Here is a 71,585-nt window from a genome sequence, read left to right as displayed (position 1 = left end):
TTTCCTTGCCAGACAGAGTGGAAAAGCTTTCTGCTAGGATGTAGACCACAAAAGACGCTAAAGACGAAGGAATGATGCTCTCCGGAGCTAAGCGCCGCTCCCGGGCGTCTTTCGGCAGAAGCCGCGCTAAGAGAGCACTGTGAGCGGTACAATCGTCTTTGCGCGAAGAAGCCGCTTCTTCGGCTCCGGGAGCCGGAGAGAGCGGCAGCATCGGAAAGGTGAAGAAAGAAGCTTTACAACAATGGGATTGTGTGCGCAGCTTGCCAACTGATAGAAAAGAGTACCTTACCATTCTCCTGACTTTTCTAATCACATGAATATTCGATAAGAAGCTGTTTTGGACAGCTTTTCGTTTCTTTATGCCAAACACTTGGCAGACATCCGTGCAACGTCCAGAACACGATGGGAAATGTTTTCTGTGCTCCCGCAGGTTTTCCTTGCCAGACAGAGTGGTAAAGCTTTCTGCTAGGATGTAGACCACAAAAGACGCTAAAAACGAAGGGACGATGCTCTCCGGAGCTAAGCGCCGCTCCCGGGCTTCTTTCGGCAGAAGCCGCGCTAAGAGAGCACTGTGACCGGTACAATCGTCTTTGCGCGAAGAAGCCGTTTATTGGGCTCCGGGAGCCGGAGTGAGCGGCAGCATGAGAAAGGTGAAGAAGGAAGCTGTACAACACTGGGATTGTGTGCGCAGCTTGCCAACTGATAGAAAACATTACCTTAGCACTTTCCTGACTTTTCCAATCACAAGAATATTCGATAAGAAGCTGTTTTGTACAGCTTTTCCTTTCTTTATGCCAAACACTTGGCAGACATCCGTGCAACGTCCAGAACACGATGGGAGATGTTTTCTGTGCTCCCGCAGGTTTTCCTTGCCAGACAGAGTGGAAAAGCTTTCTGCTAGGATGTAGACCACAAAAGACGCTATAGACGAAAGGAAGATGCTATCCGGAGCTAAGCGTCGCTCCCGGGCTTCTTTTGGCAGAAGCCGCGCTAAGAGAGCACTGTGAGCGGTACAATCGTCTTTGCGCGAAGAAGCCGCTTCTTGGGCTCAGGGAGCCGGAGAGAGCGGCAGCATGGGAAAGGTGAAGAAGGAAGCTGTACAACACTGGGATTTTGTGCGCAGCTTGCCAACTGATAGAAAACTTTACCTTACCACGTTCCTGACTTTTCCAGTCACAAGAATATTCGATAGGAATTTATTTTGGACAACTATTAATGTCTTCATGCAAACACTTGGCAGACCTCCGTGCAATGTCTAGAACACGATGGGAGATGTTTCCTGTGCTCCCGCAGGTTTTCCTTGCCAGACAGCGTGGAAAAGCTATCTGCTAATATGTAGACTACAAAAGACGCTAAAGACGAAGGGACGATGCTCTCCGGAGCTAAGCGCCGCTCCCGGGCTTCTTTCGGCAGAAGCCGCGCTAAGAGAGCACTGTGAGCGGTACAATCGTCTTTGCGCGAAGAAGTCGCATCTTCGGCTCCGGGAGCCGGAGAGAGCGGCAGCATGGGAAAGGTGAAGAAGGAAGCTGTACAACACTGGGATTGTGTGCTCAACTTGCCAACTGATAGAAAACAGTACCTTACCATTCTCCTGACTTTTCTAATCACATGAATATTCGATAAGAAGCTGTTTTGGACAGCTTTTCTTTTCTTTACGCCAAACACATGGCAGACCTCCGTGCAACGTCCAGAACACGATGGGAGATGTTTTCTGTGCTCCCGCAGGTTTTCCTTGCCAGACAGAGTGGAAAAGCTTTCTGCTAGGATGTAGACCACAAAAGACGCTAAAGACGAAGGGACGATGCTCTCCGGAGCTAAGCGCCGCTCCCGGGCGTCTTTCGGCAGAAGCCGCGGTAAGAGAGCACTGTGAGCTGTACAAACGTCTTTGCGCGAAGAAGCCGCTTCTTGGGCCCAGGGAGCCGGAGAGAGCGGCAGCATCGGAAAGGTGAAGAAAGAAGCTGTACAACACTGGGATTGTGTGCTCAACTTGCCAACTGATAGAAAACAGTACCTTACCATTCTCCTGACTTTTCCAATCACATGAATATTCGATAAGAAGCTATTTTGGACAGCTTTTCTAGCTTTATGCCAAACACTTGACAGACCTCCGTGCAACGTCCAGAACACGATGGGAGATGTTTCCTGTGCTCCCGCAGGTTTTCCTTGCCAGACAGAGTGGAAAAGCTATCTGCTAAAATGTAGACCACAAAAGACGCTAAAGACGAAGGGACGATGCTCTCCGGAGCTAAGCGCCGCTCCCGGGCGTCTTTCGGCAGAAGCCGCGCTAAGAGAGCACTGTGAGCGGTACAATCGTCTTTGCGCGAAGAAGCCGCATCTTGTGCCCAGGGAGCCGGAGAGAGCGGCAGCATGGGAAAGGTGAAGAAGGAAGCTGTACAACACTGGGATTGTGTGCTCAACTTGCCAAATGATAGAAAACAGTACCTTACCATTCTCCTGATTTTTCTAATCACATGAATATTCGATAAGAAGCTGTTTTGGACAGCTTTTCTTTTCTTTATGCCAAACACATGGCAGACCTCCGTGCAACGTCCAGAACACGATGGGAGATGTTTTCTGTGCTCCCGCAGGTTTTCCTTGCCAGACAGAGTGGAAAAGCTTTCTGCTAGGATGTAGACCACAAAAGACGCTAAAGACGAAGGGACGATGCTCTCCGGAGCTAAGCGCCGCTCCCGGGCTTCTTTCGGCAGAAGCCGCGCTAAGAGAGCACTGTGAGCGGTACAATCGTCTTTGCGCGAAGAAGCCGCTTCTTCGGCTCCGGGAGCTGGAGAGAGCGGCAGCATCGGAAAGGTGAAGAAAGAAGCTGTACAACACTGGGATTGTGTGCTCAACTTGCCAACTGACAGAAAACAGTACCTTACCATTCTCCTGACTTTTCCAATCACATGAATATTCGACAAGAGGCTGTTTTGGACAGCTTTTCTTTTCTTTATGCCAAACACTTGGCAGACCTCCGTGCAACGTCCAGAACACGATGGGAGATGTTTTATGTGCTCCCGCAGGTTTTCCTTGCCAGACAGAGTGGAAAAGCTTTCTGCCAGGATGTAGACCACAAAAGACGCTAAAGACAAAGGGACGATGCTCTCCGGAGCTAAGCGCCGCTCCCGGGCTTCTTTCGGCAGAAGCCGCGCTAAGAGAGCACTGTGAGCGGTACAATCGTCTTTGCACGAAGAAGCCGCTTCTTGGGCTCCAAGAGCCGGAGAGAGCGGCAGCATCGGAAAGGTGAAGAAAGAAGCTGTACAACACTGGGATTGTGTGCTCAACATGCCAACTGATAGTAAACAGTACTTTACCATTCTCCTGATTTTTCCAAACACATGAATATTCGATAGAAGCTGTTTTGGAAACCTTTTCTTTTCTTTATGCCAAACACTTGGCAGACATCCGTGCAATGTCCAGAACACGATGGGAGATGTTTTCTGTGCTCCCGCAGGTTTTCCTTGCCAGACAGAGTGGAAAAGCTTTCTGCTAGGATGTAGACCACAAAAGACGCTAAAGACGAAGGGACGATGCTCTCCGGAGCTAAGCGCCGCTCCCGGGCGTCTTTCGGCAGAAGCCGCGCTAAGAGAGCACTGGGACCGGTACAATCGTCTTTGCGCGAAGAAGTCGCATCTTCGGCTCCGGGAGCCGGAGAGAGCGGCAGCATGGGAAAGGTGAAGAAAGAAGCTGTACAACACTGGGATTGTGTGCTCAACTTGCCAACTGACAGAAAACAGTACCTTACCATTCTCCTGACTTTTCTAATCACATGAATATTCGATAAGAAGCTGTTTTGGACAGCTTTTCTTTTCTTTATGCCAAACACTTGGCAGACCTCCGTGCAACGTCCAGAACACGATGGGAGATGTTTCCTGTGCTCCCGCAGGTTTTCCTTGCCAGACAGAGTGGAAAAGCTTTCTGCTAGGATGTAGACCACAAAAGACGCTAAAGACGAAGGAACGATGCTCTCCGGAGCTAAGCGCCGCTCCCGGGCTTCTTTCGGCAGAAGCCGCGCTAAGAGAGCACTGTGAGCGGTACAATCGTCTTTGCGCGAAGAAGCCGCTTCTTCGGCTCCGGGAGCCGGAGAGAGCGGCAGCATCGGAAAGGTGAAGAAAGAAGCTTTACAACAATGGGATTGTGTGCGCAGCTTGCCAACTGATAGAAAAGAGTACCTTACCATTCTCCTGACTTTTCTAATCACATGAATATTCGATAAGAAGCTGTTTTGGACAGCTTTTCGTTTCTTTATGCCAAACACTTGGCAGACATCCGTGCAACGTCCAGAACACGATGGGAAATGTTTTCTGTGCTCCCGCAGGTTTTCCTTGCCAGACAGAGTGGTAAAGCTTTCTGCTAGGATGTAGACCACAAAAGACGCTAAAGACGAAGGGACGATGCTCTCCGGAGCTAAGCGCCGCTCCCGGGCTTCTTTCGGCAGAAGCCGCGCTAAGAGAGCACTGTGACCGGTACAATCGTCTTTGCACGAAGAAGCCGCTTCTTGGGCTCCGGGAGCCGGAGAGAGCGGCAGCATCGGAAAGGTGAAGAAAGAAGCTGTACAACACTGGGATTGTGTGCTCAACTTGCCAACTGATAGTAAACAGTACTTTACCATTCTCCTGATTTTTCCAAACACATGAATATTCGATAGAAGCTGTTTTGGACAGCTTTTCTTTTCTTTATGCCAAACACTTGGCAGACATCCGTGCAACGTCCAGAACACGATGGGAGATGTTTTCTGTGCTCCCGCAGGTTTTCCTTGCCAGACAGAGTGGAAAAGCTTTCTGCTAGGATGTAGACCACAAAAGACGCTAAAGACGAAGGGACGATGCTCTCCGGAGCTAAGCGCCGCTCCCGGGCTTCTTTCGGCAGGAGCCGCGCTAAGAGAGCACTGTGAGCGGTACAATCGTCTTTGCGCGAAGAAGTCGCATCTTCGGCTCCGGGAGCCGGAGAGAGCGGCAGCATGGGAAAGGTGAAGAAAGAAGTTGTACAACACTGGGATTGTGTGCTCAACTTGCCAACTGATAGAAAACAGTACCTTACCATTCTCCTGACTTTTCCAATCACATGAATATTCGATAAGAAGCTGTTTTGGACAGCTTTCCTTTTCTTTATGCCAAACACTTGGCAGACCTCCGTGCAACGTCCAGAACACGATGGGAGATATTTCCTGTGCTCCCGCAGGTTTTCCTCGCCAGACAGAGTGGAAAAGCTATCTGCTAAAATGTAGACCACAAAAGACGCTAAAGACGAAGGGACGATGCTCTCCGGAGCTAAGCGCCGCTCCCGGGCGTCTTTCGGCAGAAGCCGCGCTAAGAGAGCACTGTGAGCGGTACAATCGTCTTTGCACGAAGAAGCCGCTTCTTGGGCCCAGGGAGCCGGAGAGAGCGGCAGCATGGGAAAGGTGGAGAAGGAAGCTGTACAACACTGGGATTGTGTGCTCAACTTGCCAACTGATAGAAAACAGTACCTTACCATTCTCCTGACTTTTCTAATCACATGAATATTCGATAAGAAGCTGTTTTGGACAGCTTTTCTTTTCTTTATGCCAAACACATGGCAGACCTCCGTGCAACGTCCAGAACACGATGGGAGATGTTTTCTGTGCTCCCGCAGGTTTTCCTTGCCAGACAGAGTGGAAAAGCTTTCTGCTAGGATGTAGACCACAAAAGACGCTAAAGACGAAGGGACGATGCTCTCCGGAGCTAAGCGCCGCTCCCGGGCGTCTTTCGGCAGAAGCCGCGCTAAGAGAGCACTGTGACCGGTACAATCGTCTTTGCGCGAAGAAGCCGCTTCTTCGGCTCTGGGAGCTGGAGAGAGCGGCAGCATCGGAAAGGTGAAGAAAGAAGCTGTACAACACTGGGATAGTGTGCTCAACTTGCCAACTGACAGAAAACAGTACCTTACCATTCTCCTGACTTTTCCAATCACATGAATATTCGATAAGAAGCTGTTTTGGACAGCTTTTCTTTTCTTTATGCCAAACACTTGGCAGACCTCCGTGCAACGTCCAGAACACGATGGGAGATGTTTCCTGTGCTCCCGCAGGTTTTCCTTGCCAGACAGAGTGGAAAAGCTTTCTGCCAGGATGTAGACCACAAAAGACGCTAAAGATGAAGGGACGATGCTCTCCGGAGCTAAGCGCCGCTCCCGGGCTTCTTTCGGCAGAAGCCGCGCTAAGAGAGCACTGTGACCGGTACAATCGTCTTTGCGCGAAGAAGCCGTTTCTTGGGCTCCGGGAGCCGGAGAGAGCGGCAGCATGAGAAAGGTGAAGAAGGAAGCTGTACAACACTGGGATTGTGTGCGCAGCTTGCCAACTGATAGAAAACATTACCTTAGCACTTTCCTGACTTTTCCAATCACAAGAATATTCGATAGGAAGTTATTTTGGACAACTTTTAATATCTTCATGCAAACACTTGGCAGACCTCCGTGCAATGTCCAGAACACGATGGGAGATGATTCCTGTGCTCCCGCAGGTTTTCCTTGCCTGACAGAGTGGAAAAGCTATCTGCTAAAATGTAGACTACAAAAGACGCTAAAGACGAAGGGACGATGCTCTCCGGAGCTAAGCGCCGCTCCCGGGCTTCTTTCGGCAGAAGCCGCGCTAAGAGAGCACTGTGAGCGGTACAATCGTCTTTGCACGAAGAAGCCGCTTCTTGGGCTCAGGGAGCCGGAGAGAGCGGCAGCATCGGAAAGGTGAAGAAAGAAGCTGTACAACACTGGGATTGTGTGCTCAACTTGCCAACTGATAGTAAACAGTACTTTACCATTCTCCTGATTTTTCCAAACACATGAATATTCGATAGAAGCTGTTTTGGACAGCTTTTCTTTTCTTTATGCCAAACACTTGGCAGACATCCGTGCAACGTCCAGCACACGATGGGAGATGTTTTCTGTGCTCCCGCAGGTTTTCCTTGCCAGACAGAGGGGAAAAGCTATCTGCCAGGATGTAGACCACAAAAGACGCTAAAGACGAAGGGACGATGCTCTCTGGAGCTAAGCGCCGCTCCCGGGCTTCTTTCGGCAGGAGCCGCGCTAAGAGAGCACTGTGAGCGGTACAATCGTCTTTGCGCGAAGAAGTCCCATCTTCGGCTCCGGGAGCCGGAGAGAGCGGCAGCATGGGAAAGGTGAAGAAAGAAGTTGTACAACACTGGGATTGTGTGCTCAACTTGCCAACTGATAGAAAACAGTACCTTACCATTCTCCTGACTTTTCCAATCACATGAATATTCGATAAGAAGCTTGTTTGGACAGCTTTTCTTTTCTTTATGCCAAACACTTCGCAGACCTCCGAGCAACGTCCAGAACACGATGGGAGATGTTTCCTGTGCTCCCGCAGGTTTTCCTTGCCAGACAGAGTGGAAAAGCTTTCTGCTAGGATGTAGACCACAAAAGACGCTAAAGACGAAGGGACGATGCTCTCCGGAGCTAAGCGCCGCTCCCGGGCGTCTTTCGGCAGAAGCCGCGCTAAGAGAGCACTGTGAGCGGTACAATCGTCTTTGCGCGAAGAAGCCGCTTCTTCGGCTCCGGGAGCCGGAGAGAGCGGCAGCATGGGAAAGGTGAAGAAGGAAGCTGTACAACACTGGGATTGTGTGCTCAACTTGCCAACTGATAGAAAACAGTACCTTACCATTCTCCTGACTTTTCCAATCACAAGAATATTCGATAGGAAGTTATTTTGGACAACTTTTAATATCTTCATGCAAACACTTGGCAGACCTCCGTGCAATGTCCAGAACACGATGGGAGATGTTTCCTGTGCTCACGCAGGTTTTCCTTGCCTGACAGAGTGGAATAGCTATCTGCTAAAATGTAGACTACAAAAGACGCTAAAGACGAAGGGACGATGCTCTCCGGAGCTAAGCGCCGCTCCCGGGCTTCTTTCGGCAGAAGCCGCGCTAAGAGAGCACTGTGAGCGGTACAATCGTCTTTGCGCGAAGAAGCCGCTTCTTCGGCTCCGGGAGCCGGAGAGAGCGGCAGCATCGGAAAGGTGAAGAAGGAAGCTGTACAACACAGGGATTGTGTGCTCAACTTGCCAACTGATAGTAAACAGTACTTTACCATTCTCCTGATTTTTCCAAACACATGAATATTCGATAGAAGCTGTTTTGGACAGCTTTTCTTTTCTTTATGCCAAACACTTGGCAGACATCCGTGCAACGTCCAGAACACGATGGGAGATGTTTTCTGTGCTCCCGCAGGTTTTCCTTGCCAGACAGAGTGGTAAAGCTTTCTGCTAGGATGTAGACCACAAAAGACGCTAAAGACGAAGGGACGATGCTCTCCGGAGCTAAGCGCCGCTCCCGGGCTTCTTTCGGCAGAAGCCGCGCTAAGAGATCACTGTGAGTGGTACAATCGTCTTTGCGCGAAGAAGTCGCATCTTCGGCTCCGGGAGCCGGAGAGAGCGGCAGCATGGGAAAGGTGAAGAAAGAAGTTGTACAACACTGGGATTGTGTGCTCAACTTGCCAACTGACAGAAAACAGTACCTTACCATTCTCCTGACTTTTCCAATCACATGAATATTCGATAAGAAGCTGTTTTGGACAGCTTTTCTTTTCTTTATGCCAAACACTTGGAAGACCTCCGTGCAACGTCCAGAACACGATGGGAGATGTTTCCTGTGCTCCCGCAGGTTTTCCTTGCCAGACAGAGTGGAAAAGCTTTCTGCTAGGATGTGGACCACAAAAGACGCTAAAGACGAAGGGACGATGCTCTCCGGAGCTAAGCGCCGCTCCCGGGCTTCTTTCGGCAGAAGCCGCGCTAAGAGAGCACTGTGACCGGTACAATCGTCTTTGCGCGAAGAAGCCGCTTCTTGGGCCCAGGGAGCCGGAGACAGCGGCAGCATCGGAAAGGTGAAGAAGGAAGCTGTACAACACTGGGATTGTGTGCTCAAATTGCCAACTGATAGAAAACAGTACCTTACCATTCTCCTGACTTTTCCATTCACATGAACATTCGAGAGGAAGTTATTTTGGAACACTTTTCTTCATGCAAACACTTGGCAGACCTTCGTGCAATGTCCAGAACACGATGGGAGATGTTTTCTGTGCTCCCGCAGGTTTTCCTTGCCAGACAGAGTGGAAAAGCTATCTGCTAAAATGTAGACTACAAAAGATGCTAAAGACGAAGGGACGATGCTCTCCGGAGCTAAGCGCCGCTCCCGGGCTTCTTTCGGCAGAAGCCGCGCTAAGAGAGCACTGTGACCGGTACAATAGTCTTTGCGCGAAGAAGCCTCTTCTTGGGCTCCGGGAGCCGGAGACAGCGGCAGCATGGGAAAGGTGAAGAAGGAAGCTGTACAACACTGGGATTGTGTGCTCAAATTGCCAACTGATAGAAAACAGTACTTTACCATTCTCCTGATTTTTCCAAACACATGAATATTCGATAGAAGCTGTTTTGGACAGCTTTTCTTTTCTTTATGCCAAACACTTGGCAGACATCCGTGCAACGTCCAGAACACGATGGGAGATGTTTTCTGTGCTCCCGCAGGTTTTCCTTGCCAGACAGAGGGGAAAAGCTATCTGCCAGGATGTAGACCACAAAAGACGCTAAAGACGAAGGGACGATGCTCTCTGGAGCTAAGCGCCGCTCCCGGGCTTCTTTCGGCAGGAGCCGCGCTAAGAGAGCACTGTGAGCGGTACAATCGTATTTGCGCGAAGAAGTCGCATCTTCGGCTCCGGGAGCCGGAGAGAGCGGCAGCATGGGAAAGGTGAAGAAAGAAGTTGTACAACACTGGGATTGTGTGCTCAACTGGCCAACTGATAGAAAACAGTACCTTACCATTCTCCTGACTTTTCCAATCACATGAATATTCGATAAGAAGCTGTTTTGGACAGCTTTTCTTTTCTTTATGCCAAACACATGGCAGACCTCCGTGCAACGTCCAGAACACGATGGGAGATGTTTTCTGTGCTCCCGCAGGTTTTCCTTGCCAGACAGAGTGGAAAAGCTTTCTGCTAGGATGTAGACCACAAAAGACGCTAAAGACGAAGGGACGATGCTCTCCGGAGCTAAGCGCCGCTCCCGGGCGTCTTTCGGCAGAAGCCGCGCTAAGAGAGCACTGTGAGCGGTACAATCGTCTTTGCGCGAAGAAGCCGCTTCTTCGGCTCCGGGAGCCGGAGAGAGCGGCAGCATCGGAAAGGTGAAGAAGGAAGCTGTACAACACTGGGATTGTGTGCTCAACTTGCCAACTGATAGAAAACAGTACCTTACCATTCTCCTGACTTTTCCAATCACAAGAATATTCGATAGGAAGTTATTTTGGACAACTTTTAATATCTTCATGCAAACACTTGGCAGACCTCCGTGCAATGTCCAGAACACGATGGGAGATGTTTCCTGTGCTCACGCAGGTTTTCCTTGCCTGACAGAGTGGAAAAGCTATCTGCTAAAATGTAGACTACAAAAGACGCTAAAGACGAAGGGACGATGCTCTCCGGAGCTAAGCGCCGCTCCCGGGCTTCTTTCGGCAGAAGCCGCGCTAAGAGAGCACTGTGAGCGGTACAATCGTCTTTGCGCGAAGAAGCCGCTTCTTCGGCTCCGGGAGCCGGAGAGAGCGGCAGCATCGGAAAGGTGAAGAAGGAAGCTGTACAACACAGGGATTGTGTGCTCAACTTGCCAACTGATAGTAAACAGTACTTTACCATTCTCCTGATTTTTCCAAACACATGAATATTCGATAGAAGCTGTTTTGGACAGCTTTTCGTTTCTTTATGCCAAACACTTGGCAGACATCCGTGCAACGTCCAGAACACGATGGGAAATGTTTTCTGTGCTCCCGCAGGTTTTCCTTGCCAGACAGAGTGGTAAAGCTTTCTGCTAGGATGTAGACCACAAAAGACGCTAAAGACGAAGGGACGATGCTCTCCGGAGCTAAGCGCCGCTCCCGGGCTTCTTTCGGCAGAAGCCGCGCTAAGAGAGCACTGTGACCGGTACAATCGTCTTTGCACGAAGAAGCCGCTTCTTGGGCTCCGGGAGCCGGAGAGAGCGGCAGCATCGGAAAGGTGAAGAAAGAAGCTGTACAACACTGGGATTGTGTGCTCAACTTGCCAACTGATAGTAAACAGTACTTTACCATTCTCCTGATTTTTCCAAACACATGAATATTCGATAGAAGCTGTTTTGGACAGCTTTTCTTTTCTTTATGCCAAACACTTGGCAGACATCCGTGCAACGTCCAGAACACGATGGGAGATGTTTTCTGTGCTCCCGCAGGTTTTCCTTGCCAGACAGAGTGGAAAAGCTTTCTGCTAGGATGTAGACCACAAAAGACGCTAAAGACGAAGGGACGATGCTCTCCGGAGCTAAGCGCCGCTCCCGGGCTTCTTTCGGCAGGAGCCGCGCTAAGAGAGCACTGTGAGCGGTACAATCGTCTTTGCGCGAAGAAGTCGCATCTTCGGCTCCGGGAGCCGGAGAGAGCGGCAGCATGGGAAAGGTGAAGAAAGAAGTTGTACAACACTGGGATTGTGTGCTCAACTTGCCAACTGATAGAAAACAGTACCTTACCATTCTCCTGACTTTTCCAATCACATGAATATTCGATAAGAAGCTGTTTTGGACAGCTTTCCTTTTCTTTATGCCAAACACTTGGCAGACCTCCGTGCAACGTCCAGAACACGATGGGAGATATTTCCTGTGCTCCCGCAGGTTTTCCTCGCCAGACAGAGTGGAAAAGCTATCTGCTAAAATGTAGACCACAAAAGACGCTAAAGACGAAGGGACGATGCTCTCCGGAGCTAAGCGCCGCTCCCGGGCGTCTTTCGGCAGAAGCCGCGCTAAGAGAGCACTGTGAGCGGTACAATCGTCTTTGCACGAAGAAGCCGCTTCTTGGGCCCAGGGAGCCGGAGAGAGCGGCAGCATGGGAAAGGTGGAGAAGGAAGCTGTACAACACTGGGATTGTGTGCTCAACTTGCCAACTGATAGAAAACAGTACCTTACCATTCTCCTGACTTTTCTAATCACATGAATATTCGATAAGAAGCTGTTTTGGACAGCTTTTCTTTTCTTTATGCCAAACACATGGCAGACCTCCGTGCAACGTCCAGAACACGATGGGAGATGTTTTCTGTGCTCCCGCAGGTTTTCCTTGCCAGACAGAGTGGAAAAGCTTTCTGCTAGGATGTAGACCACAAAAGACGCTAAAGACGAAGGGACGATGCTCTCCGGAGCTAAGCGCCGCTCCCGGGCGTCTTTCGGCAGAAGCCGCGCTAAGAGAGCACTGTGACCGGTACAATCGTCTTTGCGCGAAGAAGCCGCTTCTTCGGCTCTGGGAGCTGGAGAGAGCGGCAGCATCGGAAAGGTGAAGAAAGAAGCTGTACAACACTGGGATAGTGTGCTCAACTTGCCAACTGACAGAAAACAGTACCTTACCATTCTCCTGACTTTTCCAATCACATGAATATTCGATAAGAAGCTGTTTTGGACAGCTTTTCTTTTCTTTATGCCAAACACTTGGCAGACCTCCGTGCAACGTCCAGAACACGATGGGAGATGTTTCCTGTGCTCCCGCAGGTTTTCCTTGCCAGACAGAGTGGAAAAGCTTTCTGCCAGGATGTAGACCACAAAAGACGCTAAAGATGAAGGGACGATGCTCTCCGGAGCTAAGCGCCGCTCCCGGGCTTCTTTCGGCAGAAGCCGCGCTAAGAGAGCACTGTGACCGGTACAATCGTCTTTGCGCGAAGAAGCCGTTTCTTGGGCTCCGGGAGCCGGAGAGAGCGGCAGCATGAGAAAGGTGAAGAAGGAAGCTGTACAACACTGGGATTGTGTGCGCAGCTTGCCAACTGATAGAAAACATTACCTTAGCACTTTCCTGACTTTTCCAATCACAAGAATATTCGATAGGAAGTTATTTTGGACAACTTTTAATATCTTCATGCAAACACTTGGCAGACCTCCGTGCAATGTCCAGAACACGATGGGAGATGTTTCCTGTGCTCCCGCAGGTTTTCCTTGCCTGACAGAGTGGAAAAGCTATCTGCTAAAATGTAGACTACAAAAGACGCTAAAGACGAAGGGACGATGCTCTCCGGAGCTAAGCGCCGCTCCCGGGCTTCTTTCGGCAGAAGCCGCGCTAAGAGAGCACTGTGAGCGGTACAATCGTCTTTGCACGAAGAAGCCGCTTCTTGGGCTCAGGGAGCCGGAGAGAGCGGCAGCATCGGAAAGGTGAAGAAAGAAGCTGTACAACACTGGGATTGTGTGCTCAACTTGCCAACTGATAGTAAACAGTACTTTACCATTCTCCTGATTTTTCCAAACACATGAATATTCGATAGAAGCTGTTTTGGACAGCTTTTCTTTTCTTTATGCCAAACACTTGGCAGACATCCGTGCAACGTCCAGCACACGATGGGAGATGTTTTCTGTGCTCCCGCAGGTTTTCCTTGCCAGACAGAGGGGAAAAGCTATCTGCCAGGATGTAGACCACAAAAGACGCTAAAGACGAAGGGACGATGCTCTCTGGAGCTAAGCGCCGCTCCCGGGCTTCTTTCGGCAGGAGCCGCGCTAAGAGAGCACTGTGAGCGGTACAATCGTCTTTGCGCGAAGAAGTCCCATCTTCGGCTCCGGGAGCCGGAGAGAGCGGCAGCATGGGAAAGGTGAAGAAAGAAGTTGTACAACACTGGGATTGTGTGCTCAACTTGCCAACTGATAGAAAACAGTACCTTACCATTCTCCTGACTTTTCCAATCACATGAATATTCGATAAGAAGCTTGTTTGGACAGCTTTTCTTTTCTTTATGCCAAACACTTCGCAGACCTCCGAGCAACGTCCAGAACACGATGGGAGATGTTTCCTGTGCTCCCGCAGGTTTTCCTTGCCAGACAGAGTGGAAAAGCTTTCTGCTAGGATGTAGACCACAAAAGACGCTAAAGACGAAGGGACGATGCTCTCCGGAGCTAAGCGCCGCTCCCGGGCGTCTTTCGGCAGAAGCCGCGCTAAGAGAGCACTGTGAGCGGTACAATCGTCTTTGCGCGAAGAAGCCGCTTCTTCGGCTCCGGGAGCCGGAGAGAGCGGCAGCATCGGAAAGGTGAAGAAGGAAGCTGTACAACACTGGGATTGTGTGCTCAACTTGCCAACTGATAGAAAACAGTACCTTACCATTCTCCTGACTTTTCCAATCACAAGAATATTCGATAGGAAGTTATTTTGGACAACTTTTAATATCTTCATGCAAACACTTGGCAGACCTCCGTGCAATGTCCAGAACACGATGGGAGATGTTTCCTGTGCTCACGCAGGTTTTCCTTGCCTGACAGAGTGGAATAGCTATCTGCTAAAATGTAGACTACAAAAGACGCTAAAGACGAAGGGACGATGCTCTCCGGAGCTAAGCGCCGCTCCCGGGCTTCTTTCGGCAGAAGCCGCGCTAAGAGAGCACTGTGAGCGGTACAATCGTCTTTGCGCGAAGAAGCCGCTTCTTCGGCTCCGGGAGCCGGAGAGAGCGGCAGCATCGGAAAGGTGAAGAAGGAAGCTGTACAACACAGGGATTGTGTGCTCAACTTGCCAACTGATAGTAAACAGTACTTTACCATTCTCCTGATTTTTCCAAACACATGAATATTCGATAGAAGCTGTTTTGGACAGCTTTTCTTTTCTTTATGCCAAACACTTGGCAGACATCCGTGCAACGTCCAGAACACGATGGGAGATGTTTTCTGTGCTCCCGCAGGTTTTCCTTGCCAGACAGAGTGGTAAAGCTTTCTGCTAGGATGTAGACCACAAAAGACGCTAAAGACGAAGGGACGATGCTCTCCGGAGCTAAGCGCCGCTCCCGGGCTTCTTTCGGCAGAAGCCGCGCTAAGAGATCACTGTGAGTGGTACAATCGTCTTTGCGCGAAGAAGTCGCATCTTCGGCTCCGGGAGCCGGAGAGAGCGGCAGCATGGGAAAGGTGAAGAAAGAAGTTGTACAACACTGGGATTGTGTGCTCAACTTGCCAACTGACAGAAAACAGTACCTTACCATTCTCCTGACTTTTCCAATCACATGAATATTCGATAAGAAGCTGTTTTGGACAGCTTTTCTTTTCTTTATGCCAAACACTTGGAAGACCTCCGTGCAACGTCCAGAACACGATGGGAGATGTTTCCTGTGCTCCCGCAGGTTTTCCTTGCCAGACAGAGTGGAAAAGCTTTCTGCTAGGATGTGGACCACAAAAGACGCTAAAGACGAAGGGACGATGCTCTCCGGAGCTAAGCGCCGCTCCCGGGCTTCTTTCGGCAGAAGCCGCGCTAAGAGAGCACTGTGACCGGTACAATCGTCTTTGCGCGAAGAAGCCGCTTCTTGGGCCCAGGGAGCCGGAGACAGCGGCAGCATCGGAAAGGTGAAGAAGGAAGCTGTACAACACTGGGATTGTGTGCTCAAATTGCCAACTGATAGAAAACAGTACCTTACCATTCTCCTGACTTTTCCATTCACATGAACATTCGAGAGGAAGTTATTTTGGAACACTTTTCTTCATGCAAACACTTGGCAGACCTTCGTGCAATGTCCAGAACACGATGGGAGATGTTTTCTGTGCTCCCGCAGGTTTTCCTTGCCAGACAGAGTGGAAAAGCTATCTGCTAAAATGTAGACTACAAAAGATGCTAAAGACGAAGGGACGATGCTCTCCGGAGCTAAGCGCCGCTCCCGGGCTTCTTTCGGCAGAAGCCGCGCTAAGAGAGCACTGTGACCGGTACAATAGTCTTTGCGCGAAGAAGCCTCTTCTTGGGCTCCGGGAGCCGGAGACAGCGGCAGCATGGGAAAGGTGAAGAAGGAAGCTGTACAACACTGGGATTGTGTGCTCAAATTGCCAACTGATAGAAAACAGTACTTTACCATTCTCCTGATTTTTCCAAACACATGAATATTCGATAGAAGCTGTTTTGGACAGCTTTTCTTTTCTTTATGCCAAACACTTGGCAGACATCCGTGCAACGTCCAGAACACGATGGGAGATGTTTTCTGTGCTCCCGCAGGTTTTCCTTGCCAGACAGAGGGGAAAAGCTATCTGCCAGGATGTAGACCACAAAAGACGCTAAAGACGAAGGGACGATGCTCTCTGGAGCTAAGCGCCGCTCCCGGGCTTCTTTCGGCAGGAGCCGCGCTAAGAGAGCACTGTGAGCGGTACAATCGTATTTGCGCGAAGAAGTCGCATCTTCGGCTCCGGGAGCCGGAGAGAGCGGCAGCATGGGAAAGGTGAAGAAAGAAGTTGTACAACACTGGGATTGTGTGCTCAACTGGCCAACTGATAGAAAACAGTACCTTACCATTCTCCTGACTTTTCCAATCACATGAATATTCGATAAGAAGCTGTTTTGGACAGCTTTTCTTTTCTTTATGCCAAACACATGGCAGACCTCCGTGCAACGTCCAGAACACGATGGGAGATGTTTTCTGTGCTCCCGCAGGTTTTCCTTGCCAGACAGAGTGGAAAAGCTTTCTGCTAGGATGTAGACCACAAAAGACGCTAAAGACGAAGGGACGATGCTCTCCGGAGCTAAGCGCCGCTCCCGGGCGTCTTTCGGCAGAAGCCGCGCTAAGAGAGCACTGTGAGCGGTACAATCGTCTTTGCGCGAAGAAGCCGCTTCTTCGGCTCCGGGAGCCGGAGAGAGGGGCAGCATCGGAAAGGTGAAGAAGGAAGCTGTACAACACTGGGATTGTGTGCTCAACTTGCCAACTGATAGAAAACAGTACCTTACCATTCTCCTGACTTTTCCAATCACAAGAATATTCGATAGGAAGTTATTTTGGACAACTTTTAATATCTTCATGCAAACACTTGGCAGACCTCCGTGCAATGTCCAGAACACGATGGGAGATGTTTCCTGTGCTCACGCAGGTTTTCCTTGCCTGACAGAGTGGAAAAGCTATCTGCTAAAATGTAGACTACAAAAGACGCTAAAGACGAAGGGACGATGCTCTCCGGAGCTAAGCGCCGCTCCCGGGCTTCTTTCGGCAGAAGCCGCGCTAAGAGAGCACTGTGAGCGGTACAATCGTCTTTGCGCGAAGAAGCCGCTTCTTCGGCTCCGGGAGCCGGAGAGAGCGGCAGCATCGGAAAGGTGAAGAAGGAAGCTGTACAACACAGGGATTGTGTGCTCAACTTGCCAACTGATAGTAAACAGTACTTTACCATTCTCCTGATTTTTCCAAACACATGAATATTCGATAGAAGCTGTTTTGGACAGCTTTTCTTTTCTTTATGCCAAACACTTGGCAGACATCCGTGCAACGTCCAGAACACGATGGGAGATGTTTTCTGTGCTCCCGCAGGTTTTCCTTGCCAGACAGAGGGGAAAAGCTATCTGCCAGGATGTAGACCACAAAAGACGCTAAAGACGAAGGGACGATGCTCTCTGGAGCTAAGCGCCGCTCCCGGGCTTCTTTCGGCAGGAGCCGCGCTAAGAGAGCACTGTGAGCGGTACAATCGTATTTGCGCGAAGAAGTCGCATCTTCGGCTCCGGGAGCCGGAGAGAGCGGCAGCATGGGAAAGGTGAAGAAAGAAGTTGTACAACACTGGGATTGTGTGCTCAACTGGCCAACTGATAGAAAACAGTACCTTACCATTCTCCTGACTTTTCCAATCACATGAATATTCGATAAGAAGCTGTTTTGGACAGCTTTTCTTTTCTTTATGCCAAACACATGGCAGACCTCCGTGCAACGTCCAGAACACGATGGGAGATGTTTTCTGTGCTCCCGCAGGTTTTCCTTGCCAGACAGAGTGGAAAAGCTTTCTGCTAGGATGTAGACCACAAAAGACGCTAAAGACGAAGGGACGATGCTCTCCGGAGCTAAGCGCCGCTCCCGGGCGTCTTTCGGCAGAAGCCGCGCTAAGAGAGCAATGTGAGCGGTACAATCGTCTTTGCGCGAAGAAGCCGCTTCTTCGGCTCCGGGAGCTGGATAGAGCGGCAGCATCGGAAAGGTGAAGAAAGAAGTTGTACAACACTGGGATTGTGTGCTCAACTTGCCAACTGACAGAAAACAGTACCTTACCATTCTCCTGACTTTTCCAATCACATGAATATTCGATAAGAAGCTGTTTTGGACAGCTTTACTTTTCTTTATGCCAAACACTTGGCAGACCTCCGTGCAACGTCCAGAACACGATGGGAGATGTTTCCTGTGCTCCCGCAGGTTTTCCTTGCCAGACAGAGTGGAAAAGCTTTCTGCCAGGATGTAGACCACAAAAGACGCTAAAGACGAAGGGACGATGCTCTCCAGAGCTAAGCGCCGCTCCCGGGCTTCTTTCGGCAGAAGCCGCGCTAAGAGAAAACTCTGAGCGGTACAATCGTCTTTGCGCGAAGAAGCCGCTTCTTCGGCTCCGGGAGCCGGAGAGAGCGGCAGCATCGGAAAGGTGAAGAAGGAAGCTGTACAACACTGGGATTGTGTGCGCAGCTTGCCAACTGATAGAAAACATTACCTTAGCACTTTCCTGACTTTTCCAATCACAAGAATATTCGATAGGAATTTATTTTGGACAACTTTTAATATCTTCATGCAAACACTTGGCAGACCTCCGTGCAATGTCCAGAACACGATGGGAGATGTTTCCTGTGCTCCCGCAGGTTTTCCTTGCCTGACAGAGTGGAAAAGCTATCTGCTAAAATGTAGACTACAAAAGACGCTAAAGACGAAGGGACGATGCTCTCCGGAGCTAAGCGCCGCTCCCGGGCTTCTTTCGGCAGAAGCCGCGCTAAGAGAGCACTGTGAGCGGTACAATCGTCTTTGCGCGAAGAAGCCGCTTCTTCGGCTCCGGGAGCCGGAGAGAGCGGCAGCATGGGAAAGGTGAAGAAAGAAGTTGTACAACACTGGGATTGTGTGCTCAACTTGCCAAATGATAGAAAACAGTACCTTACCATTCTCCTGACTTTTCCAATCACATGAATATTCGATAAGAAGCTGTTTTGGACAGCTTTTCTTTTCTTTATGCCAAACACTTGGGAGACCTCCGAGCAACGTCCAGAACACGATGGGAGATGTTTCCTGTGCTCCCGCAGGTTTTCCTTGCCAGACAGAGTGGAAAAGCTATCTGCTAAAATGTAGACCACAAAAGACGCTAAAGACGAAGGGACGATGCTCTCCGGAGCTAAGCGCCGCTCCCGGGCGTCTTTCGGCAGAAGCCGCGCTAAGAGAGCACTGTGACCGGTACAATCGTCTTTGCGCGAAGAAGCCGCTTCTTGGGCCCAGGGAGCCGGAGAGAGCGGCAGCATGGGAAAGGTGAAGAAGGAAGCTGTACAACACTGGGATTGTGTGCTCAACTTGCCAACTGATAGAAAACAGTACCTTACCATTCTCCTGACTTTTCTAATCACATGAATATTCGATAAGAAGCTGTTTTGGACAGCTTTTCTTTTCTTTATGCCAAACACATGGCAGACCTCCGTGCAACGTCCAGAACACGATGGGAGATGTTTTCTGTGCTCCCGCAGGTTTTCCTTGCCAGACAGAGTGGAAAAGCTTTCTGCTAGGATGTAGACCACAAAAGACGCTAAAGACGAAGGGACGATGCTCTCCGGAGCTAAGCGCCGCTCCCGGGCTTCTTTCGGCAGAAGCCGCGCTAAGAGAGCACTGTGAGCGGTACAATCGTCTTTGCGCGAAGAAGCCGCTTCTTCGGCTCCGGGAGCCGGAGAGAGCGGCAGCATCGGAAAGGTGAAGAAGGAAGCTGTACAACACAGGGATTGTGTGCTCAACTTGCCAACTGATAGTAAACAGTACTTTACCATTCTCCTGATTTTTCCAAACACATGAATATTCGATAGAAGCTGTTTTGGACAGCTTTTCTTTTCTTTATGCCAAACACTTGGCAGACATCCGTGCAACGTCCAGAACACGATGGGAGATGTTTTCTGTGCTCCCGCAGGTTTTCCTTGCCAGACAGAGTGGTAAAGCTTTCTGCTAGGATGTAGACCACAAAAGACGCTAAAGACGAAGGGACGATGCTCTCCGGAGCTAAGCGCCGCTCCCGGGCTTCTTTCGGCAGAAGCCGCGCTAAGAGATCACTGTGAGTGGTACAATCGTCTTTGCGCGAAGAAGTCGCATCTTCGGCTCCGGGAGCCGGAGAGAGCGGCAGCATGGGAAAGGTGAAGAAAGAAGTTGTACAACACTGGGATTGTGTGCTCAACTTGCCAACTGACAGAAAACAGTACCTTACCATTCTCCTGACTTTTCCAATCACATGAATATTCGATAAGAAGCTGTTTTGGACAGCTTTTCTTTTCTTTATGCCAAACACTTGGAAGACCTCCGTGCAACGTCCAGAACACGATGGGAGATGTTTCCTGTGCTCCCGCAGGTTTTCCTTGCCAGACAGAGTGGAAAAGCTTTCTGCTAGGATGTGGACCACAAAAGACGCTAAAGACGAAGGGACGATGCTCTCCGGAGCTAAGCGCCGCTCCCGGGCTTCTTTCGGCAGAAGCCGCGCTAAGAGAGCACTGTGACCGGTACAATCGTCTTTGCGCGAAGAAGCCGCTTCTTGGGCCCAGGGAGCCGGAGACAGCGGCAGCATCGGAAAGGTGAAGAAGGAAGCTGTACAACACTGGGATTGTGTGCTCAAATTGCCAACTGATAGAAAACAGTACCTTACCATTCTCCTGACTTTTCCATTCACATGAACATTCGAGAGGAAGTTATTTTGGAACACTTTTCTTCATGCAAACACTTGGCAGACCTTCGTGCAATGTCCAGAACACGATGGGAGATGTTTTCTGTGCTCCCGCAGGTTTTCCTTGCCAGACAGAGTGGAAAAGCTATCTGCTAAAATGTAGACTACAAAAGATGCTAAAGACGAAGGGACGATGCTCTCCGGAGCTAAGCGCCGCTCCCGGGATTCTTTCGGCAGAAGCCGCGCTAAGAGAGCACTGTGACCGGTACAATAGTCTTTGCGCGAAGAAGCCTCTTCTTGGGCTCCGGGAGCCGGAGACAGCGGCAGCATGGGAAAGGTGAAGAAGGAAGCTGTACAACACTGGGATTGTGTGCTCAAATTGCCAACTGATAGAAAACAGTACTTTACCATTCTCCTGATTTTTCCAAACACATGAATATTCGATAGAAGCTGTTTTGGACAGCTTTTCTTTTCTTTATGCCAAACACTTGGCAGACATCCGTGCAACGTCCAGAACACGATGGGAGATGTTTTCTGTGCTCCCGCAGGTTTTCCTTGCCAGACAGAGGGGAAAAGCTATCTGCCAGGATGTAGACCACAAAAGACGCTAAAGACGAAGGGACGATGCTCTCTGGAGCTAAGCGCCGCTCCCGGGCTTCTTTCGGCAGGAGCCGCGCTAAGAGAGCACTGTGAGCGGTACAATCGTATTTGCGCGAAGAAGTTGCATCTTCGGCTCCGGGAGCCGGAGAGAGCGGCAGCATGGGAAAGGTGAAGAAAGAAGTTGTACAACACTGGGATTGTGTGCTCAACTGGCCAACTGATAGAAAACAGTACCTTACCATTCTCCTGACTTTTCCAATCACATGAATATTCGATAAGCTGTTTTGGACAGCTTTTCTTTTCTTTATGCCAAACACATGGCAGACCTCCGTGCAACGTCCAGAACACGATGGGAGATGTTTTCTGTGCTCCCGCAGGTTTTCCTTGCCAGACAGAGTGGAAAAGCTTTCTGCTAGGATGTAGACCACAAAAGACGCTAAAGACGAAGGGACGATGCTCTCCGGAGCTAAGCGCCGCTCCCGGGCGTCTTTCAGCAGAAGCCGCGCTAAGAGAGCACTGTGAGCGGTACAATCGTCTTTACGCGAAGAAGCCGCTTCTTCGGCTCCGGGAGCCGGAGAGAGCGGCAGCATGGGAAAGGTGAAGAAGGAAGCTGTACAACACTGGGATTGTGTGCTCAAGTTGCCAACTGATAGAAAACAGTACCTTACCATTCTCCTGACTTTTCCAATCACAAGAATATTCGATAGGAAGTTATTTTGGACAACTTTTAATATCTTCATGCAAACACTTGGCAGACCTCCGTGCAATGTCCAGAACACGATGGGAGATGTTTTCTGTGCTCCCGCAGGTTTTCCTTGCCAGACAGAGTGGAAAAGCTATCTGCTAAAATGTAGACTACAAAAGATGCTAAAGACGAAGGGACGATGCTCTCCGGAGCTAAGCGCCGCTCCCGGGCTTCTTTCGGCAGAAGCCGCGCTAAGAGAGCACTGTGACCGGTACAATAGTCTTTGCGCGTAGAAGCCGCTTCTTGGGCTCCGGGAGCCGGAGACAGCGGCAGCATGGGAAAGGTGAAGAAGGAAGCTGTACAACACTGGGATTGTGTGCTCAAATTGCCAACTGATAGAAAACAGTACTTTACCATTCTCCTGATTTTTCCAAACACATGAATATTCGATAGAAGCTGTTTTGGACAGCTTTTCTTTTTTTTATGCCAAACACTTGGCAGACATCCGTGCAACGTCCAGAACACGATGGGAGATGTTTTCTGTGCTCCCGCAGGTTTTCCTTGCCAGACAGAGGGGAAAAGCTATCTGCCAGGATGTAGACCACAAAAGACGCTAAAGACGAAGGGACGATGCTCTCTGGAGCTAAGCGCCGCTCCCGGGCTTCTTTCGGCAGAAGCGGCGCTAAGAGAGCACTGTGAGCGGTACAATCGTCTTTGCGCGAAGAAGCCGCTTCTTGGGCTCCGGGAGCCGGAGAGAGCGGCAGCATCGGAAAGGTGAAGAAGGAAGCTGTACAACACTGGGATTGTGTGCGCAGCTTGCCAACTGATAGAAAACATTACCTTAGCACTTTCCTGACTTTTCCAATCACAAGAATATTCGATAGGAATTTATTTTGGACAACTTTTAATATCTTCATGCAAACACTTGGCAGACCTCCGTGCAATGTCCAGAACACGATGGGAGATGTTTCCTGTGCTCCCGCAGGTTTTCCTTGCCTGACAGAGTGGAAAAGCTATCTGCTAAAATGTAGACTACAAAAGACGCTAAAGACGAAGGGACGATGCTCTCCGGAGCTAAGCGCCGCTCCCGGGCTTCTTTCGGCAGAAGCCGCGCTAAGAGAGCACTGTGAGCGGTGCAATCGTCTTTGCGCGAAGAAGCCGCTTCTTCGGCTCCGGGAGCCGGAGAGAGCGGCAGCATCGGAAAGGTGAAGAAGGAAGCTGTACAACACAGGGATTGTGTGCTCAACTTGCCAACTGATAGTAAACAGTACTTTACCATTCTCCTGATTTTTCCAAACACATGAATATTCGATAGAAGCTGTTTTGGACAGCTTTTCTTTTCTTTATGCCAAACACTTGGCAGACATCCGTGCAACGTCCAGAACACGATGGGAGATGTTTTCTGTGCTCCCGCAGGTTTTCCTTGCCAGACAGAGTGGTAAAGCTTTCTGCTAGGATGTAGACCACAAAAGACGCTAAAGACGAAGGGACGATGCTCTCCGGAGCTAAGCGCCGCTCCCGGGCGTCTTTCGGCAGAAGCCGCGCTAAGAGAGCAATGTGAGCGGTACAATCGTCTTTGCGCGAAGAAGCCGCTTCTTCGGCTCCGGGAGCTGGATAGAGCGGCAGCATCGGAAAGGTGAAGAAAGAAGCTGTACAACACTGGGATTGTGTGCTCAACTTGCCAACTGACAGAAAACAGTACCTTACCATTCTCCTGACTTTTCCAATCACATGAATATTCGATAAGAAGCTGTTTTGGACAGCTTTTCTTTTCTTTATGCCAAACACTTGGCAGACCTCCGTGCAACGTCCAGAACACGATGGGAGATGTTTCCTGTGCTCCCGCAGGTTTTCCTTGCCAGACAGAGTGGAAAAGCTTTCTGCCAGGATGTAGACCACAAAAGACGCTAAAGACGAAGGGACGATGCTCTCCAGAGCTAAGCGCCGCTCCCGGGCTTCTTTCGGCAGAAGCGGCGCTAAGAGAGCACTGTGACCGGTACAATAGTCTTTGCGCGAAGAAGCCGCTTCTTGGGCACAGGGAGCCGGAGACAGCGGCAGCATCGGAAAGGTGAAGAAGGAAGCTGTACAACACTGGGATTGTGTGCTCAAATTGCCAACTGATAGAAAACAGTACCTTACCATTCTCCTGACTTTTCCAATCACATGAACATTCGAGAGGAAGTTATTTTGGAACACTTTTCTTCAGGCAAACACTTGGCAGACCTCCGTGCAATGTCCAGAACACGATGGGAGATGTTTTCTGTGCTCCCGCAGGTTTTCCTTGCCAGACAGAGTGGAAAAGCTATCTGCTAAAATGTAGACTACAAAAGATGCTAAAGACGAAGGGACGATGCTCTCCGGAGCTAAGCGCCGCTCCCGGGCTTCTTTCGGCAGAAGCCGCGCTAAGAGAGCACTGTGACCGGTACAATCGTCTTTGCGCGAAGAAGCCGCTTCTTGGGCTCCAAGAGCCGGAGAGAGCGGCAGCATCGGAAAGGTGAAGAAGGAAGCTGTACAACACTGGGATTGTGTGCCCAACTTGCCAACTGATAGAAAACAGTACCTTACCATTCTCCTGACTTTTCCAATCACATGAATATTCGATAAGAAGCTGTTTTGGACAGCTTTTCTTTTCTTTATGCCAAACACATGGCAGACCTCCGTGCAATGTCCAGAACACGATGGGAGATGTTTTCTGTGCTCCCGCAGGTTTTCCTTGCCAGACAGAGTGGAAAAGCTTTCTGCTAGGATGTAGACCACAAAAGACGCTAAAGACGAAGGGACGATGCTCTCCGGAGCTAAGCGCCGCTCCCGGGCGTCTTTCGGCAGAAGCCGCGCTAAGAGAGCACTGTGACCGGTACAATAGTCTTTGCGCGAAGAAGCCGCTTCTTGGGCACAGGGAGCCGGAGACAGCGGCAGCATCGGAAAGGTGAAGAAGGAAGCTGTACAACACTGGGATTGTGTGCTCAAATTGCCAACTGATAGAAAACAGTACCTTACCACTTTCCTGACTTTTCCAATCACAAGAATATTCGATAGGAAGTTATTTTGGACAACTATTAATTTCTTCATGCAAACACTTGGCAGACCTCCGTGCAATGTCTAGAACACGATGGGAGATGTTTCCTGTGCTCCCGCAGGTTTTCCTTGCCAGACAGAGTGGAAAAGCTTTCTGCTAGGATGTAGACCACAAAAGACGCTAAAGACGAAGGGACGATGCTCTCCGGAGCTAAGCGCCGCTCCCGGGCGTCTTTCGGCAGAAGCCGCGCTAAGAGAGCACTGTGAGCGGTACAATCGTCTTTGCGCGAAGAAGCCGCTTCTTGGGCTCAGGGAGCCGGAGAGAGCGGCAGCATCGGAAAGGTGAAGAAGGAAGCTGTACTACAGTGGGATTGTGTGCTCAACTTGCCAACAGATAGAAAGCAGTGCCTTAACATTCTCCTGACTTTTCTAATCACATGAATATTCGATAAGAAGCTGTTTTGGACAGCTTTTCCTTTCTTTATGCCAAACACTTGGCAGACCTCCGTGCAACGTCCAGAACACGATGGGAGATGTTTCCTGTGCTCCCGCAGGTTTTCCTTGCCAGACAGAGTGGAAAAGCTTTCTGCTAGGATGTAGACCACAAAAGACGCTAAAGATGAAGGGACGATGCTCTCCGGAGCTAAGCGCCGCTCCCGGGCGTCTTTCGGCAGAAGCCACGCTAAGAGAGCACTGTGACCGGTACAATCGTCTTTGCGCGAAGAAGCCGCTTCTTGGGCTCCGGGAGCCGGAGAGAGCGGCAGCATGGGAAAGGTGAAGAAGGAAGCTGTACAACGCTGGGATTGTGTGCTCAACTTGCCAACTGATAGAAAACAGTACCTTAACATTCTCCTGACATTTCTAATCACATGAATATTCGATAAGAAGCTGTTTTGGACAGCTTTTCTTTTCTTTATGCCAAACACTTGGCAGACCACCGTGCAACGTCCAGAACACGATGGGAGATGTTTTCTGTGCTCCCGCAGGTTTTCCTTGCCAGACAGAGTGGAAAAGCTTTCTGCCAGGATGAAGACCACAAAAGACGCTAAAGACGAAGGGACGAAGCTCTCCGGAGCTAAGCGCCGCTCCCGGGCTTCTTTCGGCAGAAGCCGCGCTAAGAGAGCACTGGGAGCGGTACAATCGTCTTTGCGCGAAGAAGCCGCATCTTCGGCTCAGGGAGCCGGAGAGAGCGGCAGCATCGGAAAGGTGAAGAAGGAAGCTGTACAACACTGGGATTGTGTGCTCAACTTGCCAACTGATAGAAAACAGTACCTTACCATTCTCCTGAATTTTCTAATCACATGAATATTCGATAAGAAGCTGTTTTGGACAGCTTTTCCTTTCTTTAAGCCAAACACATGGCAGACCTCCGTGTAACGTCCAGAACACGATGGGAGATGTTTTCTGTGCTCCCGCAGGTTTTCCTTGCCAGACAGAGTGGAAAAGCTTTCTGCCAGGATGTAGACCACAAAAGACGCTAAAGACGAAGGGACGATGCTCTCCGGAGCTAAGCGCCGCTCCCGGGCTTCTTTCGGCAGAAGCCGCGCTAAGAGAGCACTGTGAGCGGTACAATCGTCTTTGCGCGAAGAAGCCGCTTCTTCGGCTCCGGGAGCCGGAGAGAGCGGCAGCATCGGAAAGGTGAAGAAGGAAGCTGTACAACACTGGGATTGTGTGCTCAAGTTGCCAACTGATAGAAAACAGTACCTTACCACTTTCCTGACTCTTCCAATCACAAGAATATTCGATAGAAAGTTATTATGGACAACAATTAATATCTTCATGCAAACACTTGGCAGACCTCCGTGCAACGTCCAGAACATGACGGGAGATGTTTTCTGTGCTCCCGCAGGTTTTTCTTGCCAGACAGAGTGGAAACTCTATCTGCTAAAATGTAGACTACAAAAGACGCTAACGACGAAGCTACGATGCTCTCCGGAGCTAAGCGCCGCTCCCGGGCTTCTTTCGGCAGAAGCCACGCTAAGAGAGCACTGTGAGCGGTACAATCGTCTTTGCGCGGAGAAGCCGCTTCTTCGGCTCAGGGAGCCGGAAAGAGTGGCAACATCGGAAAGCTGAAGAAGGAAGCTGTACTACACTGGGATTGTGTGCTCAACTTGCCAACTGATAGAAAACAGTACCTTTGCACTCTCCTGACTTTTCTAATCACATGAATATTCGATAAGAAGCTGTTTTGGACAGCTTTTCCTTTCTTTATGCCAAACACTTGGCAGACCTCCGTGCAACGTCCAGAACACGATGGGAGATGTTTTCTGTGCTCCCGCAGGTTTTCCTTGCCAGAAGTGTGGAAAAGCTTTCTGCTAGGATGTAGACCACAAAAGACGCTAAATACGAAGGGACGATGCTCTCCGGAGCTAAGCGCCGCTCCCGGGCGTCTTTCGGCAGAAGCCACGCAAAGAGAGCACTGTGATCGGTACAATCGTCTTTGCGCGAAGAAGCCGCTTCTTGGGCTCCGGGAGCCGGAGAGAGCGGCAGCATGGGAAAGGTGAAGAAGGAAGCTGTACAACGCTGGGATTGTGTGCTCAACTTGCCAACTGATAGAAAACAGTACCTTACCATTCTCCTGACATTTCTAATCACATGAATATTCGATAAGAAGCTCTTTTGGACAGCTTTTCTTTTCTTTATGCCAAACACTTGGCAGACCACCGTGCAACGTCCAGAACACGATGGGAGATGTTTTCTGTGGTCCCGCAGGTTTTCCTTGCCAGACAGAGTGGAAAAGCCTTCTGCCAGGATGAAGACCACAAAAGACGCTAAAGACGAAGGGACGAAGCTCTTTGGAGCTAAGCGCCGCTCCCGGGCTTCTTTCGGCAGAAGCCGCGCTAAGAGAGCACTGTGAGCGGTACAATCGTCTTTGCGCGAAGAAGCCGCATCTTCGGATCAGGGAGCCGGAGAGAGCGGCAGCATCGGAAAGGTGAAGAAGGAAGCTGTACAACACTGGGATTGTGTGCTCAACTTGCCAACTGATAGAAAACAGTACCTTACCATTCTCCTGAATTTTCTAATCACATGAATATTCGATAAGAAGCTGTTTTGGAGAGCTTTTCCTTTCTTTAAGCCAAACACATGGCAGACCTCCGTGTAACGTCCAGAACACGATGGGAGATGTTTTCTGTGCTCCCGCAGGTTTTCCTTGCCAGACAGAGTGGACAAGCTTTCTGCCAGGATGTAGACCACAAAAGACGCTAAAGACGAAGGGACGATGCTCACCAGAGCTAAGCGCCGCTCCCGGGCTTCTTTCGGCAGAAGCCGCGCTAAGAGAGCACTGTGAGCGGTACAATCGTCTTTGCGCGAAGAAGCCGCTTCTTCGGCTCCGGGAGCCGGAGAGAGCGGCAGCATCGGAAAGGTGAAGAAGGAAGCTGTACAACACTGGGATTGTGTGCTCAAGTTGCCAACTGATAGAAAACAGTACCTTACCACTTTCCTGACTCTTCCAATCACAAGAATATTCGATAGAAACTTATTATGGACAACAATTAATTTCTTCATGCAAACACTTGGCAGACCTCCGTGCAACGTCCAGAACACGATGGGAGATGTTTTCTGTGCTCCCGCAGGTTTTCCTTGCCAGACAGAGTGGAAAAGCTATCTGCTAAAATGTAGACTACAAAAGACGCTAACGACGAAACTACGATGCTCTCCGGAGCTAAGCGCCGCTCCCGGGCTTCTTTCGGCAGAAGCCGCGCTAAGAGAGCACTGTGAGCGGTACAATCGTCTTTGCGCGGAGAAGCCGCTTCTTCGGCTCAGGGAGCCGGAAAGAGCGGCAGCATCGGAAAGGTGAAGAAGGAAGCTGTACAACACTGGGATTGTGTGCTCAACTTGCCAACTGATAGAAAACAGTACCTTTGCACTCTCCTGCATTTTCCAATCACATGAATATTCGACAGGGAGTTATTTTGGACAACTTTTGTATTCTTCATGGAAACACTTGGCAGACCTCCGTGCAATGTCTAGAAGACGATGGGAGATGTTTTCTGTGCTCCCGCAGGTTTTCCTTGCCCGACAGATTGGAAAAGCTTTCTGCTAGGATGTAGACCACAAAAGACCCTAAAGACGAAGGGACGATGCTCTCCGGAGCTAAGCGCCGCTCCCGGGCGTCTTTCGGCAGAAGCCGCGCTAAGAGAGCTCTGTGACCGGTACAATCGTCTTTGCGCGAAGAAGCCGCTTCTTCGGTTCCGGGAGCCGGAGAGAGCGGCAGCATCGGAAAGGTGAAGAAGGAAGCTGTACAACACTGGGATTGTGTGCGCAGCTTGCCAACTGACAGAAAACAGTACCTTACCATTCTCATGACTTTTCCAATCACATGAACATTCGATAGGAAGTTATTTTGGACAACTTTTCTTTTCTTCTTGGAAACACTTGGCAGACCTCTATGCAATGTCTAGAACACGATGGGAGATGTTTTCTGTGCTCCCGCAGGTTTTCCTTGCCAGACAGAGTGGAAAGGCTATCTGCTAAAATGTAGACTACAGAAGACGCTAAAGACGAAGGGACGATGCTCTCCGGAGCTAAGCGCCGCTCCCGGGCTTCTTTCGGCAGAAGCCGCGCTAAGAGAGCACTGTGACCGGTACAATCGTCTTTGCGCGAAGAAGCCGCTTCTTTGGCTCAGGGAGCCGGAGAGAGCGGCAGCATCGGAAAGGTGAAGAAGGAAGCTGTAGTACACTGGGATTGTGTGCTCAACGTGCCAACTGATAGAAAGCAGTGCCTTACCATTCTCCTGACTTTTCTAATCACATGAATATTCGATAAGAAGCTGTTTTGGACAGCTTTTCCTTTCTTTATGCCAAACACTTGGCAGACCTCCGTGCAACGTCCAGAACACGATGGGAGATGTTTTCTGTGCTCCCGCAGGTTTTCCTTGCCAGACAGAGTGGAAAAGCTTTCTGCTAGGATGTAGACCACAAAAGACGCTAAAGACGAAGGGACGATGCTCTCCGGAGCTAAGCGCCGCTCCCAGGCTTCTTTCGGCAGAAGCCGCGCTAAGAGAGCACTGTGAGCGGTACAATCGTCTTGGCGCGAAGAAGCCGCTTCTTGGGCTCAGGGATCCGGAGATAGCGGCAGCATAGGAAAGGTGAAGAAGGAAGCTGTACAACACTGGGATTATGTGCTCAACTTGCCAACTGATAGAAAACAGTACCTTACCATTCTCCTGAATTTTCTAATCACATGAATATTCGATAAGAAGCTGTTTTGGACAGCTTTCCCTTTCTTTAAGCCAAACACATGGCAGACCTCCGTGTAACGTCCAGAACACGATGGGAGATGTTTTCTGTGCTCCCGCAGGTTTTCCTTGCCAGACAGAGTGGAAAAGCTTTCTGCCAGGATGTAGACCACAAAAGACGCTAAAGACGAAGGGACGATGCTCTCCGGAGCTAAGCGCCGCTCCCGGGCTTCTTTCGGCAGAAGCCGCGCTAAGAGAGCACTGTGACCGGTACAATCGTCTTTGCGCGAAGAAGCCGCTTCTTCGGCTCCGGGAGCCGGAGAGAGCGGCAGCATCGGAAAGGTGAAGAAGGAAGCTGTACAACACTGGGATTGTGTGCTCAAGTTGCCAACTGATAGAAAACAGTACCTTACCACTTTCCTGACTCTTCCAATCACAAGAATATTCGATAGAAAGTTATTATGGACAACAATTAATATCTTCATGCAAACACTTGGCAGACCTCCGTGCAACGTCCAGAACATGACGGGAGATGTTTTCTGTGCTCCCGCAGGTTTTTCTTGCCAGACAGAGTGGAAACTCTATCTGCTAAAATGTAGACTACAAAAGACGCTAACGACGAAGCTACGATGCTCTCCGGAGCTAAGCGCCGCTCCCGGGCTTCTTTCGGCAGAAGCCACGCTAAGAGAGCACTGTGAGCGGTACAATCGTCTTTGCTCGGAGAAGCCGCTTCTTCGGCTCAGGGAGCCGGAAAGAGTGGCAACATCGGAAAGGTGAAGAAGGAAGCTGTACAACACTGGGATTGTGTGCTCAACTTGCCAACTGATAGAAAACAGTACCTTTGCACTCTCCTGACTTTTCTAATCACATGAATATTCGATAAGAAGCTGTTTTGGACAGCTTTTCCTTTCTTTATGCCAAACACTTGGCAGACCTCCGTGCAACGTCCAGAACACGATGGGAGATGTTTCCTGTGCTCCCGCAGGTTTTCCTTGCCAGACAGAGTGGAAAAGCTTTCTGCTAGGATGTAGACCACAAAAGACGCTAAATACGAAGGGACGATGCTCTCCGGAGCTAAGCGCCGCTCCCGGGCGTCTTTCGGCAGAAGCCACGCAAAGAGAGCACTGTGAGCGGTACAATCGTCTTTGCGCGAAGAAGCCGCTTCTTGGGCTCCGGGAGCCGGAGAGAGCGGCAGCATGGGAAAGGTGAAGAAGGAAGCTGTACAACGCTGGGATTGTGTGCTCAACTTGCCAACTGATAGAAAACAGTACCTTACCATTCTCCTGACATTTCTAATCACATGAATATTCGATAAGAAGCTGTTTTGGACAGCTTTTCTTTTCTTTATGCCAAACACTTGGCAGACCACCGTGCAACGTCCAGAACACGATGGGAGATGTTTTCTGTGCTCCCGCAGGTTTTCCTTGCCAGACAGAGTGGAAAAGCCTTCTGCCAGGATGAAGACCACAAAAGACGCTAAAGACGAAGGGACGATGCTCTCCGGAGCTAAGCGCCGCTCCCGGGCTTCTTTCGGCAGAAGCCGCGCTAAGAGAGCACTGTGAGCGGTACAATCGTCTTTGCGCGAAGAAGCCGCTTCTTCGGCTCCGGGAGCCGGAGAGAGCGGCAGCATCGGAAAGGTGAAGAAGGAAGCTGTACAACACTGGGATTGTGTGCTCAAGTTGCCAACTGATAGAAAACAGTACCTTACCACTTTCCTGACTCTTCCAATCACAAGAATATTCGATAGAAACTTATTATGGACAACAATTAATTTCTTCATGCAAACACTTGGCAGACCTCCGTGCAACGTCCAGAACACGATGGGAGATGTTTTCTGTGCTCCCGCAGGTTTTCCTTGCCAGACAGAGTGGAAAAGCTATCTGCTAAAATGTAGACTACAAAAGACGCTAACGACGAAACTACGATGCTCTCCGGAGCTAAGCGCCGCTCCCGGGCTTCTTTCGGCAGAAGCCGCGCTAAGAGAGCACTGTGAGCGGTACAATCGTCTTTGCGCGGAGAAGCCGCTTCTTCGGCTCAGGGAGCCGGAAAGAGCGGCTACATCGGAAAGGTGAAGAAGGAAGCTGTACAACACTGGGATTGTGTGCTCAACTTGCCAACTGATAGAAAACAGTACCTTTGCACTCTCCTGACTTTTCCAATCACATGAATATTCGACAGGGAGTTATTTTGGACAACTTTTGTATTCTTCATGGAAACACTTGGCAGACCTCCGTGCAATGTCTAGAAGACGATGGGAGATGTTTTCTGTGCTCCCGCAGGTTTTCCTTGCCACACAGACTGGAAACGCTATCTGCTAAAATGTAGACTACAAAAGACGCTAAAGACGAAGGGACGATGCTCTCCGGAGCTAAGCGCCACTCCCGGGCTTCTTTCGGCAGAAGCCGCGCTAAGAGATCACTGGGACCGGTACAAACGTCTTTGCGCGAGGAAGCCGCATCTTCGGCTCCGGGAGCCGGAGAGAGCGGCAGCATGGGAAAGGTGAAGAAGGAAGCTGTACTACACTGGGATTGTGTGCTCAACTTGCCAACTGATAGAAAACAGTACCTTACCATTCTCCTGACTTTTCCAATCACATGAATATTCGATAAGAAGCTGTTTTGGACAGCTTTTCTTTTCTTTATGCCAAACACTTGGCAGACTTCCGTGCAACGTCCAGAACACGATGGGAGATGTTTTCTGTGCTCCCGCAGGTTTTCCTTGCCAGACAGAGTGGAAAAGCTTTCTGCCAGGATGTAGACCACAAAAGACGCTAAAGACGAAGGGACGATGCTCTCCGGAGCTAAGCGCCGCTCCCGGGTGCCTTTCGGCACAAGCCGCGCTAAGAGAGCACTGTGAGCGGTAAAATCGTCTTTGCGCGAAGAAGCCGCTTCTTGGCCTCAGGGAGCCGGAGAGAGCGGCAGCATGGGAAAGGTGAAGAAGGAAGCTGTACTACACTGGGATTGTGTGCTCAACTTGCCAACTGATAGAAAACAGTACATTACCATTCTCTTGACATTTCTAATCACATGAATATTCGATAAGAAGGTGTTTTGGGCAGCTTTTCCATTCTTTAAGCCAAAACCATGGCAGACCTTCGTGTAACGTCCAAAACACGATGGGAGATGTTTTCTGTGCTCCCGCAGGTTTTCCTTGCCAGACAGAGTGGAAAAGCTTTCTGCCAGGATGTAGACCACAAAAGACGCTAAAGACGAAGGGACGATGCTCTCCGGAGCTAAGCGCCGCTCCCGGGCTTCTTTCGGCAGAAGCCGCGCTAAGAGAGCACTGTGAGCGGTACAATCGTCTTTGCGCGAAGAAACCCCTTCTTCGGCTCCGGGAGCCGGAGAGAGCGGCAGCATCGGAAAGGTGAAGAAGGAAGCTGTACAACACTGGGATTCTGTGCTCAACTTGCCAACTGATAGAAAACCGTACCTTACCGTTCTCCTGACATTTCCAATCACATGAGTATTCGATAAGAAGCTGTTTTGGACAGCTTTTCTTTTCTTTATGCCAAACACATGGCAGACCTCTGTGCAACGTCCAGAACACGATGGGAGATGTTTTCTGTGCTCCCGCAGGTTTTCCTTGCCAGACAGAGTGGAAAAGCTTTCTGCCAGGATGTAGACCACAAAAGACGCTAAAGACGAAGGGACGATGCTCCTCGGAACTAAGCGCCGCTCCCGGACTTCTTTCGGCAGAAGCCGCGCTAAGAGAGCACTGTGAGCGGTACAATCGTCTTTGCGCGAAGAAGCCGCTTCTTGGGCTCAGGGAGCCGGAGAGAGCGGCAGCATCGGAAAGGTGAAGAAGGAAGCTGTACAACACTGGGATTGTGTGCGCAGCTTGCCAACTGACAGAAAACAGTACCTTTCCATTCTCCTGACTTTTCCAATCACATGAACATTCGATAGGAAGTTATTTTGGACAACTTTTCTTTTCTTCTTGGAAACACTTGGCAGACCTATGTGCAATGTCTACAACATGATGGGAGATGTTTTCTGTGCTCCCGCAGGTTTTCCTTGCCAGACAGACTGGAAACGCTATCTGCTAAAATGTAGACTACAAAAGACGCTAAAGACGAAGGGACGATGCTCTCCGGAGCTAAGCGCCGCTCCCGGGCTTCTTCGGCAAAAGCCGCGCTAAGAGAGCACTGTGACCGGTACAATCGTCTTTGCGCGAAGAAGCCGCTTCTTTGGCTCCGGGAGCCGGAGTGAGCGGCAGCATCGGAAAGGTGAAGAAGGAAGCTGTACAACACTGGGATAATGTGCTCAAGTTGCCAACTGATAGAAAACAGTACCTTACCATTCTCCTGACTTTGCTAATCACATGAATATTCGATAAGAATCTGTTTTGGACAGCTTTTCTTTACTTTATGCCAAACATTTGGCAGACCTCCGTGCAACATCCAGAGCCGGATGGGAGATGTTTTCTGTGCTCCCGCAGGTTTTCCTTGCCAGACAGAGTGGAAACGCTATCTGCTAATATGTAGACTACAAAAGACGCTAAAGACAAAGGGACGATGCTCTCCGGAGCTAAGCGCCGCTCCCGGGCTTCTTTCGGCAGAAGCCGCGCTAAGAGAGCACTGTGAGCGGTACAATCGTCTTTGCGTGAAGAAGCCGCTTCTTCGGCTCAGGGAGCCGGAGAGAGCGGCAGCATCGGAAAGGTGAAGAAGGAAGCTCTACAACACTGGGATTGTATGCTAACTTCCCAACTGATAGAGAACAGTACCTTACCATTCTCCTGACATTTCTAATCACATGAATATTCGATTAGAAGGTATTCTGGACAACTTTCCTTTTCTTCTTTTCAAACACTTGGTAGAATTCCGTGCAACGTCAAGAACACGATGGGAGATGTTTTCTGTGCTCCCGCAGGTTTTCCTTGCCAGACAGAGTGGAAAAGCTTTCTGCCAGGATGTAGACCACAAAAGACGCTAAAGACGAAGGGACGAAGCTCTCCGGAGCTAAGCGCCGCTCCCGGGCTTTTTTCGGCAGAAGCCGCGCTAAGAGAGCACTGTGAGCGGTACAATCGTCTTTGCGCGAAGAAGCCGCATCTTCGGCTCAGGGAGCCGGAGAGAGCGGCAGCATGGGAAAGGTGAAGAAGGAAGCTGTACAACACTGGGATTGTGTGCTCAACATGCCAACTGATAGAAAACAGTACCTTACCATTCTCCTGAATTTTCTAATCACATGAATATTCGATAAGAAGCTGTTTTGGACAGCTTTTCCTTTCTTTAAGCCAAACACATGGCAGACCTCCGTGTAACGTCCAGAACACGATGGGAGATGTTTTCTGTGCTCCCGCAGGTTTTCCTTGCCAGAGAGAGTGGAAAAGCTTTCTGCCAGGATGTAGACCACAAAAGACGCTAAAGACGAAGGGACGATGCTCTCCGGAGCTAAGCGCCGCTCCCGGGCTTCTTTCGGCAGAAGCCGCGCTAAGAGAGCACTGTGAGCGGTACAATCGTCTTTGCGCAAAGAAGCCGCTTCTTCGGCTCCGGGAGCCGGAGAGAGCGGCAGCATCGGAAAGGTGAAGAAGGAAGCTGTACAACACTGGGATTGTGTGCTCAAGTTGCCAGCTGATAGAAAACAGTACTTTACCACTTTCCTGACTCTTCCAATCACAAGAATATTCGATAGAAAGTTATTTTGGACAACAAATAATTTCTTCATGCAAACACTTGGCAGACCTCCGTGCAATGTCCAGAACACGATGGGAGATGTTTTCTGTGCTCCCGCAGGTTTTCCTTGCCAGACAGAGTGGAAACTCTATCTGCTAAAATGTAGACTACAAAAGACGCTAACGACGAAGGGACGATGCTCTCCGGAGCTAAGCGCCGCTCCCGGGCTTCTTTCGGCAGAAGCGGCGCTAAGAGAGCACTGTGAGCGGTACAATCGTCTTTGCTCGAAGAAGCCGCTTCTTCGGCTCAGGGAGCCGGAGAGAGCGGCAACATCGGAAAGGTGAAGAAGGAAGCTGTAAAACACTGGGATTGTGTGCTCAACTTGCCAACTGATAGAAAACAGTACCTTTGCACTCTCCTGCCTTTTCCAATCACATGAATATTCGAATGGGAGTTATTTTGGACAACTTTTGTATTCTTCATGGAAACACTTGGCAGACCTCCGTGCAATGTCTAGAAGACGATGGGAGATGTTTTCTGTGCTCCCGCAGGTTTTCCTTGCCACACAGATGGGAAACGCTATCTGGTAAAATGTAAACCACAAAAGACGCTAAAGACGAAGGGACGATGCTCTCCGGAGCTAAGCGCCGCTCGCGGGCTTCTTTCGGCAGAAGCTGCGCTAAGAGAGCACTGTGAGCGGTACAATCGTCTTTGCGCGAAGAAGCCGCTTCTTGGGCTCCGGGAGCCGGAGAGAGCGGCAGCAACGGAAAGGTGAAGAAGGAAGCTGTACAACACTGGGATTGTGTGCTCAACTTGCCAACTGATAGAAAACAGTACCTTACCATTCTCCTGACTTTTCCAATCACATGAACATTCGATAGGAAGTTATTTTGGACATCTTTTGTTTTCTTCATGCAAACACTTGGCAGACCTCCGTGCAATGTCCAGAACACGATGGGAGATGTTTTCTGTGCTCCCGCAGGTTTTCCTTGCCAGACAGAGTGGAAAAGCTATCTGCTAAAATGTAGACTACAAAAGACGCTAAAGACGAAGGGACGATGCTCTCTGGAGCTAAGCGCCGCTCCCGGGCTTCTTTCGGCAGAAGCCGCGCTAAGAGAGCACTGTGAGCGGTACAATCGTCTTTGCGCGAAGGAGCCGCTTCTTGGGCTCAGGGAGCCGGAGAGAGCGGCAGCATCGGAAAGGTGAAGAAGGAAGCTGTGCAACACTGGGATTGTGTGCTCAACTTGCGAACTGATAGAAAACAGTACCTTACCATTCTCCTGACTTTTCCAATCACATGAATATTCGATAAGAAGCTGTTTTGGACAGCTTTTCTTTTCTTTATGCCAAACACATGGCAGACATCCGTGCAACGTCCAGAACACGATGGGAGATGTTTTCTGTGCTCCCGCAGGTTTTCCTTGCCAGACAGATTGGAAAAGCTATCTGCCACAATGTAGACCACAAAAGACGCTAAAGACGAAGGGACGATGCTCTCCGGAGCTAAGCGCCGCTCCCGGGCTTCTTTCGGCAGAAGCCGCGCTAAGAGAGCACTGTGAGCGGTACAATCGTCTTTGCGCGAGGAAGCCGCATCTTCGGCTCAGGGAGCCGGAGAGAGCGGCAGCATGGGAAAGGTGAAGAAGGAAGCTGTACTACACTGGGATTGTGTGCTCAACTTGCCAACTGATAGAAAGCAGTACCTTACCATTCTCCTGACTTTTCTAATCACATGAATATTCGATAAGAAGCTGTTTTGGACAGCTTTTCCTTTCTTTATGCCAAACACTTGGCAGACCTCCGTGCAACGTCCAGAACACGATGGGAGATGTTTTCTGTGCTCCCGCAGGTTTTCCTTGCCAGACAGAGTGGAAATACTTTCTGCCAGGATGTAGACCACAAAAGACGCTAAAGACGAAGGGACGATGCTCTCCGGAGCTAAGCGCCGCTCCCGGGTGTCTTTCGGCACAAGCCGCGCTAAGAGAGCACTGTGAGCGGTAAAATCGTCTTTGCGCGAAGAAGCCGCTTCTTGGCCTCAGGGAGCCGGAGAGAGCGGCAGCATGGGAAAGGTGAAGAAGGAAGCTGTACTACACTGGGATTGTGTGCTCAACTTGCCAACTGATAGAAAACAGTACATTACCATTCTCCTGACATTTCTAATCACATGAATATTCGATAAGAAGCTGTTTTGTACAGCTTTTCCTTTCTTTATGCCAAACACATGGCAGACCTCCGTGTAACATCCAGAACACGATGGGAGATGTTTTTTGTGCTCCCGCAGGTTTTCCTTGCCAGACAGAGTGGAAAAGCTTTCTGCTAGGATGTAGACCACAAAAGACGCTAAAGACGAAGGCACGATGCTCTCCAGAGCTAAGCGCCGCTCCCGGGCGTCTTTCGGCAGAAGCCGCGCTAAGAGAGCACTGTGAGCGGTACAATCGTCTTTGCGCGAAGAAGCCGCTTCTTCGGCTCCGTGAGCCGGAGAGAGCGGCAGCATCGGAAAGGTGAAGAAGGAAGCTGTACAACACTGGGATTGTGTGCGCAGCTTGCCAACTGACAGAAAACAGTACCTTACCATTCTCCTGACTTTTCCAATCACATGAACATTCGATAGGAAGTTATTTTGGACAACTTTTCTTTTCTTCATGGAAACACTTGGCAGACCTATGTGCAATGTCTACAACATGATGGGAGATGTTTTCTGTGCTCCCGCAGGTTTTCCTTGCCAGACAGAGTGGAAAAGCTATCTGCTAAAATGTAGACTACAAAAGACGCTAAAGACGAAGGGACGATGCTCTCCGGAGCTAAGCGCCGCTCCCGGGCTTCTTTCGGCAGAAGCCGCGCTAAGAGAGCACTGTGAGCGGTACAATCGTCTTTGCGCGAAGGAGCCGCTTCTTGGGCTCAGGGAGCCGGAGAGAGCGGCAGCATCGGAAAGGTGAAGAAGGAAGCTGTGCAACACTGGGATTGTGTGCTCAACTTGCGAACTGATAGAAAACAGTACCTTACCATTCTCCTGACTTTTCCAATCACATGAATATTCGATAAGAAGCTGTTTTGTACAGCTTTTCCTTTCTTTATGCCAAACACATGGCAGACCTCCGTGTAACATCCAGAACACGATGGGAGATGTTTTCTGTGCTCCCGCAGGTTTTCCTTGCCAGACAGAGTGGAAAAGCTTTCTGCCAGGATGTAGACCACAAAAGACGCTAAAGACGAAGGGACGATGCTCTCCGGAGCTAAGCGCCGCTCCCGGGTGTCTTTCGGCACAAGCCGCGCTAAGAGAGCACTGTGAGCGGTAAAATCGTCTTTGCGCGAAGAAGCCGCTTCTTGGCCTCAGGGAGCCGGAGAGAGCGGCAGCATGGGAAAGGTGAAGAAGGAAGCTGTACAACACTGGGATTGTGTGCTCAACTTGCCAACTGATAGAAAACAGTACATTACCATTCTCCTGACATTTCTAATCACATGAATATTCGATAAGAAGGTGTTTTGGGCAGCTTTTCCATTCTTTAAGCCAAAACCATGGCAGACCTTCGTGTAACGTCCAAAACACGATGGGAGATGTTTTCTGTGCTCCCGCAGGTTTTCCTTGCCAGAGAGAGTGGAAAAGCTTTCTGCCAGGATGTAGACCACAAAAGACGCTAAAGACGAAGGGACGATGCTCTCCGGAGCTAAGCGCCGCTCCCGGGCTTCTTTCGGCAGAAGCCGCGCTAAGAGAGCACTGTGAGCGGTACAATCGTCTTTGCGCGAAGAAACCCCTTGTTCGGCTCCGGGAGCCGGAGAGAGCGGCAGCATCGGAAAGGTGAAGAAGGAAGCTGTACTACACTCTGATTGTGTGCTCAACTTGCCAACTGATAGAAAACAGTACCTTACCATTCTCCTGACTTTTCCAATCACATGAATATTCGATAAGAAGCTCTTTTGGACAGCTTTTCCTTTCTTTATGCTAAACACTTGGCAGACCTCCGTGCAACGTCCAGAACACGATGGGAGATGTTTTCTGTGCTCCCGCAGGTTTTCCTTGCCAGACAGAATGGAAACGCTATCTGCAAAAATGTAGACTACAAAAGACGCTAAAGACGAAGGGACGATGCTCTCCGGAGCTAAGCGCCGCTCCTGGGCTTCTTTCGGCAAAAGCCGCGCTAAGAGAGCACTGTGAGCGGTACAATCGTCTTTGCGCGAAGAAGCCGCTTCTTCGGCTCCGGGAGCCGGAGAGAGCGGCAGCATGGGAAAGGTGAAGAAAGAAGCTGTACAAGACTGGGATTGTGTGCTCAACTTGCCAACTGATAGAAAACAGTACCTTACCATTCTCCTGACTTTTCCAATCACATGAATATTCGATAAGAAGCTGTTTTGGACAGCTTTTCTTTTCTTTATGCCAAACACATGGCAGACCTCCGTGCAACGTCCAGAATACGATGGGAGATGTTTTCTGTGGTCCCGCAGGTTTTCCTTGCCAGACAGAGTGGAAAAGATTTCTGCCAGGATGTAGACCACAAAAGACGCTAAAGACGAAGGGACGCTGCTCTCCGGAGCTAAGCGCCGCTCCCGGGCGTCTTTCGGCAGAAGCCGCCCTAGGAGAGCACTGTGAGCGGTACAATCGTCTTTGCGCGAAGAAGCCGTTTCTTGGCCTCAGGGAGCCGGAGAGAGCGGCAGCATCGGAAAGGTGAAGAAGTAAGCTGTACAACACTGGGATTGTGTGCTCAAATTGCCAACTGATAGAAAACAGTACCTTACCATTCTCCTGAATTTTCAATCACATGAACATTCCATAGGAAGTTATTTTGGACATCTTTTCTTTTCTTTATGCAAACACTTGACAGACCTCTGTGCAATGTCCAGAACACGATGGGAGATGTTTTCTGTGCTCCTGCAGGTTTTCCTTGCCAGACAGACTGGAAAAGCAATCTGCTAAAATGTAGACTACAAAAGACGCTAAAGACGAAGGGACGATGCTCTCCCGAGGCTAAGCGCCGCTCCCGTGCGTCTTTCGGCAGAAGCCGCGCTAAGAGAGCACTGTGAGCGGTACAATCGTCTTTGCGCGAAGAAGCCGCATCTTCGGCTCCGGGAGCCGGAGAGAGCGGCAGCATGGGAAAGGTGAAGAAGGAAGCTGTACAACACTGGGATTGTGTGCTCAACTTGCCAACTGACAGAAAACAGTACCTTACCATTCTCCTGACTTTTCTAATCACATGAATATTCGATAAGAAGCTGTTTTGGACAGCTTTTCTTTTCTTTATGCCAAACACTTGGCAGACCTCCGTGCAACGTCCAGTACACGATGGGAGATGTTTCCTGTGCTCCCGCAGGTTTTCCTTGCCAGACAGAGTGGAAAAGCTTTCTGCTAGGATGTAGACCACAAAAGACGCTAAAGACGAAGGGACGATGCTCTCCGGAGCTAAGCGCCGCTCCCGGGCTTCTTTCGGCAGAAGCCGCACTAAGAGAGCACTGTGAGCGGTACAATCGTCTTTGCGCGAAGAAGCCGCTTCTTAGGCTCAGGGAGCCGGAGAGAGCGGCAGCATCGGAAAGGTGAAGAAAGAAGCTGTACAACACTGGGATTGTGTGCTCAACTTGCCAACTGATAGAAAACAGTACCTTACCATTCTCCTGACTTTTCCAAACACATGAATATTCGATAAGAATGTGTTTTGCACAGCTTTCCCTTTCTTTATGCCAAACACTTGGCAGACCTCCGTGCAACGTCCAGAACACGATGGGAGATGTTTTCTGTGCTCCCGCAGGTTTTCCTTGCCAGACAGAGTGGAAAAGATTTCTGCCAGAATGTAGACCACAAAAGACGCTAAAGACGAAGGGACGATGCTCTCCGGAGCTAAGCGCCGCTCCCGGATTTCTTTCGGCAGATGCCGCGCTAAGAGAGCACTGTGAGCGGTACAATCGTCTTTGCGCGAAGAAGCCGCTTCTTGGGCTCCGGGAGCCGGAGAGAGCGGCAGCATCGGAAAGGTGAAGAAGGAAGCTGTACAACACTGGGATTGTGTGCGCAGCTTGCCAACTGATAGAAAACATTTCCTTACCACTTTCCTGAATTTTCCAATCACAAGGATATTCGATAGGAATTTCTTTTGAAGAACTATTAATTTCTTCATGCAAACACTTGGCAGACCTCCGTGCAATATCCAGAACACGATGGGAGATGTTTCCTGTGCTCCCGCAGGTTTTCCTTGCCAGACAGAGTGGAAAAGCTTTCTGCTAGGATGTAGACCACAAAAGACGCTAAAGACGAAGGGACGATGCTCTCTGGAGCTAAGCGCCGCTCCCGGGCTTCTTCGGCAAAAGCCGCGCTAAGAGAGCACTGTGACCGGTACAATCGTCTTTGCGCGAAGAAGCCGCTTCTTTGGCTCCGGGAGCCGGAGTGAGCGGCAGCATCGGAAAGGTGAAGAAGGAAGCTGTACAACACTGGGATAATGTGCTCAAGTTGCCAACTGATAGAAAACAGTACCTTACCATTCTCCTGGCTTTGCTAATCACATGAATATTCGATAAGAATCTGTTTTGGACAGCTTTTCTTTACTTTATGCCAAACATTTGGCAGACCTCCGTGCAACATCCAGAACAGGATGGGAGATGTTTTCTGTGCTCCCGCAGGTTTTCCTTGCCAGACAGAGTGGAAACGCTATCTGCTAATATGTAGACTACAAAAGACGCTAAAGACAAAGGGACGATGCTCTCCGGAGCTAAGCGCCGCTCCCGGGCTTCTTTCGGCAGAAGCCGCGCTAAGAGAGCACTGTGACCGGTACAATCGTCTTTGCGCGAAGAAGCCGCTTCTTTGGCTCCGGGAGCCGGAGTGAGCGGCAGCATCGGAAAGGTGAAGAAGGAAGCTGTACAACACTGGGATTGTATGCTCAACTTCCCAACTGATAGAAAACAGTACCTTACCATTCTCCTGACTTTTCTAATCACATGAATATTCGATTAGAAGGTATTCTGGACAACTTTCCTTTTCTTCTTTTCAAACACTTGGTAGAATTCCGTGCAACGTCAAGAACACGATGGGAGATGTTTTCTGTGCTCCCGCAGGTTTTCCTTGCCAGACAGAGTGGAAAAGCTTTCTGCTAGGATGTAGACCACAAAAGACGCTAAAGACGAAGGGACGAAGCTCTCCAGAGCTAAGCGCCGCTCCCGGGCTTCTTTCGGCAGAAGCCGCGCTAAGAGAGCACTGTGAGCGGTACAATCGTCTTTGCGCGAAGAAGCCGCATCTTCGGCTCAGGGAGCCGGAGAGAGGGGCAGCATGGGAAAGGTGAAGAAGGAAGCTGTACAACACTGGGATTGTGTGCTCAACATGCCAACTGATAGAAAACAGTACCTTACCATTCTCCTGAATTTTCTAATCACATGAATATTCGATAAGAAGCTGTTTTGGACAGCTTTTCCTTTCTTTAAGCCAAACACATGGCAGACCTCCGTGTAACGTCCAGAACACGATGGGAGATGTTTTCTGTGCTCCCGCAGGTTTTCCTTGCCAGAGAGAGTGGAAAAGCTTTCTGCCAGGATGTAGACCACAAAGACGCTAAAGACGAAGGGAAGATGCTCTCCGGAGCTAAGCGCCGCTCCCGGGCTTCTTTCGGCAGAAGCCGCGCTAAGAGAGCACTGTGAGCGGTACAATCGTCTTTGCGCGAAGAAGCCGCTTCTTCGGCTCCGGGAGCCGGAGAGAGCGGCAGCATCGGAAAGGTGAAGAAAGAAGCTGTACAACACTGGGATTGTGTGCTCAAGTTTCCAGCTGATAGAAAACAGTACTTTACCACTTTCCTGACTCTTCCAATCACAAGAATATTCGATAGAAAGTTATTTTGGACAACAAATAATTTCTTCATGCAAACACTTGGCAGACCTCCGTGCAATGTCCAGAACACGATGGGAGATGTTTTCTGTGCTCCCGCAGGTTTTCCTTGCCAGACAGAGTGGAAACTCTATCTGCTAAAATGTAGACTACAAAAGACGCTAACGACGAAGCTACGATGCTCTCCGGAGCTAAGCGCCGCTCCCGGGCTTCTTTCGGCAGAAGCGGCGCTAAGAGAGCACTGTGAGCGGTACAATCGTCTTTGCTCGAAGAAGCCGCTTCTTCGGCTCAGGGAGCCGGAGAGAGCGGCAACATCGGAAAGGTGAAGAAGGAAGCTGTAAAACACTGGGATTGTGTGCTCAACTTGCCAACTGATAGAAAACAGTACCTTACCATTCTCCTGACTTTTCCAATCACATGAATATTCGATAAGAAGCTCTTTTGGACAGCTTTTCCTTTCTTTATGCTAAACACTTGGCAGACCTCCGTGCAACGTCCAGAACACGATGGGAGATGTTTTCTGTGCTCCCGCAGGTTTTCCTTGCCAGACAGAATGGAAACGCTATCTGCAAAAATGTAGACTACAAAAGACGCTAAAGACGAAGGGACGCTGCTCTCCGGAGCTAAGCGCCGCTCCCGGGCTTCTTTCGGCAAAAGCCGCGCTAAGAGAGCACTGTGAGCGGTACAATCGTCTTTGCGCGAAGAAGCCGCTTCTTCGGCTCCGGGAGCCGGAGAGAGCGGCAGCATGGGAAAGGTGAAGAAAGAAGCTGTACAAGACTGGGATTGTGTGCTCAACTTGCCAACTGATAGAAAACAGTACCTTACCATTCTCCTGACTTTTCCAATCACATGAATATTCGATAAGAAGCTGTTTTGGACAGCTTTTCTTTTCTTTATGCCAAACACATGGCAGACCTCCGTGCAACGTCCAGAATACGATGGGAGATGTTTTCTGTGGTCCCGCAGGTTTTCCTTGCCAGACAGAGTGGAAAAGCTTTCTGCCAGGATGTAGACCACAAAAGACGCTAAAGACGAAGGGACGCTGCTCTCCGGAGCTAAGCGCCGCTCCCGGGCGTCTTTCGGCAGAAGCCGCCCTAGGAGAGCACTGTGAGCGGTACAATCGTCTTTGCGCGAAGAAGCCGTTTCTTGGCCTCAGGGAGCCGGAGAGAGCGGCAGCATCGGAAAGGTGAAGAAGTAAGCTGTACAACACTGGGATTGTGTGCTCAAATTGCCAACTGATAGAAAACAGTACCTTACCATTCTCCTGAATTTTCAATCACATGAACATTCCATAGGAAGTTATTTTGGACATCTTTTCTTTTCTTTATGCAAACACTTGACAGACCTCTGTGCAATGTCCAGAACACGATGGGAGATGTTTTCTGTGCTCCTGCAGGTTTTCCTTGCCAGACAGACTGGAAAAGCAATCTGCTAAAATGTAGACTACAAAAGACGCTAAAGACGAAGGGACGATGCTCTCCCGAGGCTAAGCGCCGCTCCCGTGCGTCTTTCGGCAGAAGCCGCGCTAAGAGAGCACTGTGAGCGGTACAATCGTCTTTGCGCGAAGAAGCCGCATCTTCGGCTCCGGGAGCCGGAGACAGCGGCAGCATGGGAAAGGTGAAGAAGGAAGCTGTACAACACTGGGATTGTGTGCTCAACTTGCCAACTGACAGAAAACAGTACCTTACCATTCTCCTGACTTTTCCAATCACATGAATATTCGATAAGAAGCTGTTTTGGACAGCTTTTCTTTTTTTTATGCCAAACACTTGGCAGACCTCCGTGCAACGTCCAGTACACGATGGGAGATGTTTCCTGTGCTCCCGCAGGTTTTCCTTGCCAGACAGAGTGGAAAAGCTTTCTGCTAGGATGTAGACCACAAAAGACGCTAAAGACGAAGGGACGATGCTCTCCGGAGCTAAGCGCCGCTCCCGGGCGTCTTTCGGCAGAAGCCGCGCTAAGAGAGCACTGTGAGCGGTACAATCGTCTTTGCGCGAAGAAGCCGCTTCTTAGGCTCAGGGAGCCGGAGAGAGCGGCAGCATCGGAAAGGTGAAGAAAGAAGCTGTACAACACTGGGATTGTGTGCTCAACTTGCCAACTGATAGAAAACAGTACCTTACCATTCTCCTGACTTTTCCAAACACATGAATATTCGATAAGAATGTGTTTTGCACAGCTTTCCCTTTCTTTATGCCAAACACTTGGCAGACCTCCGTGCAACGTCCAGAACACGATGGGAGATGTTTTCTGTGCTCCCGCAGGTTTTCCTTGCCAGACAGAGTGGAAAAGATTTCTGCCAGAATGTAGACCACAAAAGACGCTAAAGACGAAGGGACGATGCTCTCCGGAGCTAAGCGCCACTCCCGGATTTCTTTCGGCAGATGCCGCGCTAAGAGAGCACTGTGAGCGGTACAATCGTCTTTGCGCGAAGAAGCCGCTTCTTGGGCTCCGGGAGCCGGAGAGAGCGGCAGCATCGGAAAGGTGAAGAAGGAAGCTGTACAACACTGGGATTGTGTGCGCAGCTTGCCAACTGATAGAAAACATTTCCTTACCACTTTCCTGAATTTTCCAATCACAAGGATATTCGATAGGAATTTCTTTTGAAGAACTATTAATTTCTTCATGCAAACACTTGGCAGACCTCCGTGCAATATCCAGAACACGATGGGAGATGTTTCCTGTGCTCCCGCAGGTTTTCCTTGCCAGACAGAGTGGAAAAGCTTTCTGCTAGGATGTAGACCACAAAAGACGCTAAAGACGAAGGGACGATGCTCTCTGGAGCTAAGCGCCGCTCCCGGGCTTCTTTCGGCAGAAGCCGCGCTAAGAGAGCACTGTGAGCGGTACAATCGTCTTTGCGCGAAGAAGCCGCATCTTCGGTTCAGGCAGCCGGAGAGAGCGGCAGCATCGGAAAGGTGAAGAAGGAAGTTGTACAACACTGGGATTGTGTGCTCAACTTGCACACTGATAGTAAACAGTACCTTACCATTCTCCTGACTTTTCTAATCACATGAATATTCGATAAGAAGCTGTTTTGGACAGCTTTTCTTTTCTTTATGCCAAACACTTGGCAGACCTCCGTGCAACGTCCAGAACACGATGGGAGATGTTTTCTGTGCTCCCGCAGGTTTTCCTTGCCAGACAGAGTGGAAAAGCTTTCTGCTAAAACGTAGACAACAAAAGATGCTAAAGACGAAGGGACGATGCTCTCCGGAGCTAAGCGCCGCTCCCGGGCGTCTTTCGGCAGAAGCGGCGCTAAGAGAGCACTGTGAGCGGTACAATCGTCTTTGCGCGAAGAAGCCGCTTCTTGGGCCCAGGGAGCCGGAGAGAGCGGCAGCATGGGAAAGGTGAAGAAAGAAGCTGTACAACACTGGGATTGTGTGCTCAACTTGCCAACTGATAGAAAACAGTACCTTACCATTCTCCTGACTTTTCTAATCACATGAATATTCGATAAGAAGCTGTTTTGGACAGCTTTTCTTTTCTTTATGCCAAACACTTGGCAGACCTCCGTGCAACGTCCAGAACACGATGGGAGACGTTTTCTGTGCTCCCGCAGGTTTTCCTTGCCAGACAGAGTGGAAAAGCTTTCTGCCAGGATGTAGACCACAAAAGACGCTAAAGACGAAGGGACAATGCTCTCCCGAGGCTAAGCGCCGCTCCCGGGCCTCTTTCGGCAGAAGCCGCGCTAAGAGAGCACTGTGAGCGGTACAATCGTCTTTGCGCGAAGAAGCCGCATCTTCGGCTCCGGGAGCCGGAGAGAGCGGCAGCATGGGAAAGGTGAAGAAGGAAGCTGTACTACACTGGGATTGTGTGCTCAACTTGCCAACTGACAGAAACCAGTACCTTACCATTCTCCTGACTTTTCCAATCACATGAACATTCCATAGGAAGTTATTTTGGACAACTTTTCTTTTCTTCATGGATACACTTGGCAGACTTCCGTGCAACGTCCAGAACACGATGGGAGATTTTTTCTGTTCTCCCGCAGGTTTTCCTTGCCAGACAGAGTGGAAACGCTATCTGCTAAAATGTAGACTACAAAAGACGCTAAAGACGAAGGGACGATGCTCTCCGGAGCTAAGCGCCGCTCCCGGGCTTTTTTCGGCAGAAGCCGCGCTAAGAGAGCACTGTGAGCGGTACAATCGTCTTTGTGCGAAGAAGCCTCTTCTTCGGCTCCGGGAGCCGGAGAGAGCGGCAGCATGGGAAAGGTGAAGAAAGAAGCTGTACAACACTGGGATTGTGTGCTCAACTTGCCAACTGATAGAAAACAGTACCTTACCATTCTCCTGACTTTTCCAATCACATGAATATTCGATAAGAAGCTGTTTTGGACAGCTTTTCTTTTCTTTATGCCAAACACATGGCAGACCTCCGTGCAACGTCCAGAACACGATGGGAGATGGTTTCTGTGCTCCCGCAGGTTTTCCTTACCAGACAGAGTGGAAAAGCTTTCTGCTAGGATGTAGACCACAAAAGACACTAAAGACGAAGGGACGATGCTCTCCGGAGCTAAGCGCCGCTCCCAGGCTTCTTTCGGCAGAAGCCGCGCTAAGAGAGCACTGTGAGCGGTACAATCGTCTTTGCGCGAAGAAGCCGCTTCTTCGGCTCCGGGAGCCGGAGAGAGCGGCAGCATGGGAAAAGTGAAGAAAGAAGCTGTACAGCACTGGGATTGCGTGCTCAACTTGCCAACTGACAGAAAACAGTACCTTACCATTCTCCTGACTTTTCCAATCACATGAACATTCGATAGGAAGTTATTTTGGACAACTTTTCTTTTCTTCATGCAAACACTTGGCAGACCTCCGTGCAACATCCAGAACACGATGGGAGATGTTTTCTGTGGTCCCGCAGATTTTCCTTGCCAGACAGAGTGGAAAAGCTATCTGCTAAAATGTAGACCACAAAAGACGCTAAAGACGAAGGGACGATGCTCTCCGGAGCTAAGCGCCGCTCCCGGGCTTCTTTCGGCAGAAGCCGCGCTAAGAGAGCACTGTGAGCGGTACAATCGTCTTTGCGCGAAGAAGCCGCTTCTCGGGCTCAGGGAGCCGGAGAGAGCGGCAGCATCGGAAAGGTGAAGAAGGAAGCTGTACAACACTGGGATTGTGTGCGCAGCTTGCGAACTGATAGAAAACATTACCTTAGCACTTTCCTGACTTTTCCAATCACAAGAATATTCGATAGGAATTTATTTTGGACAACTATTAATTTCTTCATGCAAACACTTGGCAGATCCCCGTGCAATGTCCAGAACGCGATGGGAGATGTTTCCTGTGCTCCCGCAGGTTTTCCTTGCCAGACAGATAGGAAAAACTATCTGCTAAAATGTAGACCACAAAAGACGCTAAAGACGAACGGACGATGCTCTCCGGAGCTAAGCGCCGCTCCCGGGCGTCTTTCGGCAGAAGCCGCGCTAAGAGAGCACTGTGAGCGGTACAATCGTCTTTGCGCGAAGAAGCCGCTTCTTGGGCTCAGGGAGCCGGAGAGAGCGGCAGCATCGGAAAAGTGAAGAAAGAAGCTGTACAACACTGGGATTGTGTGCTCAACTTGCCAACTGATAGAAAACAGTACCTTACCATTCTCCTGACTTTTCTAATCACATGAATATTCGATAAGAAGGTGTTTTGGACAGCTTTTCTTTTCTTTATGCCAAACACATGGCAGACCTCCGTGCAACGTCCAGAACACGATGGGAGTTGTTTTCTGTGCTCCCGCAGGTTTTCCTTGCCAGACAGACTGGAAAAGATTTCTGCCAGGATGTAGACCACAAAAGACGCTAAAGACGAAGGGACGATGCTCTCCAGAGCTAAGCGCCGCTTCCGGGCTTCTTTCGGCAGAAGCCGCGCTAAGAGAGCACTGTGAGCGGTACAATCGTCTTTGCGCGAAGAAGCCGCTTCTTCGGCTCCGGGAGCCGGAGAGAGCGGCAGCATGGGAAAGGTGAAGAAGGAAGCTGTACAACAGTGGGATTGCGTGCTCAACTTGCCAACTGATAGAAAACAGTACCTTACCATTCTCCTGACATTTCCAATCACATGAATATTCGATAAGAAGCTGTTTTGGCAGCTTTTCTTTTCTTTATGCCAAACACTTGGCAGACCTCCGTGCAACGTCCAGAACACAATCGGAGATGTTTCCTGTGCTCCCGCAGGTTTTCCTTGCCAGACAGAGTGGAAAAGCTTTCTGCTAGGATGTAGACCACAAAAGACGCTAAAGACGAAGGGACGATGCTCTCCGGAGCTAAGCGCCGCTCCCGGGCGTCTTTCGGCAGAAGCCGCGCTAAGAGAGCACTGTGAGCGGTACAATCGTCTTTGCGCGAAGAAGCCGCATCTTCGGCTCCGGGAGCCGGAGAGAGCGGCAGCATCGGAAAGGTGAAGAAGGAAGCTGTACAACACTGGGATTGTGTGCGCAGCTTGCCAACTGATAGAAAACATTACCTTACCACTTTCCTGAATTTTCCAATCACAAGAATATTCGATAGGAATTTCTTTTGAACAACTATTAATTTCTTCATGCAAACACTTGGCAGACCTCCGTGCAATGTCCAGAACACGATGGGAGATGTTTCCTGTGCTCCCGCAGGTTTTCCTTGCCAGACAGAGTGGAAAAGCTTTCTGCTAGGATGTAGACCACAAAAGACGCTAAAGACGAAGGGACGATGCTCTCCGGAGCTAAGCGCCGCTCCCGGGCTTCTTTCGGCAGAAGCCGCGCTAAGAGAGCACTGTGAGCGGTACAATCGTCTTTGCGCGAAGAAACCGCATCTTCGGTTCAGGCAGCCGGAGAGAGCGGCAGCATGGGAAAGGTGAAGAAGGAAGTTGTACAACACTGGGATTGTGTGCTCAACTTACCAACTGATAGAAAACAGTACCTTACCATTCTCCTGACTTTTCTAATCACATAAATATTCGATAAGAAGCTCTTTTGGACAGCTTTTCTTTTCTTTATGCCAAACACATGGCAGACCTCCGTGCAACGTCCAGAACACGATGGGAGATGTTTTCTGTGCTCCCGCAGGTTTTCCTTGCCAGACAGAGTGGAAAAGCTTTCTGCCAGGATGTAGACCACAAAAGACGCTAAAGACGAAGGTGCAATTCTCTCCGGAGCTAAGCGCCGCTCCCGGGCTTCTTTCGGCAGAAGCCGCGCTAAGAGAGCACTGTGACCGGTACAATCGTCTTTGCGCGAAGAAGCCGCTTCTTGGGCTCCGGGAGCCGGAGAGAGCGGCAGCATCGGAAAAGTGAAGAAAGAAGCTGTACAACACTGGGATTGTGTGCTCAACTTGCCAACTGATACAAAACAGTACCTTACCATTCTCCTGACTTTTCCGATCACATGAATATTCGATAAGAAGGTGTTTTGGACAGCTTTTCTTTTCTTTATGCCAAACACATGGCAGACCTCCGTGCAACGTCCAGAAGACGATGGGAGATGTTTTCTGTGCTCCCGCAGGTTTTCCTTGCCAGACAGAGTGGAAAAGCTTTCTGCTAGGATGTAGACCACAAAAGACGCTAAAGACGAAGGGAAGATGCTCTCCGGAGCTAAGCGCCGCTCCCGGGCTTCTTTCGGCAGAAGCGGCGCTAAGAGAGCACTGTGAGCGGTACAATCGTCTTTGCGCGAAGAAGCCGCTTCTTCGGCTCCGGGAGCCGGAGAGAGCGGCAGCATGGGAAAGGTGAAGAAAGAAGCTGTACAGCACTGGGATTGCGTGCTCAACTTGCCAACTGATAGAAAACAGTACCTTACCATTCTCCTGACTTTTCCAATCACATGAATATTCGATAAGAAACTGTTTTGGACAGCTTTTCTTTTCTTTATGCCAAACACTTGGCAGACCTCCGTGCAACGTCCAGAACACGATGGGAGATGTTTCCTGTGCTCCCGCAGGTTTACCTTGCCAGACAGAGTGGAAAAGCTTTCTGCTAGGATGTAGACCACAAAAGACGCTAAAGACGAAGGGACGATGCTCTCCGGAGCTAAGCGCCGCTCCCGGGCTTCTTTCGGCAGAAGCCGCGCTAAGAGAGCACTGTGAGCGGTACAATCGTCTTTGCGCGAAGAAGCCGCATCTTCGGCTCCGGGAGCCGGAGAGAGCGGCAGCATGGGAAAGGTGAAGAAGGAAGCTGTACTACACTGGGATTGTGTGCTCAACTTGCCAACTGATAGAAAACAGTACCTTACCATTCTCCTGACTTTTCTAATCACATGAATATTCGATAAGAAGCTGTTTTGGACAGCTTTTCTTTTCTTTATGCCAAACACATGGCAGACCTCCGTGCAACGTCCAGAACACGATGGGAGATGTTTTCTGTGCTCCCGCAGGTTTTCCTTGCCAGACAGAGTGGAAAAGCTTACTGCCAGGGTGTAGACCACAAAAGACGCTAAAGACGAACGGACGATGCTCTCCGGAGCTAAGCGCCGCTCCCGGGCTTCTTTCGGCAGAAGCCGCGCTAAGAGAGCACTGTGAGCGGTACAATCGTCTTTGCGCGAAGAAGCCGCTTCTTGGGCTCAGGGAGCCGGAGAGAGCGGCAGCATCGGAAAAGTGAAGAAAGAAGCTGTACAACACTGGGATTGTGTGCTCAACTTGCCAACTGATAGAAAACAGTACCTTACCATTCTCCTGACTTTTCTAATCACATGAATATTCGATAAGAAGGTGTTTTGGACAGCTTTTCTTTCTTTATGCCAAACACATGGCAGACCTCCGTGCAACGTCCAGAACACGATGGGAGATGTTTTCTGTGCTCCCGCAGGTTTTCCTTGCCAGACAGAGTGGAAAAGCTTTCTGCTAGGATGTAGACCACAAAAGACGCTAAAGATGAAGGGACGATGCTCTCCGGAGCTAAGCGCCGCTCCCGGATTTCTTTCGGCAGATGCCGCGCTAAGAGAGCACTGTGAGCGTTACAATCGATTTTGCGCGAAGAAGCCGCTTCTTGGGCTCCGGCAGCCGGAGAGAGCGGCAGCATCGGAAAGGTGAAGAAGGAAGCTGTACAACACTGGGATTGTGTGCGCAGCTTGCCAACTGATAGAAAACATTTCCTTACCACTTTCCTGAATTTTCCAATCACAAGGATATTCGATAGGAATTTCTTTTGAAGAACTATTAATTTCTTCATGCAAACACTTGGCAGACCTCCGTGCAATATCCAGAACACGATGGGAGATGTTTCCTGTGCTCCCGCAGGTTTTCCTTGCCAGACAGAGTGGAAAAGCTTTCTGCTAGGATGTAGACCACAAAAGACGCTAAAGACGAAGGGACGATGCTCTCTGGAGCTAAGCGCCGCTCCCGGGCTTCTTTCGGCAGAAGCCGCGCTAAGAGAGCACTGTGAGCGGTACAATCGTCTTTGCGCGAAGAAGCCGCATCTTCGGTTCAGGCAGCCGGAGAGAGCGGCAGCATCGGAAAGGTGAAGAAGGAAGTTGTACAACACTGGGATTGTGTGCTCAACTTGCACACTGATAGTAAACAGTACCTTACCATTCTCCTGACTTTTCTAATCACATGAATATTCGATAAGAAGCTGTTTTGGACAGCTTTTCTTTTCTTTATGCCAAACACTTGGCAGACCTCCGTGCAACGTCCAGAACACGATGGGTAATGGTTTCTGTGCTCCCGCATGTTTTCCTTGCCGGACAGAATGGAAAAGCTTTCTGCCAGGATGTGGACCACAAAAGACGCTAAGGACTAAGGTACGATGCTCTCCGGAGCTATGCGCCGCTCCCGGGCTTCTTTCGGCAGAAGCCGGGCTAAGAGAGCACTGTGAGCGGTACAACCGTCTTTGCGCGAAGAAGCCGCATCTTCGGCTCCGGGAGCCGGAGAGATCGGCAGCATCGGAAAGGTGAAGAAAGAAGCTGTACAACACTGGGATTGTGTGCTCAACTTGCCAACTGATAGAAAACAGTACCTTACCATTCTCCTGACTTTTCTAATCACATGAATATTCGATAAGAAGCTGTTTTGGACAGCTTTTCCTTCCTTTATGCCAAACACTTGGCAGACCTCCGTGCAACGTCCAGAACACGATGGGAGATGTTTTCTGTGCTCCCGCAGGTTTTCCTTGCCAGACAGAGTGGAAAAGCTTTCTGCTAGGATGTAGACCACAAAAGATGCTAAAGACGAAGGGACGATGCTCTCCAGAGCTATGCGCCGCTCCCGGGCTTCTTTCGGCAGAAGCCGCGCTAAGAGAGCACTGTGAGCGGTACAATCGTCTTTGCGCGAAGAAGCCGCTTCTTGGCTCCCGGAGCCGGAGAGAGCGGCAGCATGGGACAGGTGAAGAAGGAAGCTGTACAACACTGGGATTGTGTGCTCAACTTGCCAACTGATAGAAAACAGTACCTTACCATTCTCCTGACTTTTCTAATCACATGAATATTCGATAAGAAGCTGTTTTGGACAGCTTTACTTTTCTTTATGCCAAACACATGGCAGACCTCCGTGCAACGTCCAGAACAGGATGGGAGATGTTTTCTGTGGAACCGCAGGTTTTCCTTGCCAGACAGAGTGGAAAAGCTTTCTGCCAGGATGTAGACCACAAAAGACGCTAAAGACGAAGGGACGCTGCTCTCCGGAGCTAAGCGCCGCTCCCGGGCATCTTTCGGCAGAAGCCGCCCTAAGAGAGCACTGTGAGCGGTACAATCGTCTTTGCGCGAAGAAGCCGTTTCTTGGCCTCAGGGAGCCGGAGAGAGCGGCAGCATCGGAAAGGTGAAGAAGTAAGCTGTACAACACTGGGATTGTGTGCTCAAATTGCCAACTGATAGAAAACAGTACCTTACCATTCTCCTGAATTTTCAATCACATGAATATTCCATAGGAAGTTATTTTGGACAACTTTTCTTTTCTTTATGCAAACACTTGGCAGACCTCTGTGCAATGTCCAGAACACGATGGGAGATGTTTTCTGTGCTCCTGCAGGTTTTCCTTGCCAGACAGACTGGAAAAGCAATCTGCTAAAATGTAGACTACAAAAGACGCTAAAGACGAAGGTACGAGGCTCTCCGGAGTTAAGCGCCACTCCCGGGCTTCTTTCGGCAGAAGCCGCGCTAAGAGAGCACTGTGAGCGGTACAATCGTCCTTGCGCGAAGAAGCCGCTTCTTGGGCTCAGGGAGCCGGAGAGAGCGGCAGCATCGGAAAGGTGAAGAAAGAAGCTGTACAACACTGGGATTGTGTGCTCAACTTGCCAACTGATAGAAAACAGTACCTTACCATTCTCCTGACTTTTCTAATCACATGAATATTCGATAAGAATCTGTTTTGGACAGCTTTCCCTTTCTTTATGCCAAACACTTGGCAGATCTCCGTGCAACGTCCAGAACACGATGGGAGATGTTTTCTGTGCTCCCGCAGGTTTTCCTTGCCAGACAGATTGGAAAGGATTTCTGCCAGAATGTAGACCACAAAAGACGCTAAAGACAAAGGGACGATGCTCTCCGGAGCTAAGCGCCGCTCCCGGGCGTCTTTCGGCAGAAGCCGCGCTAAGAGAGCACTGTGAGCGTTACAATCGTCTTTGCGCGAAGAAGCCGCTTCTTGGGCTCCGGGAGCCGGAGAGAGCGGCAGCATCGGAAAGGTGAAGAAGGAAGCTGTACAACACTGGGATTGTGTGCGCAGCTTGCCAACTGATAGAAAACATTACCTTACCACTTTCCTGAATTTTCCAATCACAAGGATATTCGATAGGAATTTCTTTTGAAGAACTATTAATTTATTCATGCAAACACTTGGCAGACCTCCGTGCAATATCCAGAACACGATGGGAGATGTTTCCTGTGCTCCCGCAGGTTTTCCTTGCCAGACAGAGTGGAAAAGCTTTCTGCTAGGATGTAGACCACAAAAGACGCTAAAGACCAAGGGACGATGCTCTCCGGAGCTAAGCGCCGCTCCCGGGCTTCTTTCGGCAGAAGCCGCGCTAAGAGAGCACTGTGAGCGGTGCAATCGTCTATGCGCGAAGAAGCCGCTTCTTCGGTTCAGGCAGCCGGAGAGAGCGGCAGCATCGGAAAGGTGAAGAAGGAAGTTGTACAACACTGGGATTGTGTGCTCAACTTGCACACTGATAGTAAACAGTACCTTACCATTCTCCTGACTTTTCTAATCACATGAATATTCGATAAGAAGCTGTTTTGGACAGCTTTTCTTTTCTTTATGCCAAACACTTGGCAGACCTCCGTGCAACGTCCAGAACACGATGGGAGATGTTTTCTGTGCTCCCGCAGGTTTTCCTTGCCAGACAGAGTGGAAAAGCTTTCTGCTAAAACGTAGACAACAAAAGATGCTAAAGACGAAGGGACGATGCTCTCCGGAGCTAAGCGCCGCTCCCGGGCGTCTTTCGGCAGAAGCGGCGCTAAGAGAGCACTGTGAGCGGTACAATCGTCTTTGCGCGAAGAAGCCGCTTCTTGGGCCCAGGGAGCCGGAGAGAGCGGCAGCATGGGAAAGGTGAAGAAAGAAGCTGTACAACACTGGGATTGTGTGCTCAACTTGCCAACTGATAGAAAACAGTACCTTACCATTCTCCTGACTTTTCTAATCACATGAATATTCGATAAGAAGCTGTTTTGGACAGCTTTTCTTTTCTTTATGCCAAACACTTGGCAGACCTCCGTGCAACGTCCAGAACACGATGGGAGACGTTTTCTGTGCTCCCGCAGGTTTTCCTTGCCAGACAGAGTGGAAAAGCTTTCTGCCAGGATGTAGACCACAAAAGACGCTAAAGACGAAGGGACAATGCTCTCCCGAGGCTAAGCGCCGCTCCCGGGCCTCTTTCGGCAGAAGCCGCGCTAAGAGAGCACTGTGAGCGGTACAATCGTCTTTGCGCGAAGAAGCCGCATCTTCGGCTCCGGGAGCCGGAGAGAGCGGCAGCATGGGAAAGGTGAAGAAGGAAGCTGTACTACACTGGGATTGTGTGCTCAACTTGCCAACTGACAGAAACCAGTACCTTACCATTCTCCTGACTTTTCCAATCACATCAACATTCCATAGGAAGTTATTTTGGACAACTTTTCTTTTCTTCATGGATACACTTGGCAGACTTCCGTGCAACGTCCAGAACACGATGGGAGATGTTTTCTGTTCTCCCGCAGGTTTTCCTTGCCAGACAGAGTGGAAACGCTATCTGCTAAAATGTAGACTACAAAAGACGCTAAAGACGAAGGGACGATGCTCTCCGGAGCTAAGCGCCGCTCCCGGGCTTTTTTCGGCAGAAGCCGCGCTAAGAGAGCACTGTGAGCGGTACAATCGTCTTTGTGCGAAGAAGCCGCTTCTTCGGCTCCGGGAGCCGGAGAGAGCGGCAGCATGGGAAAGGTGAAGAAAGAAGCTGTACAGCACTGGGATTGCGTGCTCAACTTGCCAACTGATAGAAAACAGTACCTTACCATTCTCCTGACTTTTCCAATCACATGAACATTCGATAGGAAGTTATTTTGGACAACTTTTCTTTTCTTCATGCAAACACTTGGCAGACCTCCGTGCAACATCCAGAACACGATGGGAGATGTTTTCTGTGGTCCCGCAGATTTTCCTTGCCAGACAGAGTGGAAAAGCTATCTGCTAAAATGTAGACCACAAAAGACGCTAAAGACGAAGGGACGATGCTCTCCGGAGCTAAGCGCCGCTCCCGGGCTTCTTTCGGCAGAAGCCGCGCTAAGAGAGCACTGTGAGCGGTACAATCGTCTTTGCGCGAAGAAGCCGCTTCTTGGGCTCAGGGAGCCGGAGAGAGCGGCAGCATCGGAAAGGTGAAGAAGGAAGCTGTACAACACTGGGATTGTGTGCGCAGCTTGCGAACTGATAGAAAACATTACCTTAGCACTTTCCTGACTTTTACAATCACAAGAATATTCAATAGGAATTTATTTTGGACAACAATTAATTTCTTCATGCAAACACTTGGCAGATCCCCGTGCAATGTCCAGAACGCGATGGGAGATGTTTCCTGTGCTCCCGCAGGTTTTCCTTGCCAGACAGATAGGAAAAACTATCTGCTAAAATGTAGACTATAAAAGACGCTAAAGACGAAGGGACGATGCTCTCCGGAGGTAAGCGCCGCTCCCGGGCTTCTTTCGGCAGAAGCCGCGCTAAGAGAGCACTGTGACCGGTACAATCGTCTTTGCGCGAAGAAGCCGCTTGTTCGGCCCAGGGAGCCGGAGAGAGCGGCAGCATGGGAAAGGTGAAGAAAGAAGCTGTACAGCACTGGGATTGCGTGCTCAACTTGCCAACTGATAGAAAACAGTACCTTACCATTCTCCTGAATTTTCCAATCACATGAATATTCGATAAGAAGCTGTTTTGGACAGCTTTCTTTTCTTTATGCCAAACACTTGGCAGACCTCCCTGCAACGTCCAGAACACGATGGGAGATGTTTCCTGTGCTCCCGCAGGTTTTCCTTGCCAGACAGACTGGAAAAGCTTTCTGCTAGGATGTAGACCACAAAAGACGCTAAAGACGAAGGGACGATGCTCTCCGGAGCTAAGCGCCGCTCCCGGGCTTCTTTCGGCAGAAGCCGCGCTAAGAGAGCACTGTGAGCGGTACAATCGTCTTTGCGCGAAGAAGCCGCATCTTCGGCTCCGGGAGCCGGAGAGAGCGGCAGCATGGGAAAGGTGAAGAAGGAAGCTGTACAACACTGGGATTGTGTGCTCAACTTGCCAACTGATACAAAACAGTACCTTACCATTCTCCTGACTTTTCCAATCACATGAATATTCGATAAGAAGCTGTTTTGGACAGCTTTTCTTTTCTTTATGCCAAACACATGGCAGACCTCCGTGCAACGTCCAGAACACGATGGGAGTTGTTTTCTGTGCTCCCGCAGGTTTTCCTTGCCAGACAGACTGGAAAAGATTTCTGCCAGGATGTAGACCACAAAAGACGCTAAAGACGAAGGGACGATGCTCTCCAGAGCTAAGCGCCGCTCCCGGGCTTCTTTCGGCAGAAGCCGCGCTAAGAGAGCACTGTGAGCGGTACAATCGTCTTTGCGCGAAGAAGCCGCTTCTTCGGCTCCGGGAGCCGGAGAGAGCGGCAGCATGGGAAAGGTGAAGAAGGAAGCTGTACAACAGTGGGATTGCGTGCTCAACTTGCCAACTGATAGAAAACAGTACCTTACCATTCTCCTGACTTTTCCAATCACATGAATATTCGATAAGAAGCTGTTTTGGCAGCTTTTCTTTTCTTTATGCCAAACACTTGGCAGACCTCCGTGCAACGTCCAGAACACAATCGGAGATGTTTCCTGTGCTCCCGCAGGTTTTCCTTGCCAGACAGAGTGGAAAAGCTTTCTGCTAGGATGTAGACCACAAAAGACGCTAAAGACGAAGGGACGATGCTCTCCGGAGCTAAGCGCCGCTCGCGGGCGTCTTTCGGCAGAAGCCGCGCTAAGAGAGCACTGTGAGCGGTACAATCGTCTTTGCGCGAAGAAGCCGCATCTTCGGCTCCGGGAGCCGGAGAGAGCGGCAGCATCGGAAAGGTGAAGAAGGAAGCTGTACAACACTGGGATTGTGTGCGCAGCTTGCCAACTGATAGAAAACATTACCTTACCACTTTCCTGAATTTTCCAATCACAAGAATATTCGATAGGAATTTCTTTTGAACAACTATTAATTTCTTCATGCAAACACTTGGCAGACCTCCGTGCAATGTCCAGAACACGATGGGAGATGTTTCCTGTGCTCCCGCAGGTTTTCCTTGCCAGACAGAGTGGAAAAGCTTTCTGCTAGGATGTAGACCACAAAAGACGCTAAAGACGAAGGGACGATGCTCTCCGGAGCTAAGCGCCGCTCCCGGGCTTCTTTCGGCAGAAGCCGCGCTAAGAGAGCACTGTGAGCGGTACAATCGTCTTTGCGCGAAGAAACCGCATCTTCGGTTCAGGCAGCCGGAGAGAGCGGCAGCATGGGAAAGGTGAAGAAGGAAGTTGTACAACACTGGGATTGTGTGCTCAACTTACCAACTGATAGAAAACAGTACCTTACCATTCTCCTGACTTTTCTAATCACATGAATATTCGATAAGAAGCTCTTTTGGACAGCTTTTCTTTTCTTTATGCCAAACACATGGCAGACCTCCGTGCAACGTCCAGAACACGATGGGAGATGTTTTCTGTGCTCCCGCAGGTTTTCCTTGCCAGACAGAGTGGAAAAGCTTTCTGCCAGGATGTAGACCACAAAAGACGCTAAAGACGAAGGTGCAATTCTCTCCGGAGCTAAGCGCCGCTCCCGGGCTTCTTTCAGCAGAAGCCGCGCTAAGAGAGCACTGTGACCGGTACAATCGTCTTTGCGCGAAGAAGCCGCTTCTTGGGCTCCGGGAGCCGGAGAGAGCGGCAGCATCGGAAAAGTGAAGAAAGAAGCTGTACAACACTGGGATTGTGTGCTCAACTTACCAGCTGATACAAAACAGTACCTTACCATTCTCCTGACTTTTCCGATCACATGAATATTCGATAAGAAGGTGTTTTGGACAGCTTTTCTTTTCTTTATGCCAAACACATGGCAGACCTCCGTGCAACGTCCAGAACACGATGGGAGATGTTTTCTGTGCTCCCGCAGGTTTTCCTTGCCAGACAGAGTGGAAAAGCTTTCTGCTAGGATGTAGACCACAAAAGACGCTAAAGACGAAGGGAAGATGCTCTCCGGAGCTAAGCGCCGCTCCCGGGCTTCTTTCGGCAGAAGCGGCGCTAAGAGAGCACTGTGAGCGGTACAATCGTCTTTGCGCGAAGAAGCCGCTTCTTCGGCTCCGGGAGCCGGAGAGAGCGGCAGCATCGGAAAGGTGAAGAAAGAAGCTGTACAGCACTGGGATTGCGTGCTCAACTTGCCAACTGATAGAAAACAGTACCTTACCATTCTCCTGACTTTTCCAATCACATGAATATTCGATAAGAAACTGTTTTGGACAGCTTTTCTTTTCTTTATGCCAAACACTTGGCAGACCTCCGTGCAACGTCCAGAACACAATGGGAGATGTTTCCTGTGCTCCCGCAGGTTTACCTTGCCAGACAGAGTGGAAAAGCTTTCTGCTAGGATGTAGACCACAAAAGACGCTAAAGACGAAGGGACGATGCTCTCCGGAGCTAAGCGCCGCTCCCGGGCTTCTTTCGGCAGAAGCCGCGCTAAGAGAGCACTGTGAGCGGTACAATCGTCTTTGCGCGAAGAAGCCGCTTCTTGGGCTCAGGGAGCCGGAGAGAGCGGCAGCATCGGAAAAGTGAAGAAAGAAGCTGTACAACACTGGGATTGTGTGCTCAACTTGCCAACTGATAGAAAACAGTACCTTACCATTCTCCTGACTTTTCTAATCACATGAATATTCGATAAGAAGGTGTTTTGGACAGCTTTTCTTTTCTTTATGCCAAACACATGGCAGACCTCCGTGCAACGTCCAGAACACGATGGGAGATGTTTTCTGTGCTCCCACAGGTTTTCCTTGCCAGACAGAGTGGAAAAGCTTTCTGCCAGGATGTAGACCACAAAAGACGCTAAAGACGAAGGGACGATGCTCTCCGGAGCTAAGCGCCGCTCCCGGGCTTCTTTCGGCAGAAGCCGCGCTAAGAGAGCACTGTGAGCGGTACAATCGTCTTTGCACGAAGAAGCCGCTTCTTGGGCTCAGGGAGCCGGAGAGAGCGGCAGCATCGGAAAAGTGAAGAAAGAAGCTGTACAACACTGGGATTGTGTGCTCAACTTGCCAACTGATAGAAAACAGTACCTTACCATTCTCCTGACCTTTCTAATCACATGAATATTCGATAAGAAGCTGTTTTGGACAGCTTTTCTTTTCTTTATGCCAAACACATGGCAGACCTCCGTGCAAAGTCCAGAACACGATGGGAGATGTTTTCTGTGCTCCCGCAGGTTTTCCTTGCCAGACAGAGTGGAAAAGCTTTTTGCCAGGATGTAGACCACAAAAGACGCTAAAGACGAAGGGACGATGCTCTCCAGAGCTAAGCGCCGCTCCCGGGCTTCTTTCGGCAGAAGCCGCGCTAAGAGAGCACTGTGAGCGGTACAATCGTCTTTGCGCGAAGAATCCGCTTCTTCGGCTCCGGGAGCCGGAGAGAGCGGCAGCATCGGAAAGGTGAAGAAGGAAGCTGTACAACACTGGGATTGTGTGCTCAAATTGCCAACTGATAGAAAACAGTACCTTACCATTCTCCTGACTTTTCCAATCGCATGAACATTCGATAGGAAGTTATTTTGGACAACTTTTGTTTTCTTCATGCAAACACTTGGCAGACCTCCGTGCAACGTCCAGAACACGATGGGAGATGTTTTCTGTGCTCCCGCAGGTTTTCCTTGCCAGACAGATTGGAAAAGCTATCTGCTAAAATGTAGACCACAAAAGACGCTAAAGACGAAGGGACGATGCTCTCCGGAGCTAAGCGCCGCTCCCGGGCTTCTTTCGGCAGAAGCCGCGCTGAGAGCACTGTCAGCGGTACAATCGTCTTTGCGCGAAGAAGCCGCTTCTTGGGCTCCGGGAGCCGGAGAGAGCGGCAGCATCGGAAAGGTGAAGAAGGAAGCTGTACAACACTGGGATTGTGTGCGCAGCTTGCCAACTGATAGAAAACATTACCTTACCACTTTCCTGAATTTTCCAATCACAAGAATATTCGATAGGAATTTCTTTTGAACAACTATTAATTTCTTCATGCAAACACTTGGCAGACCTCCGTGCAATATCCAGAACACGATGGGAGATGTTTCCTGTGCTCCCGCAGGTTTTCCTTGCCAGACAGAGTGGAAAAGCTTTCTGCTAGGATGTAGACCACAAAAGACGCTAAAGACGAAGGGACGATGCTCTCTGGAGCTAAGCGCCGCTCCCGGGCATCTTTCGGCAGAAGCCGCGCTCAGAGAGCACTGTGAGCGGTACAATCGTCTTTGCGCGAAGAAGCCGCATCTTCGGTTCAGGCAGCCGGAGAGAGCGGCAGCATGGGAAAGGTGAAGAAGGAAGTTGTACAACACTGGGATTGTGTGCTCAACTTGCCAACTGATAGTAAACAGTACCTTACCATTCTCCTGACATTTCCAATCACATGAATATTCGATAAGAAGCTGTTTTGGGCAGCTTTTCTTTTCTTTATGCCAAACACTTGGCAGACCTCCGTGCAACGTCCAGAACACAATGGGAGATGTTTCCTGTGGTCCCGCAGGTTTTCCTTGCCAGACAGAGTGGAAAAGCTTTCTGCTAGGATGTAGACCACAAAAGACGCTAAAGACGAAGGGACGATGCTCTCCGGAGCTAAGCGCCGCTCCCGGGCTTCTTTCGGCAGAAGCCGCGCTAAGAGAGCACTGTGAGCGGTACAATCGTCTTTGCGCGAAGAAGCCGCTTCTTGGGCTCAGGGAGCCGGAGAGAGCGGCAGCATCAGAAAAGTGAAGAAAGAAGCTGTACAACACTGGGATTGTGTGCTCAACTTGCCAACTGATAGAAAACAGTACCTTACCATTCTCCTGACTTTTCTAATCACATGAATATTCGATAAGAAGGTGTTTTGGACAGCTTTTCTTTTCTTTATGCCAAACACATGGCAGACCTCCGTGCAACGTCCAGAACACGATGGGAGATGTTTTCTGTGCTCCCACAGGTTTTCCTTGCCAGACAGAGTGGAAAAGCTTTCTGCCAGGATGTAGACCACAAAAGACGCTAAAGACGAAGGGACGATGCTCTCCGGAGCTAAGCGCCGCTCCCGGGCTTCTTTCGGCAGAAGCCGCGCTAAGAGAGCACTGTGAGCGGTACAATCGTCTTTGCGCGAAGAAGCCGCTTCTTGGGCTCAGGAAGCCGGAGAGAGCGGCAGCATGGGAAAGGTGAAGAAGGAAGCTGTACAACACTGGGATTGTGTGCTCAAATTGCCAACTGATAGAAAACAGTACCTTACCATTCTCCTGACTTTTCCAATCACATGAACATTCGATAGGAAGTTATTTTGGACAACTTTTGTTTTCTTCATGCAAACACTTGGCAGACCTCCGTGCAACGTCCAGAACACGATGGGAGATGTTTTCTGTGCTCCCGCAGGTTTTCCTTGCCAGACAGATTGGAAAAGCTATCTGCTAAAATGTAGACCACAAAAGACGCTAAAGACGAAGGGACGATGCTCTCCGGAGCTAAGCGCCGCTCCCGGGCTTCTTTCGGCGGAAGCCGTGCTGAGAGAGCACTGTGAGCGGTACAATCGTCTTTGCGCGAAGAAGCCCCTTCTTGGGCTCCGGGAGCCGGAGAGAGCGGCAGCATCGGAAAGGTGAAGAAGGAAGCTGTACAACACTGGGATTGTGTGCGCAGCTTGCCAACTGATAGAAAACATTACCTTACCACTTTCCTGAATTTTCCAATCACAAGAATATTCGATAGGAATTTCTTTTGAACAACTATTAATTTCTTCATGCAAACACTTGGCAGACCTCCGTGCAATATCCAGAACACGATGGGAGATGTTTTCTGTGCTCCCGCATGTTTTACTTGCCGGACAGAATGGAAAAGTTTTCTGCCAGGATGTGGACCACAAAAGACGCTAAAGACTAAGGTACGATGCTCTCCGGAGCTAAGCGCCGCTCCCGGGCTTCTTTCGGCAGAAGCGGCGCTAAGAGAGCACTGTGAGCGGTACAATCGTCTTTGCGCGAAGAAGCCGCATCTTCGGCTCCGGGAGACGGAGAGAGCGGCAGCATGGGAAAGGTGAAGAAGGAAGCTGTACTACACTGGGATTGTGTGCTCAACTTGCCAACTGATAGAAAACAGTACCTTACCATTCTCCTGACTTTTCTAATCACATGAATATTCGATAAGAAGCTGTTTTGGACAGCTTTTCTTTTCTTTATGCCAAACACATGGCAGACCTCCGTGCAACGTCCAGAACACGATGGGAGATGGTTTCTGTGCTCCCGCAGGTTTTCCTTGCCAGACAGAGTGGAAAAGCTTTCTGCTAGGATGTAGACCACAAAAGACGTTAAAGACGACCGGACGATGCTCTCCGGAGCTAAGCGCCACTCCCGGGCGTCTTTCGGCAGAAGCCGCGCTATAAGAGCACTGTGAGCGGTACAATCGTCTTTGCGCGAAGAAGCCGCTTCCTGGGCTCAGGGAGCCGGAGAGAGCGGCAGCATCGGAAAAGTGAAGAAAGAAGCTGTACAACACTGGGATTGTGTGCTCAACTTGCCAACTGATAGAAAACAGTACCTTACCATTCTCCTGACTTTTCTAATCACATGAATATTCGATAAGAAGCTGTTTTGGACAGCTTTTCTTTTCTTTATGCCAAACACTTGGCAGACCTCCGTGCAACGTCCAGAACACAATGGGAGATGTTTCCTGTGCTCCCGCAGGTTTTCCTTGCCAGACAGAGTGGAAAAGCTTTCTGCTAGGATGTAGACCACAAAAGACGCTAAAGATGAAGGGACGATGCTCTCCGGAGCTAAGCGCCGCTCCCGGGCTTCTTTCGGCAGAAGCCGCGCTAAGAGAGCACTGTGAGCGGTACAATCGTCTTTGCGCGAAGAAGCCGCTTCTTGGGCTCAGGGAGCCGGAGAGAGCGGCAGCATCGGAAAAGTGAAGAAAGAAGCTGTACAACACTGGGATTGTGTGCTCAACTTGCCAACTGATAGAAAACAGTACCTTACCATTCTCCTGACTTTTCTAATCACATGAATATTCGATAAGAAGCTGTTTTGGACAGCTTTTCTTTTCTTTATGCCAAACACATGGCAGACCTCCGTGCAACGTCCAGAACACGATGGGAGATGTTTTCTGTGCTCCCGCAGGTTTTCCTTGCCAGACAGAGTGGAAAAGCTTTTTGCCAGGATGTAGACCACAAAAGACGCTAAAGACGAAGGGACGATGCTCTCCAGAGCTAAGCGCCGCTCCCGGGCTTCTTTCGGCAGAAGCCGCGCTAAGAGAGCACTGTGAGCGGTACAATCGTCTTTGCGCGAAGAAGCCGCTTCTTCGGCTCCAGGAGCCGGAGAGAGCGGCAGCATCGGAAAGGTGAAGAAGGAAGCTGAACAACACTGGGATTGTGTGCTCAAATTGCCAACTGATAGAAAACAGTACCTTACCATTCTCCTGACTTTTCCAATCACATGAACATTCGATAGGAAGTTATTTTGGACAACTTTTGTTTTCTTCATGCAAACACTTGGCAGACCTCCGTGCAACGTCCAGAACACGATGGGAGATGTTTTCTGTGGTCCCGCAGGTTTTCCTTGCCAGACAGAGTGGAAAAGCTATCTGCTGAAATGTAGACCACAAAAGACGCTAAAGACGAAGGGACGATGCTCTCCGGAGCTAAGCGCCGCTCCCGGGCTTCTTTCGGCAGAAGCCGCGCTAAGAGAGCACTGTGAGCGGTACAATCGTCTTTGCGCGAAGAAGCCGCTTCTTGGGCTAAGGGAGCCGGAGAGAGCGGCAGCATCGGAAAGGTGAAGAAGGAAGCTGTACAACACTGGGATTGTGTGCGCAGCTTGCCAACTGATAGAAAACATTACCTTAGCACTTTCCTGACTTTTCCAATCACAAGAATATTCGATAGGAATTTATTTTGGACAACTATTAATTTCTTCATGCAAACACTTGGCAAATCCCCGTGCAATGTCCAGAACGCGATGGGAGATGTTTCCTGTGCTCCCGCATGTTTTCCTTGCCAGACAGAGTGGAAAAGCTATCTGCTAAAATGTAGACTATAAAAGACGCTAAAGACGAAGGTACGATGCTCTCCGGAGCTAAGCGCCGCTCCCGGGCTTCTTTCGGCAGAAGCCGCGCTAAGAGAGCACTGTGAGCGGTACAATCGTCTTTGCGCGAAGAAGCCGCTTGTTCGGCCCAGGGAGCCGGAGAGAGCGGCAGCATCGGAAAAGTGAAGAAAGAAACTGTACAACACTGGGATTGTGTGCTCAACTTGCCAACTGATAGAAAACAGTACCTTACCATTCTCCTGACTTTTCTAATCACATGAATATTCGATAAGAAGCTGTTTTGGACAGCTTTTCTTTTCTTTATGCCAAACACATGGCAGACCTCCGTGCAACGTCCAGAATACGATGGGAGATGTTTTCTGTGCTCCCGCAGGTTTTCCTTGCCAGACAGAGTGGAAAAGCTTTCTGCTAGGATGTAGACCACAAAAGACGCTAAAGACGAAGGGACGATGCTCTCCGGAGCTAAGCGCCGCTCCCGGGCTTCTTTCGGCAGAAGCCGCGCTAAGAGAGCACTGTGAGCGGTACAATCGTCTTTGCGCGAAGAAGCCGCTTGTTCGGCCCAGGGAGCCGGAGAGAGCGGCAGCATCGGAAAAGTGAAGAAAGAAACTGTACAACACTGGGATTGTGTGCTCAACTTGCCAACTGATAGAAAACAGTACCTTACCATTCTCCTGACTTTTCTAATCACATGAATATTCGATAAGAAGCTGTTTTGGACAGCTTTTCTTTTCTTTATGCCAAACACATGGCAGACCTCCGTGCAACGTCCAGAACACGATGGGAGATGTTTTCTGTGCTCCCGCAGGTTTTCCTTGCCAGACAGAGTGGAAAAGCTTTCTGCTAGGATGTAGACCACAAAAGACACTAAAGACGAAGGGACGATGCTCTCCGGAGCTAAGCGCCGCTCCCGGGCTTCTTTCGGCAGAAGCCGCGCTAAGAGAGCACTGTGAGCGGTACAATCGTCTTTGCGCGAAGAAGCCGCTTCTTGGGCTCCGGGAGCCGGAGAGAGCGGCAGCATCGGAAAGGTGAAGAAAGAAGCTGTACAACACTGGGATTGCGTGCTCAACTTGCCAACTGATAGAAAACAGTACCTTACCATTCTCCTGACATTTCCAATCACATGAATATACGATAAGAAGCTGTTTTGGACAGCTTTTCTTTTCTTTATGCCAAACACTTGGCAGACCTCCGTGCAACGTCCAAAACACAATGGGAGATGTTTTCTGTGCTCCCGCAGGTTTTCCTTGCCAGACAGACTGGAAAAGCTTTCTGCTAGGATGTAGACCACAAAAGACGCTAAAGACGAAGGGACGATGCTCTCCGGAGCTAAGCGCCGCTCCCGGGCTTCTTTCGGCAGAAGCCGCGCTAAGAGAGCACTGTGAGCGGTACAATCGTCTTTGCGCGAAGAAGCCGCTTCTTGGGCTCAGGGAGCCGGAGAGAGCGGCAGCATCAGAAAAGTGAAGAAAGAAGCTGTACAACACTGGGATTGTGTGCTCAACTTGCCAACTGATAGAAAACAGTACCTTACCATTCTCCTGACTTTTCTAATCACATGAATATTCGATAAGAAGCTGTTTTGGACAGCTTTTCTTTTCTTTAAGCCAAACACATGGCAGACCTCCGTGCAACGTCCAGAACACGATGGGAGATGTTTTCTGTGGTCCCGCAGGTTTTCCTTGCCAGACAGAGTGGAAAAGCTATCTGCTAAAATGTAGACCACAAAAGACGCTAAAGACGAAGGGACGATGCTCTCCGGAGCTAAGCGCCGCTCCCGGGCTTCTTTCGGCAGAAGCCGCGCTAAGAGAGCTCTGTGAGCGGTACAAACGTCTTTGCGCGAAGAAGCCGCTTCTTGGGCTCAGGGAGCCGGAGAGAGCGGCAGCATCGGAAAGGTGAAGAAGGAAGCTGTACTACACTGGGATTGTGTGCTCAACTTGCCAACTGATAGAAAACAGTACCTTACCATTCTCCTGACTTTTCCAATCACATGAACATTCGATAGGAAATTATTTTGGACAACTTTTGTTTTCTTCATGCAAACACTTGGCAGACCTCCGTGCAACGTCCAGAACACGATGGGAGATGTTTTCTGTGGTCCCGCAGGTTTTCCTTGCCAGACAGAGTGGAAAAGCTATCTGCTAAAATGTAGATTACAAAAGACGCTAAAGACTAAGGTACGATGCTCTTTGGAGCTAAGCGCCGCTCCCGGGCTTCTTTCGGCAGAAGCCGCGCTAAGAGAGCACTGTGAGCGGTACAATCGTCTTTGCGCGAAGAAGCCGCTTGTTCGGCCCAGGGAGCCGGAGAGAGCGGCAGCATCGGAAAAGTGAAGAAAGAAACTGTACAACACTGGGATTGTGTGCTCAACTTGCCAACTAATAGAAAAACAGTACCTTACCATTCTCCTGACTTTTCTAATCACATGAATATTCGATAAGAAGCTGTTTTGGACAGCTTTTCTTTTCTTTATGCCAAACACATTGCAGACCTCCGTGCAACGTCCAGAATACGATGGGAGATGTTTTCTGTGCTCCCGCCGGTTTTCATTGCCAGACAGAGTGGAAAAGCTTTCTGCTAGGATGTAGACCACAAAAGACGCTAAAGACGAAGGGACGATGCTCTCCGGAGCTAAGCGCCGCTCCCGGGCTTCTTTCGGCAGAAGCCGCACTAAGAGAGCACTGTGAGCGGTACAATCGTCTTTGCGCGAAGAAGCCGCTTCTTCGGCTCTGGGAGCCGGAGAGAGCGGCAGCATGGGAAAGGTGAAGAAAGAAGCTGTACAACACTGGGATTGCGTGCTCAACTTGCCAACTGATAGAAAACAGTACCTTACCATTCTCCTGACATTTCCAATCACATGAATATTCGATAAGAAGCTGTTTTGGACAGCTTTTCTTTTCTTTATGCCAAACACATGGCAGACCTCCGTGCAACGTCCAGAACACGATGGGAGATGTTTCCTGTGCTCCCGCAGGTTTTCCTTGCCAGACAGACTGGAAAAGCTTTCTGCTAGGATGTAGACCACAAAAGACGCTAAAGACGAAGGGACGATGCTCTCCGGAGCTAAGCGCCGCTCCCGGGCTTCTTTCGGCAGAAGCCGCGCTAAGAGAGCACTGTGAGCGGTACAATCGTCTTTGCGCGAAGAAGCCGCTTCTCGGGCTCAGGGAGCCGGAGAGAGCGGCAGCATCGGAAAGGTGAAGAAGGAAGCTGTACTACACTCTGATTGTGTGCTCAACTTGCCAACTGATAGAAAACAGTACCTTACCATTCTCCTGACTTTTCCAATCACATGAACATTCGATAGGAAGTTATTTTGGACAACTTTTGTTTTCTTCATGCAAACACTTGGCAGACCTCCGTGCAACGTCCAGAACACGATGGGAGATGTTTTCTGTGGTCCCGCAGGTTTTCCTTGCCAGACAGAGTGGAAAAGCTATCTGCTAAAATGTAGACCACAAAAGACGCTAAAGACGAAGGGACGATGCTCTCCGGAGCTAAGCGCCGCTCCCGTGCTTCTTTCGGCAGAAGCCGCGCTAAGAGAGCACTGTGAGCGGTACAATCGTCTTTGCGCGAAGAAGCCGCTTCTTGGGCTCCGGGAGCCGGAGAGAGCGGCAGCATGGGAAAGGTGAAGAAGGAAGCTGTACAACACTGGGATTGTGTGCGCAGCTTGCCAACTGATAGAAAACATTACCTTAGCACTTTCCTGACTTTTCCAATCACAAGAATATTCGATAGGAATTTATTTTGGACAACTATTAATTTCTTCATGCAAACACTTGGCAGATCCCCGTGCAATGTCCAGAACGCGATGGGAGATATTTCCTGTGCTCCCGCAGGTTTTCCTTGCCAGACAGATAGGAAAAACTATCTGCTAAAATGTAGACTAAAAAAGACGCTAAAGACGAAGGGACGATGCTCTCCGGAGGTAAGCGCCGCTCCCGGGCTTCTTTCGGCAGAAGCCGCGCTAAGAGAGCACTGTGACCGGTACAATCGTCTTTGCGCGAAGAAGCCGCTTGTTCGGCCCAGGGAGCCGGAGAGAGCGGCAGCATGGGAAAGGTGAAGAAAGAAGCTGTACAGCACTGGGATTGCGTGCTCAACTTGCCAACTGATAGAAAACAGTACCTTACCATTCTCCTGACATTTCCAATCACATGAATATTCGATAAGAAGCTGTTTTGGACAGCTTTCTTTTCTTTATGCCAAACACTTGGCAGACCTCCCTGCAACGTCCAGAACACGATGGGAGATGTTTCCTGTGCTCCCGCAGGTTTTCCTTGCCAGACAGAGTGGAAAAGCTTTCTGCTAGGATGTAGACCACAAAAGACGCTAAAGACGAAGGGACGATGCTCTCCGGAGCTAAGCGCCGCTCCCGGGCTTCTTTCGGCAGAAGCCGCGCTAAGAGAGCACTGTGAGCGGTACAATCGTCTTTGCGCGAAGAAGCCGCATCTTCGGCTCCGGGAGCCGGAGAGAGCGGCAGCATGGGAAAGGTGAAGAAGGAAGCTGTACAACACTGGGATTGTGTGCTCAACTTGCCAACTGATACAAAACAGTACCTTACCATTCTCCTGACTTTTCTAATCACATGAATATTCGATAAGAAGCTGTTTTGGACAGCTTTTCTTTTCTTTATGCCAAACACATGGCAGACCTCCGTGCAACGTCCAGAACACGATGGGAGATGTTTTCTGTGCTCCCGCAGGTTTTCCCGGCCAGACAGAGTGGAAAAGCTTTCTGCCAGTATGTAGACCACAAAAGACGCTAAAGACGAACGGACGATGCTCTCCGGAGCTAAGCGCCGCTCCCGGGCGTCTTTCGGCAGAAGCCGCGCTAAGAGAGCACTGTGAGCGGTACAATCGTCTTTGCGCGAAGAAGCCGCTTCTTGGGCTCAGGGAGCCGGAGAGAGCGGCAGCATCGGAAAAGTGAAGAAAGAAACTGTACAACACTGGGATTGTGTGCTCAACTTGCCAACTGATAGAAAACAGTACCTTACCATTCTCCTGACTTTTCTAATCACATGAATATTCGATAAGAAGGTGTTTTGGACAGCTTTTCTTTTCTTTATGCCAAACACATGGCAGACCTCCGTGCAACGTCCAGAACACGATGGGAGTTGTTTTCTGTGCTCCCGCAGGTTTTCCTTGCCAGACAGACTGGAAAAGATTTCTGCCAGGATGTAGACCACAAAAGACGCTAAAGACGAAGGGACGATGCTCTCCAGAGCTAAGCGCCGCTCCCGGGCTTCTTTCGGCAGAAGCCGCGCTAAGAGAGCACTGTGAGCGGTACAATCGTCTTTGCGCGAAGAAGCCGCTTCTTCGGCTCCGGGAGCCGGAGAGAGCGGCAGCATGGGAAAGGTGAAGAAGGAAGCTGTACAACAGTGGGATTGCGTGCTCAAATTGCCAACTGATAGAAAACAGTACCTTACCATTCTCCTGACATTTCCAATCACATGAATATTCGATAAGAAGCTGTTTTGGCAGCTTTTCTTTTCTTTATGCCAAACACTTGGCAGACCTCCGTGCAACGTCCAGAACACAATCGGA

Source organism: Ammospiza nelsoni, chromosome 4 (assembly GCF_027579445.1).
Source record: "Ammospiza nelsoni isolate bAmmNel1 chromosome 4, bAmmNel1.pri, whole genome shotgun sequence".
Taxonomy (NCBI): Eukaryota; Metazoa; Chordata; class Aves; order Passeriformes; family Passerellidae; genus Ammospiza; species Ammospiza nelsoni.
Note: the sequence above shows the minus strand (reverse complement) of the source record.